Source organism: Strix uralensis, chromosome 2, assembly GCF_047716275.1.
Source record: "Strix uralensis isolate ZFMK-TIS-50842 chromosome 2, bStrUra1, whole genome shotgun sequence".
Lineage (NCBI taxonomy): Eukaryota > Metazoa > Chordata > Aves > Strigiformes > Strigidae > Strix > Strix uralensis.
In genome coordinates, this window is record NC_133973.1 from 79,065,000 (window position 1) to 79,137,088 (window position 72,089).

The 72,089-nt window shown below is 42.0% G+C and overlaps 1 protein-coding gene across 1 annotated transcript; it reads right to left on the bottom strand.

Moving 5' to 3' along the window:
- Positions 1-27,073: 27,073 nt before the first annotated feature.
- Positions 27,074-59,056, bottom strand: RAP2A (RAP2A, member of RAS oncogene family). The gene is made up of 2 exons (XM_074859397.1): positions 58,593-59,056; positions 27,074-31,120 (listed from the first exon to the last, which is right to left on the bottom strand). Exons 1-2 carry the CDS (start codon positions 58,904-58,906, stop codon positions 30,883-30,885), a joined length of 552 nt encoding a protein of 183 aa, XP_074715498.1. The 5' UTR covers positions 58,907-59,056; the 3' UTR covers positions 27,074-30,882.
- Positions 59,057-72,089: the final 13,033 nt, after the last annotated feature.

Sequence of the window (72,089 nt, forward strand, 5' to 3'; positions counted from 1 at the left end):
TTCTCTCCATGAGTTTGTGGAAGATGACCAGGCTCTTACCCAAACTGTCCATGCTTGCCGAGACCCTACATTTTCTGGTCCTCATGCTCCTCTTTTAGACAACTTATGAGGCTGATCCTCGTAGGGATCCTTGCCTGGTTTTGTAAACACAGTTGCTAAATGAAGGAGGGAGAGGAAGGACTCTTGCCCCCAAGGGTGACTGGGACTGCCTGTCTCCTGTCCATGCAGCAAAGCTCCCTGGCCTTGCGTCTTCGCTAGACTGCTGTGATCAGCACCCTGCTGATAATGTTATACATATATATATAAAATATACCTATAATGTTGCTGTCCTCTTTTGTAGCTGTTTTAATAGCAGAAAGGTTAGTGACTTTGTGAATGCTCGCTTGTAAACCTGCTTCCTCAGCTCCCGTGGTGACAGCCAGAAGGTTAACACTGATGGTCCCATGGTTAAAGCCCAGCAAGTTTGGAGCAAGGAAAGCTCTGTCCTCCAAGGCATGTGTGTGGAGGCTGGGAAGCACAGCGGGTGTTTCTTAGCCTGCAGCAGGGGCATATGTTTTCAACGTGCTTGCAGTGGGTGCCCAGTTCCCCTCTGACAAAAACAGATGGAGCATGGCAGTTTTCTGTAATTGGCAGCTCTTTTAATCTGAGAGGCGCCCTGGGGCTCACCACTGGTGTGGGATGCTAGCGCAGTGGCTAACCAACGCCGCAGGCTCACCAGCTGAACTCCTTGTTTCACCTGTTGCTAATGCCAGCATTTTAATAAAAAAACACCCCTACCTGTGAGAAGAGTGAAACATTGCCAGAATAGAGCTGGCCTGAGATTCCATCCCAAATTTGTACCTTTTGTCCACACAAGCCAGGCCCTCATTCTCCTACTGTTCTTCCAAAAACATGACCCTCAGGCTTGGAGTTTGTATTCAGGTAAGAACTAAAGCATTTAGGCAGGCATCTCATTTCTGCAGCCTTTGGGCATCTGTTGTTGCCACTCCCACCCAGCTCTTATTTGAGAGAACAAGGCTGTGCTTTGTAGATGGATGAGTGGATCAATGTCTCAGGCACTGTCACCCATCACACCACTGGGGCAGCATCACTAGTTGTGACCTGGGAACCTCTCCAGAGACACACTCACTGTTCCTTCCTTGCCTGGCCCTCAGGCTTTAACGAACAGACAAGTTTCCTACCATGTCCTCACTACTGACAGCAACCACTGCAAAGAAACCAACCTCATTACTGCTACTGTTGGGCTTTTTGAACATTGCTTTTCCATGGTTACACTGTCCAGCCTCCTCCTTCTCATCTCTTACCATCACAGGTTCAAAGGAATGTAAGTGCACAGCAGATGCTTTCTGCATGAGTTGTGCTTCTGGGCTTGTGGTGGAGGAACTCACAAGTTGATCAAGGATGACGGAGAAGTTGGAGCGAGCACAGGTGCCTGGGGAGATTTACAGTGTTTCTTGTGCCAGACCCATGCCAATGCCGCCACCCCTCAGAGGGACAAGACCTTCCACACATTGTCTTCCTCCTCTGGGGTGCGGGAAGCGTAAGAAGATTGAGGGTCTGTCTTCAGGTCCCAGGAGGTGGCAGAGGAGCTGCGGGTCCACGGTTGCCCCCTCCCCGAGGATCTGGCTCCTGCGGAGGGTAGGCACCAGCCCAACTGCAGGGAAATTTCTGGCAGAGTGGATTAATCTTGAAATTGCTTTTGGGAAAGACAATGAAAAGCACAGATCCATTTTCTGCCCATACTCAGCAAAGCTGTCTGTGCTGGGCTTACGGAAACACTCCAACACTCCTCTGCTGCTCCACTTGAGTTTCTGTTTTCCTTTAAAGCTCACATTTTTTCCCTTTTGCTTCACAGGGTCAACCTGCAGTTTAACAAGAGCTTTAAAATACCCATTTCAGTATTTAATGGTTTTTCCAGAGCATCTTCTCTATCTTTTATTCTGCTCCTCCCTTTGCTCATCATATCCATATTTTCTTCTGGAATATCTGGCTTGCACCCATTGCAGGAGCCCCTTCTCCACCAAAATTATTTATTCTTAGTTCATCATCTTGGAAACCAACTGTTTTCCAGATCTTCTTTTAATAGGTGAGATCATTTCTCTTCTCAGCACCCCAAACCTGAGTTTCTGAGACCAAAAATCCTTCTGTTGATTATCAGCGTTGTCATTGTTTGGGCTTTATTTATACTGTTTCTTTCTAACTTTCCCCACAAAGAGAGGCTAAACCCACTCTGATGCACTGCCTGTCACTACTGTCAACTATCTGGCACCGTCATTAGTTTCATTGAAGCCAGAGGGATTTCGCTGCATTCAGCTAAATGCGAGTGCATGTGCTTTCAGGCTTGAGAACAGAGAAAAAAAAGACAATATCCAGAAACTTTTGATAATTTATGGGTATAGACCTACACCCCACTAATATAATCCCTGCGGAGGGTGAAACAAATTGCCACTGGTCTGAAATGGGATTGTGCAAGCTAAAATAGCCCCATGCTGCTTCACTCCAAACTTCCTGGCAATTTTTGCTGCCATCTGACCAGCGGATCAAAACAGCAAGGGTGCCTCAAAATACATGTTTATGTCCAAAAAAGCCTCCGAGCTGTTTAGCAAATACAAAGAGAATAAGGGTTTAAAGCCCAAGAAATATTTTTATTCAAGTTTATCTAAAAAACCCCATCCTGGTTTCTTCTTCAGGAAAAGTGGCAGTGTGTAAAAAGAAGCCATACACAGATGCACACTCAGTGCTCCCAGCAATAAGTACATTACAAACATGTTACTTTAAGGTCAGATAAATAGTAAATGTGTGCGAGAGTCTCCTATCGGCCTCATAAGGGTTTAAAAATCACATGATTTTAATGACTTCTTTCTCCCGTGAGCCATTCATTTAGTCACGAAATTGTTTTCCTGGTCCTGGGATGTCATCCAGGAGCGGAAGAGAAATGCCCAAAGACTGTGTGCTGGTCCCTGTTTGAATGGGCAGCACGTGCTGCTGCCGCCTTTGCAAGGGAAGAAGCACTTCCAGATGACAGGCGAGTGTTTTAACATCACCATCAAGGCTGAGAGCCCGGCTGGCTCCTGGGCACATGAAGCACATGCACAGCTCTGCCCTTCAGCGCCTGGCCGCAGGAATCACCGAACCACGCCTGCGAGTCGGCTCACCACACGGCACTGCTGCGAGATCGCTGCCCGAGGGATGCATGGCAGCCGGGGGAGAAAGAGGTGTTTTCCATTCAGGACTGCATGTTCTCAGGATGATGTTGCCCCATTGGTCAGTGTGGGGCCGGCTGGGTGCTGAGGATGCTGCTTGGAGGGGCTGCCAGGCAGACACTGTACTTGTGTGAAATACGAAATTTCTGGCTATTTGCCAGTGGCCTGAAATACTCGCTGAGTTTTATCTGGTTGCTCATGCTGTTCTTCCTCTGGTCTCATTCAAAGGCCTGTATTTCTGTTCAATGCTGTAAAGGAGATGCTTTCTTTAGCTTAGCACTATCTTTTGTATAATCATATCCAGAATAGGTATCTAATGAGGTCAGGCAAAATACAAGTGTATTCATGTGCTTAGATGTCTATGACTCACCCTGACCATTCATGACACAGCCCTTGCTAAGGGTGTGACTGTGCTTAAAACTACAGGTATACCATGCATTGTACCTATCTATAAGTAAATATAAGTAAGCATATTCATATGTATGTGTGTGTATATATATAAAATATATGTGTATAAAAAGTGCATAAATCTGTATTTACATAAAACAAATATATATGAAGTTGGAGTTTGGTAACACCACAACCAAATGGATTATAACTCACCTGCAAAAGCTCATGTTGCTGTCTGCTGGTACTGTGAGCAGTTTGACTATCAGTTAGATGTTTTTGTGCGTGCACATAGCTGCTGAATTAAGGAAATTGCTGCTTTCTCTGTGTAGAGGTATAAGTAAAAAATACATAATGGGGGATACTCTAATGACCTTGCACAGGAGACCTGGTACCCAGGGCACCTGCCTCAGCCCCAGTCACTCTTCTGCACAAGAAAATGTTCTTTCTGAGGAATGACGAGCTCCTGAGAGACCTCAGTTCTGCCCATTTGTCTCCCTTGGTGCCTTAGAAGTGACAGAAGGGAAGGAAACAACTGTCTTCAGGAAAGCCCAGCGTTGTGGTTGCCATTGGTGTGGTGGGAAGACAACACAGGAGACCTCAACCAATTCAGAAATCTTTCCTATCCCAAGGAAATATGATGTCCCCGGGTCCCGTTATTAGGAGGAGGTGGTGGGCATAGCTCCCACAGAACCAGAGCTGGGGCTGTTTTTTAGCTTTTTCCTCCTCGTATGGTGCAAGAATCTGCTGTGGGACAGAACAGCCCTCCTTTACCCAGCCTGCTCACAGGGGATAGAAGTCTCCAAACTCCTCTGGTGGGAGTCCAAATTTCCAGCTTGTGACAGATTCCAAGATTTTTGACATTTTTTTTCATTCCAGATTAAAACAAACTTGAAGCTTCCCTATAGACGACATTCCTGGTGGAAAAAGAATCTCTACAGTGTCAGAAAAAAAATATTTTAATTTTTAGAGCTGGGATCTTTTTCATTGGAAAAAGATTTTGGAACATTTATTTAGAAAATACATACCAAGAAATGTCTGTTTCTCTGCACATCCCCATATTAAAAGAAAATATGTTAGGAGGTAACATCTTAAGCTGCTCAAAATATTTAGTGGGGTTTTTTTTCTTCCACCATAAAAAAAATCAAAATAAAAATCAGTATGTTCTAACAGGATATTATGGATTTAACCAAATGCTTTCAGGCAGAAAATACCCAACCGGAATGACCCTCCCTTGGTTTTGGTTCCTAGAGGCCTCCCTAGGGGCTTGCTCCCATAGGACTCTCCCCAGTCACCCCTGTGGCAGTCAGTGTTGCCTCCTCTTGCAGCTCCAGGCAGAGCAGGCAGACACAGGAGCATCAGTAAGGAAGAAGTGACTGCAGCCTCTCAGCGAAGTCCCAACTCAGGCCACGGCTGCTCTTGCAGAGGCAAGGGAAGTAAACACTGGGCTTGCTGCTCTCTGGGATGCTGGGGCTGGCCAGGCATGGTGCTGGGAGACAGTTTTTAAAGGTCAAAAGCTAATAGAAATGTCCTTATAACACAGGCACCTTGATAAGCAGTCCCCTGGCTTCGGCAAGCAGTTCTGGCAAGCACGTGCAATACTCCCCTGAGCTTCTTGAGCTTCAGTGTAACAGGCGCTCTGTTGTTAAATTAAATTAGCAAAAGCACAAAAAGCCTTGAAGAAGGAGGGCAGTGAGTCTGAGAAATGCTGTGTCTGGAGCAAGGAAAGGAAGTGAGGCGATACATGAAAGCAATCCCTCCGAGAGCCTCCTTCCAGCTGCCCAGATCTACACGAGGAACGGCTGTGTGTGTTTATGGAGATGGAGATGTCTGCACAGGGTTGGGGTTTTTTTTTGTTCTGAGATCATGAGTTGGTCCAGAAAAAAGGGGATTCGGGGAAACAGCCACAGAAATACTTCCTAGTTTTATTCTACTTCTTTTTCCTTGATCTACTAATAAAGACCTAACTTATCTTTATTAGTAGAATTAGTGCAGGACTAAACCCTTAATTGTCTACATACCTATTTGCTACAGTATGGCTGTCCATGGGGGAATTATGGCAGGGCTAGGATGGAGCCGTGGAGCACAGAAATAATTGACTAACATAGCAGCGGAAGATCACACAGTTCATTTTGGTCTGCACTTTGTTGAACAAGGGCCAAAGTATTTCAGCAGTAACGGGCAGTGAGATGTGGGACAGTCAGGAGGATCAGTCCCCCAGAAACACTGTGACATACCAATAGTCTCTGTACATCTACGTCAGGCTGTAAATACCATTTTCAGCCAAGACTTTCTTGTGAATATTTATAAGACTTGGAAAATCTTCTGTCCAGTCTGAGACTGTCTTGGGCAATGACAAAAAAAAACAAACCCCAAATTACTCCTGGCACTCTGTGCAGCACTGGTGGGATGTGGGAGCTGGGAGGTCCGGGCAGCAGGCACCTCGCAAGGACAGTGCAGGTTGACAGTATTTCACCTCCTCCCCTCACTCCTGACTGCCACCTCCCAGCACCGAGGTCTGTGTGGCCTTGCAGTGCCATCAGTCTCACAGAAGACCAATCAGGTGAAGCGTTTATACAGCCACAAAAGATGAGTCAAGCAAAATTTCCATGTTAAAACAATAAGTCTCCTTAAATGTTGTTTGTCAGTGGCCTTTAAAAAAGAAAAAAGAAAAATGACTCTTTACAGTGGAAAGAAGGAAACAGTTCCTAAAATTTATGCTAGGCTTGCATATAAAATCTATAGATTTTTCATGCTGGCAAACTCCAAGACTGGGTATATCAACAAAGCTGTTCAAAGTTGAGTTACTGAGCACCAAAAATAAAGAAAGGTCCCTGACCACAGAGCAGGGCTCAGCCCTTCCTCCATGAGCTTGAGACTGTACAGTTGCCTGTTTGCTACAAATGCAGGTCCAGGTTTCAAGTACCTTTGCTCTTTTTTTGCTCAATTACCTTTGTGATGTTTGTTTTTACAAAGTTTGAAGTAGTGCCTTTGTGTTCAACCACTAGCTCAAAATACCCATGGACTTTCTGGCCAAACTGCTGCATTTTTTTGGATGCTGTTTTCTCCAAGCCCAGATTTACTGGAATAAGGGCACTGCTCATTTGCACATGGTGACATACTTGGACCACAGTAAAGGTGGTCAAAGTGACCTCTTTCGTGCCCCTCACTTACTAGTCTCTGGCAATGCTGGGCTGCCTCCCTGGAGCAAAGTGTGTGCTGCCACCACCACCCTCCTGCCTTGCCACCAACGCTTAGGAGTCCAGGGACAGGCAACAAGTTTGCTCTCACGTTTACAACAAGTAACCTGTAGCTATGCCACAAGTCTGTGGACACTGAGCCAGTAATACTGCTATCTGGCTGACCTTTGCTTGGTCTATGCTACATTTTAGCCTCGCTTTCTGTCATGTCTTCAATTATTTGTTCACTCAAAATTTGTTTTACAGGGTTGTAAACTGATGAGGTTGGATTAATGAGTGTGTAAACAGCTTGGATCACTCTCTCCCATTTCTCACACTAGCTGGATTCCCATGTTATGATATCTGTCTCTGATTTGATAGATCAGAAATCCTTACTATCAGACTGGCAATTTCATGGGCCAGTTCCCTCAGCACTGGGGATGGAGATTATCTGGTCTTTCTAGCTCGAATATATTAAACTCTGAGTTTAGCTTCAATCCATAGTGGAGTAATTTCCATTTCTCTTAACATTTCCATTAGTCATCCTGGCTCTGACCCTGCAGTCTAGATAATTATTCTTATTGAATTGCAGAGGCAAGCTAGTCTCTTATTTTTTGAGACCTAAATAAACTGTTACTCCTTTTAACCTGAGCAGGAAGCTGAATGTCAGGATCTCACAGATAATTTCATTTAGGAGGGTAAATCAACAGGAGGAATTGAGTGGCTCTGAAGCAGTTTTGTTTGCTTGCTTGCAGGGATGTGCAAAGTCCGGAACGAAAGGCTCTGATGAGTTCCCAGCTGCCTGGCCCGGGCCCAGATGGATGGCGATGAAGCTGCTGAGCCCAGATAGGGCTTCCCACAGAACCAGGGGCCACTGTCACTGTGGCCACCCCACCCCACCAGCAGGCAAAGGCAATGCCTCTGGTCCCAAGCACTCAAGCTCCCACACAACATTTTGTTAGTCTTTGAGAAAATTTGCTTATTAGCATCTTCTTTCAAGCCCCTTAATTGAAAGGTTAAGGTGCTGATTTCAACTTGGGTTAAGCAATCTGATAACCTTAGTTTCTGTCTGATCCCTCCCTTGCTGCAAGAGTAGGCCACTATTTCTTGCCCTGGTTATATGTAGCTTTTTCACATTGTTAAACACTTCTAGGAGGGTGTAACTGCTACAAAAGTGTCTGCTATTTCTTTTTGTTTCTTTGCAAGGTCTAACCAGACCCAACCAGGGTTATTTCTCACATTAGCCATAGACAGTCTGATCTCAAATGTGTGAGATCCCTTTCCTTTTTTTCTTTCTTGATCTCCACTCACAAGAAACAGCTATAACGTGTCCTGTTAAGCCTGGATTCTTTCCATGCCCCTTCCCTTCCCTGGGATACCATATCCTGGTGGCCTCTGGTGGGTTAGCAAGGATGGAGCACAGAGGGACAGCAGTGGTGGCAGGGATGCCTCAGCCCCTCCTGCCTGCCACAGCCGAGCCAACCTCACCAGCTTCTCACTTTCTGCTCAGCACTCCTCTTCACCATGGTGCCTCCCTGGTCCAGGCCATGATGCAACCATACAAACACCTGCATCAATACAATGGGAGAGGTGGCACACAGCAGGAGCAAGATACACAGCAAGATACAACAGCCATGACCATAGAAAGTCAAAGCTCCCTTTTCCACATTATCTTGTTATAGTTTACTTTTCTCATCTTTCCATTAACTTAAGCCAAATCTGCTCATGTCCACTTGGTCCAAGGTTGTCTTCTACAATGAATTTCTCTATAACCAGCTGTATAGCTAACAAAATAGGTTAAGGTAACATCACCCTTGATTGGCTCAATGACAAGTGAGCTGTTCCATCCAAGAATACCTGGGGCTGCTGAGTATGAGTAGGACTATTTTCCAGTTAGTAACTGTGAAATTTAAGTCTTTGCAAAGATGTGATTCCCAAGAGCACCTGTTTCCGATAAAACTGCAAAGCTTTCTCCCACTTCTAAATCCAGTACGAGGAATGTGCAGCAAAGCACACTGAGCTCCTTTCACAGCCACTAGATCCTTAGTCATCTCTTGCAAAATTAGCAGATAATACCACACTCCTCTTCTTACTTTGGTTTCTTTGCTTCCTTTGCTTACAGATTGGTCACTTGTTCTTTCAGTCAGTCTATCTGTCTGTCTATCTATCTCTCTCTCTCTCTCTCTATCTAGCTATCTTTATCTCTATCTATCTATCTATCTATCTATCTATCTATCTATCTATCTATCTATCTATCTATCTATCTATCTTTATCTATATCTATCTATCCATCCATCTATCTATCCATCTATTATCTTCTATATACTTGTTGTGGTCATTGCTGCTGCTCCACTGTTGTCTGTACAATATCCACATGTTCTTCCCTCTGTTCGCTTGCTGACCAGCCCCCTAAGGAGTGTGCAAATACAGTGGTTGTGTCTTCCCGTTCTTGTTCTTGTCCACAGTCCTACCTGTAGCAGGCCCAGTCCTTCATCCTCTGTGTTTCTGGGTACCTGAAAGTTTTTTCAACAGCAGGATTTTCCCTCTGTCCTTCCTTTTCTCATTCCTTTGTCCATTGACATCTCTGCTTTTAAATTACTTTTCTCTGTCTCTGTAGTAAAACCAAGCACATGACTTGCCTAAGTCTCGACCTGATTTTTTTTGAAAACTCTTCTGTTTCTAGGCTTGCCAGCATGTATCCCACCAGACTGATAACTTAGGCATGCAGGTGAAGTCCCTTTGCCAAGAGGAGTCCTGATCCTGGAAACATCTACTGTTGCAGCAAGAATGTGGTGGAGTTCAGTTCATGCTCTGTTACCATGAGGGATGATACATGAGCTTTCTTTGTCCTGGATCCCTGAGAAAGTGCAACTATTCCTTTTCAACATTATTATCAATAACTTACAAGAATTTGTTGATTATTTGGTGCACCTAATTAAGCAGAAAAATAGATTAATTGCATTAATTCATTTTCATTTAGCTTTTATTGGAGTTTACTTCTTTAGCAGTTATTTGCTGAACTTGAAGATTGCTTACTTAATCCTGTGAGCAAACTGCTGTGTATTATCCACCACTGTAGGTACCTGTGGCTTTTATGGTTTAAGGCTATCAAGTCAGGTGTAGATGCACAGGACACAGCATCTTAACCCATCTGCCCTAGCTCCTGACTGTGGCTGGAAGTGTTGAGATAGCAGTGCCACTCACTCTTGTTGGGATGGCACGGACAGTTACACCTCTTGGGTTGGCCAGAAATAACCCTGGCAGGAAAGAAGTGATCCAAGGACAGTAGGCGTAAACCCAATTGGTGTCATGATGTGAAAACAAGCTTTCAGGCCAAAAGGCTTTTGCAGACATACATTGAGCTGTTTAAGTAGTCATAGCCCCTGGTAGCTGACTGTCCCACTTGCTGGGGTTGTCACCATGATAGCAGGATCCCATTACAAGGCATATGAACACTTGTTACGTCACTGTGGCATCCCTTCATTATGCTAAAATCCCTGGGGATGTTGCACTGAAACAGAGTGGGTGCACTCACACAATCCTTTATGAGGCTGCTTATGTGGTTGCCTGTCAAGGGGCAATAAATGAACATCTGGGGTATGATTCCCCCTCAAAAGTGGTCACCTAAACATGCATGTCTAAATATAGGTGACTAAAGATGAACCAGGTACCTATACCCCACTGTGATTAATGGAGCCTGAAGAATGGTTCAGATGACGAGATTTAGGTGTCCACTGGAAGGTGAGAGGAATAAATTTAGGAGTCCACCCTCTGGAGCTGAATCCCGCCTTTGATGACTGATAAAACGTTCATCATCTCCAAGGGTTTTCTGAAGGACTATACCTGTAAACCCAGGCACTTTGTAAACAGGTGGAGGCTTTTCTGCAAGGTCGATCACAGACCCAGTCAAAGCTAATAGCTACCCACCCCCACAAACACTTTCTCCATCCTTTCTTGGGCTAGAGAAGCTGTTGCCAGTGGTTGCCCAGCTCCACTCCCCACCCCATGCCTCTTGTGCTAGAGCTAGAGGGAGACCAGTGACAGCTCCTCTTGTGCCCCACATGTTGTGTCACAGCTGGGGCAGGTCAGCACAACGGTTGGGTGGCAGATACAGCAGCTGGGAAATAGTCACTATTTCCTGTCTATTACTCATTCTGTTCAGTATTTGGGGAAAGAACATGTGTTGGGTTAGGGATGGCATCTGTGTAATCATGTGGTCCTGTCCCTCCCTCTGTTAGCCAGGGCAGAATGGCTTAGTGCTGTTTCTCTTTTTGTCCAGCTAAGCCTCTGACCTCAGTTTCAAAATCAGCTTTCTGAAACTTGGGACAAAAAACATTTCCCTCCATTCTGGGCACTGGTAGGTTTTGCTTGTTGAGGCAAAGGGTTGCAGTGCCTGTCTTTCTGCACTGCAGCACCAGCAAATAAGTCTCACAGGAACATTTATCCCTGATACAGACATTCAGGCATCTATTTGCTCCAAGATATGAACACAGATTATTTCCACAACTTAACCTGTTTAACCTTGTTTATCTACTAACAAATCCTATTTAAATGCTGTTCTTTTTATTTTGGTTGCTGTTGCACAGAAAAAAAGTTCATCAGGAGAGGACTCTCTGCTTGTGCCAGAACTTCCTAAAGAAAAATAGGCTTGGGATCCAAGTTTTATTTTTTTCATTGCAAAGAGGCCCAAACCGATCACAGAGATCCTTGTTTCCATCACTGAGCCTGCAAATGTGATGCTGGCTGGGAGCATGGGGCTTCCCATGATGGGTGCAAATCATCCATTTCCTCACCACCTGGCAACAATGCAGCAGCAGCACCAGGGAAGAATGGCAGTGGGGAGCAGCTTGGTGTCCCCAGGCGTGTTCATCCATCTGACAGGTTGTCCTGAGGCCACATGGGGACAAGGATAGCCAGGAGTGGCCTGTGCACTATCCAACTCCTGCTGCTGCACTGGGTGCTGACCAGGACCATGTGTCATGCATCCCCGTGGAAGACATCTGTCCCGAGGGGAAGTACGTGACTGGCGTGTTACCATTTTCATGTGTACGTTAAACAGCACTGATTGCAAATTAACAGTCTTTTAGCCTGCATTAGAGTATTGTCATTGAATAACTGCACACAGCATGAAAATTGCCATTGATGGCAGGGCAATTTGAGGATGAAAATAAGTGCTCTTTGAAGAGGGATATGCACAGCTACATCTTCTGCAAGCTGATGGCTTTCCCAGGGTAGCCCAACCTGGGTAGATAACCACGGCAAGCAAACACAAGTCAAAATGCTTTCAGCAGATGCTGAAGAAAGCAAAGAAATGCTCGGGATTGTTTAACCGAGTGCAGACTCTTGGCAGCATGTTCCAAGCAGCAACATGGCCGATCCTGGAGCCGTGCCACACCGAGACGAGGTGCTGTGATGGCAGGAGCCAGGATTTGCCCCCAGATGATGGAGGCAGCTGTGTAAATCATGGTGCTTCAGCCAGCTCTGGGCCACGAAACCACTCAGGACACCTGAGCTTGTGCTTCAGGAGGATTGCGACGGGCTGGGACCAAGAGCCAGCCACATGGGCATGGAGTATTTCAGGAAGACCCACAACTCTGCACAGAGGGCCTTAGGCAAAGGGGTTTGGGTGCAGTACGTCCCTCAGAGCACACATCGCTCTCATGCAAGGCAAAAAAGGGGGGTGGAGGGTGGAGGCAGGGGAGAAAGGAAACAGCTGCCTCATGTATGAAAAGATTTGCCAAGCTCCCATGGTTAGATTTAATAGCTGGGTGCTGCAAGCCCAGGAGAACAATGTAATTTATGTCATTACTGCTAAAAGGCTGGTTTGATGGCAAGGGCTTCATTTGAGTTGCCTAAAACGTTTAACAAAGGGGAAAGTGAAAACAAACATGAACGTTCTAATAAAAATGATGAGGGTTTTGGGGAGACTGCCAGACCCATTTTTCCAGTGGTACAAAGTTATCTCCTGAAAAGTGGCTCATTTTGTCTATTTTAACTCTAAGACATGAAGCTGGAGTTAGAGGTAGAAGGAAATAATTAGGTTTTGCTCTAACTACACAAGTTGCTGGAACAGTAGTTAAGTCACCCTGTTGTGCCTGAATAGCACAAGCAAGGGTGTGCTTTTTTCATTCAGAATTAATTTCCTCTTCTTGAAAAATGACTTCTTAAGCATCTTTTTAAAGTATTTTGGGGATAAGAATGGAAGGAGACAGAATGGGTCCAAAGGGAGGAGGCCAGGGTGTTCGTGCTAAACCCAGTTTTTCTACCAGTACATTGAATACGACAATCCTGTCCTTGCAGGAGCAAAAGCAACGTGTGTGGCTAATCCTGCTGTTCTGCCTGTTTCTGTACACAGTGCTATTTTTAATGCATCATCTTGTCCAGCATTGAGTGGAACGTGGTGGGAATGCGAGTTAAAAAAATGCAATCACCAAAGCTACTGCTTCACAAAGGCACCACCACACTGCCTCCTCTTAATTCTGGCTGGTATGAGGCCATACTGTGCTGGGTACTGCCAGCCCAGTCCCTGCACCTTGGTAAATGTCACTGTATGCTGCAGGGGGAAGAGCAGCTCACAGGCGGTAAATTTGTGGGTTATTCTGGTGATGTGCTAAACTTGGGTCAGGCTGCCTTCCTTGACCTCCTGCTCATTCTCTGGCAGCAGAACACACTGAAGGACTCATGAAGCCTTGTAGTGAAAACTGAGGCAGCATCAGCCTCTGATTTATGGTTTGGGCTGAAGCACTTCTCTGGAGTGTTTTTGCCCTGAGCAGCCAGTCGGCATCAACTGTTATCCTAGCCAGTGTCCTCCTGCAGCATAGCTTAGGGTTGTAGTGCTTAAATTACTGATATCAGGAATTCACTGCAAAGCTCCCCATCCTACAAAGAGGGCTGTGCCTGCCTGTATTTGCCCACCATTTGGCACTGGTGGGACCACTGGGAATGGGCCAGATGCTGCCAACACCCTCCCTGCAGAGACACATGTTCCTTACACTGCTCTCCGCTCACACCATAAGGCCCTTCTCCCTTGCATAGCCACAGACAACTTCCCAGGGGGACATTTGAGATGATGGTCAGCCCACCTTCATCCAGCAAGGCTGATCTGTGCTCACTGTTAATTGCAGACAACTGTGTAGAAATGACTTTGCAACTGAACTGTTACCAGGTCATTCAGATTATCTGCTCCAGCACTTGGAGGGACAGCTGGTAAAGCAAATAGTAACAATCCAGACAAATTACCTTTATTTGCCTGTAAGCACAGCATCATAACGCGAGGCTCAAATGAGGCTCTTATTTCGGCACGCAAGGTCAGCGTTGCCTTTCGCATATGGCATACATTAGAACAAGTCCCAGCCAGGCACAGTGTCTCTTTACCAAGAAGTTGTGTTTAAAACTTAGATGTGTTTTGCTGCTCTTGTCAGAGATAAGCTTACAGAATGGGCTGGCAGTGAGCTTTTCAGTTTCATGTGTGCAAATACTTTAATTCTTTTAGATGAGTTTTAATACATTATTTTACTCTTTCTTGCTCTATGACTTGTTGCTACACAGAGGAGACGGTCACCAATTTCCCACCAGCTTTAACACTACTAGATGAGGGATGTGCACCCCAGAAAAATCTACCTGATTTTCATGATGCTGGACATCCCATTCCCTCTCCCTTCCCCCTTTATGCAGCTAATGTTACATGGTGGTTTCTTATAGTGAAAAATATGCCTCTTGTTGAGCAAGCCAGACCCATGGACTCCAAACATCTCTGTAATTTAAGGGTTTGCCATTGGTTTTCTATGTCTTTTTTTGCACTGGTGTGTGCTTTGCAGTCCCATTCTCCTCTGACTCTGACACTCAGGGAAACACGGCAGCAGGAGGGAGGCGCTGCAGGCAGGACATGCACGCAGTGATGCAGCTGCCAGGGCACAAGCATCTCGGGCTGTTCACGATGCGCCATTACTCAAGACCTCCAGAGTGGTGAGGCATTTGTGTTGGGGTGCCTGGGAAACCTCTGCCTTCTGGCTTGGCTCTTGCTGCCAGTGAGCCCCCACCTGAGCATCGCCAAGGACGCTGCCTGGCTGCAAGGGCTGTGCGAGGACAGGCACGGTGCACGCAGCCAGCACTGCGCCAGCTTGTTCACAAGAAACTTCTCTTTCAGTCAGCGGACCTGCAGTCTGTCCTCTGGCTGGCTCCTCAGTGGAGGTTTCCAACAAGGAGATGGCTTCAGCACTGGAGCCAGCTCAGAGCGGGCGCTGCACAGAGATCTGACTCAGATGTGCAGGTTGTCAGATACCCACCAGCTGGCAGAGTATTTCGATCATTAATAATGGCAGGATTAAATGCAAAGCAGCAACCGTGTTTCCAGAATGAGCTAGGGCTCTCGGCCGTACTGCCTCTGAAAACAAGTTGCTTTTCCTTAAAGGATCCAGATCCAGCATGTTTTAGTGCTTCTGGAAGGACTTTCACTGTCCTTCAGGTTCTGTTCATCACATTCATACCATACGTGCGCTGTTGCTGTCACTGGGTAAGGAGGTCACCAGGAAGGGTCAGGTGCTATTTCTGGTATCAGCATATAAAGTACAGTTGACTGACTCCACTGGACCATCCCACTCAAGGCAGAGCATTTGATACACTTTAACTTTTTCCCGGGTTCCAACAGCGGCTAATGAAACCTCAAGACATTGGTTTGGGCAGTTCTGGAGTATTATGGATGGTAATGTGCTTTTATTCCTCCCCATCACTATCCATTTAAGTGTTGTATTCATTTCAGCATTATCAATTTCTTGACTGTGGTTATCATGTGCAATAAACTCCACTCCTTTGTATTTATGCTGCCTTCAGGTGTTTTCCCTTTTGGTCTTGCTACGAGAAGGTGGACTCTGCTGGATCTACATTCGCTGTATGACTCACCGACCGCCACATCTTCACTGCTTAGTCTCATCTCTAACTCAAACAATTCTCATTTCTTCACTGCTGACTGCAGAAGTTTTGTGTATCACTAATCCTTCTCGTTCTTGTCTCTGGCTCACTTTACTGTTTCTGATGTATGCTGTGAAATGGCATACTAATAGTGCTATACAGTATTTCAATATATTTATAAAGATGCTCAGTATTTTGTCAACTTTCAGATTTGCTGTCTTTTTTGAGACAAGGTTATTGAACGCAATGAAGTGCAATGATGCCTGGATTAAAGTGACTTGAATTAGTCTAGGACATACAGTCCATATATGATGAGAACTTTCAAATTATCCCTTTCCATGTGCATCTTGGAAAGGATTTCCACCCACCATTGTGCTATGTGTCTTTTTTTCCCAGTTAGCACCAAAGTCCCCCAGTCTTCCCCAGTATTTATGAAGCTAAGTGTATATTTTGCTACCAGCCCATTCTGCCCCCGCACTGCTGTTCCAGGTCATTAACAGCTCTATTAATCACTGTTGCCAGTTTCGAAGGAGAGTATACCCAATTCCTCACCTCTCACTACATTAAATTGAATCATTTTTCCCTCCTCCTTTGTCTCCTGCCTGTTTCAGTTGATAATCAGACACATCTTTTGTCTGCTCTTACCATTTCAGTGCCTTGAGTACCTTTACTAAGCAAGTAGGAACGGCAGGTTTGACAGTGCCAGCAATCTCTTCTGTTAGGTAGTCAGCAAAAACTGACCAAGTCCCAGAGTTGTTAGCGCTGAAGAGGGCCCTGGCAGGGCACAGCACAGAGCAGAGCGGGGACTAGTGAGAAGTTAAAACACCTAAGCAGATTTCTGCAGTGTAAGTAGGATGACATTCAGTTGAGGCACTAGCAGTAGTACACCTGTGCTTACAGCTGGGCAAACAGTCTGACAGCCAGCCTTAAAGACTTGGCCATCACTTGGTCTGTGTTCATGATTGTCCAGCGTAGCTCCAGGTGGGAGATGCTCCATACTTCCCATCCCGTGGCCACAGAAGAGGCTCACAGAGAGGAGGGCAGCCTGCAAAGGCATTCGGCCCATTTGCTACCCAGTACAACAACCAGCAGGAGGGTTCACAAAACAGTGAATTTCAAATGCCTGGAGAACAGGCACTGGAAGTGAATTTCAAATTCATGTCAAGTGCTGGCAAAAGGAAGTTGCTTCCAAAAGCCATGCTCAATCAGGGAATAGATACACCCCACGACCTTGCATCCCATCAACTCTGCCTCAGTGCTGTGAATCTCAATTAGCACTGGCACTGCTCACAGCAAACATTAAAAGCATCTCCTGGGCTGGAACCACTCATTCAAAAGCCATTGGATGGAGAAAGGAGAAAGCATGTTGTCATTAAAACTTATCACCTGTCTAAACAAGACAGAGTAACAGAGTCTGTGAGGGCTTTGATGAAAGCTGCTTTTAGCTTGAAAATATGAGGAGAGAATGAGTGCAATGAAATACAAAGCCCAGCTCCTGTCACTCACTTAAGGACACTCCTGCTGACTCCGTTTGAAAGAGGTCAAACAGGGAGGCCATGTTTTGCTGCTTTCCGTTTCTAATAATTATTGCCTGTGTGATAGGTGGTGAGCGCAGGTTTTGCATGTGGCCTCGGAGGAGCTTGTACCCACTCTTGCCTGAAAAGCGAAGGTCTCTCTTCACTGAAGAAGAAAGTGAGGACATATTAGTATGCTTTGCATAATGACCGGGTCACTTGCTCAGGCTGCAGGTACAAGAGTCTCCCTGACCACGGCCTTCATTTAACAATTTACAAACAAAACTATATTTGGAAGATGAGGTTTTCATCACAAGGTGGCACATTAGTGTGCATCCCACAAAAGGGCCGAGTGCTGGTGTGGATGGAGGATCAGAGCTTGACCACCAGTCCTTTTCCAACAGCTGGGAGAAGGGGCTCCCGTGGTCATGGCCCAGCAAACAGGCAGTCCTGGGGAGGAGGTTCTGCACCATGGCTGGACCTGCTGCCAGTAGAGGTGGCTGGAGGCCTCCGTACCTGTTCTGGCTCTGCCACGGTGCTTGCCCACACTGGCCAACCAGGACCTTGCAGCTGCTCTGGTGTTTCTTCCCCTTTATCTTCTCGGCTCAGCCCGGGGCCAAATCCTTCCTCAGGAGGGTTGGCCTTGTCTCACCAGGCCTGGCTTAACAACATCCAAACTCTTTCACGGCCTCATCTAAAAAGACACTTCTGCGCGTGCCTTCCTCCTCTTTGCCCAATTCAAAGGTGCACAGGTCTGAAACAAGATTAAATTTCTTTTTAAATTTTTTTCCTTAGTGGCCATTTCAGGCAAACTGATTTTACTAGGAGATGTCAGCTGGCCTCAGCCTGAAAATGTTTTTTTGGAAAAATTGTTTTCAGCAGTGTTTCCCTATAGTTATGTGCCAGTGGAAACTCGGATCACCTCACAAGGACCCGTCAGAGCAGCTCTCAGATGTGGGCAATTTTGATGGTGAGAACTGGTATTTCAGCTATCACTTTTGCTTTCATCTTTAGGAAAGGAGGAGCATTTAGAGGGTTTTTTTGGTGGATTTTGTTTGACTGCCATTGTTTGTGTGTGGGAAGTTCACACACTGACTTCTCTCCCGTAGCCATTTTCTTATTGCTCCCTCTCCAGCTGCAGATTTCTCTATCAGTAAAAGCAGTTACTATTACTAAAAACTTTTTTCCATCTTTCTCCTGGGTTTTGCATGACAACCAAAGTCTGTTTGTGGAATCGCTCTTTCCTCAGTCCATTCAGGCTACCCTGTGCACTCATAAGCCAGAGTGCACCATGCTCATTGCTTAAATAATTGGCTGTAGGAAGATCTGCCTCCCTGGGTAAAGGCTGGAGAGTCCCCAGAGCAGCTTGCTATTCATCACTATGCTGCCAAACAGACTGGCGAGCTTGCTTTTAAATATGTAGCCTCTGAGATCAGGTTCACAAAGCATTGCTCCATTTTTTCTTTCTTCCCCACCACTTAAGGATCAGGAAAAGCATTCAGCATTGAGAAGCAAGATGTGTGCAAGAGGTGAGTTCCCTCCTTGCTTCCTTCTTTTCCATCCACCAAGCCAGAACATGAAGACTTCCCCTCCCCAAAAAGCATCTTATATTCCCTCTGACCACTAAGGTTGTGAGCAGAAATGTGCTGTTACAGACAAATGTACCCTTTGCAGTTTATAACAGCCCTTTAAAAATAATTCTAGCCAATTTACTAAGCCTGACATCCTGTTTCCCTGGCACTGCAAAGTCCAGATCTATTCAGGCTGTCCCTTTCCAGGAGATTCCCCATCTGAGTGCTTGAAATGCTTTTTGTCTCTTTTGACACATACAGCACTAAAAGGACTGGAGTAGAGCTTATGCTTACCCAGACCATTTTTATAAGTACAAGACTTGCAGAGCTGCTTCTTACTTCATTGGGATTTTTCAAACGAGGGAAGAAGAAAGATTGAAGTTCTGAGTTTTTATAGCAAACAAAAATAATACAAACTTCCCTTCCTCCCCTATTGTCTTACACTCTGTATGTGTTGATGCACTTAGAAGCAGGGTGGTTCCAAACCCAATGGGTTTTCAAGTTCATTTACTTTCATAGTTTTTTTTTTTTTTTATTGTCATATATTGTTACTACAGGAGGGAATTTCACTCAGAGACATGAGTTTGGAGACCCATTTTGCCATGGAGCGCTCCCTTGGGTGAATAACTGTCTCTACAATTTCCTTTCCGTAAGCGTGAAATGAGGATGTAACGCATCCGTTTTACTCAAAAGGTTAAAGTTCATTGCCTGAGAGCACGATATAAATGTAGACTATAAACTCAACAAAGAGAAGCCAAAAAATCATGGGTTTTTTTAACAAATTCCACCACAAGAAATTGTTAGCCCATCAAGAGACTGATGATAAAGGTTACATGCGTGTCCAGATAAATTACCAGTAAAGGGTCTGTCAGGTATCAGCAGAAGAAAGGATTTCTTATTACCAGACTTGAACATGACATGTGTGCAAAGGTGTTTCCCTGATGCAACAAGAAAAAGCTGGGGAGGACAAGTCATTGGAGATACTTTGCCCCTGGGGTCCAGAGTTTAACTCATCTTTGAGGTACTCAGCTGACAGAAAAGCAAGTGCTCACCTTTTCCAAAGTCTTTTTACTATAGCTGTGCAGAAGAAAGAAGTCAGAAAAATCAGTCTTAGCTGGAAACTGATTTTGCTTTAAATGAGTATAAACGGTTACCTTCTTAGAAATGTTCAACAGATATTACCAAGGTATTTTATTTTCTACAGACTTTTAAGATAGGCCTTCAAAAGCCTGCTTTTGCCATCAGCATCTAGCCAGTCCTGGCAGAACATTTTAAACACTGCTGTACTGTAATCACTAGATGAGGATCCTTGCCAAGTTTGACTAGATTTTAATTTGGCTCTTCTATAGGAGCGTCAGAAACCCTCCAGTCTCCATGACTGTTCAGTTAACTACAGGAAAAACTCCTGCCCCATGCCCTCAGCTAGTTGCTTTAGTCAGTATTAGAATAGGCAATATTAGGTGTTTTGCCAGTGACAGCAGTAAGCTGTGCTTATTGAGAGGTGGGCAAGCAAAAAATACCCTGTCCTTTGAAGAATCTCAGATGTGCTGGTAGAGAGACATTCAGAGAGGGAAAACGTCCTATGTGCTACCCTGATGTGAGGTGTCCTATCACCTCTCGTGTCCTTCAGTGAGTTGCAGGTGGCCAAGTCCTCTTTGCACATCCTGAACATCTCTGAGTAGAGACCTGACATCTGCATCTCACTTGATGTGCGTCTCTGGAGAGGTTCCCGTGGGTCTGCACCATACCATTTCCAGCACCAGGACACTTCAGTTGTGGCTTGGACACAGGGCAGGTATGCCAAGGGCCAGGGCCCGAGCCACCCTGTGGCATGGTCTGCAGCTCGACCACAGGTAGTGGCACAGGGGTTTTGTTAAGGCTGTTGTCAGGGTGGCGTGCAGGAAGCACATCCTGGAGAAAGCCAGCTAGCAACGCACCCGCAGTGCAGCACTGTGGGCATTTCATAGCACTAGAAACCAACACAAGCAGGACATCGCACGCCGGGGCATCAAGCTACTTTGCTCTTGGTGCAACTCTGCAAAATTAATGCAGCCAAACATCCTAACAAATCTGACAGCATGGATGCCAAATTACCCTGACGATATACCTTTGGCAGCATGTTTATCTCAGACAGTACACAGTTGCTTCATCAATCAGGCAATGACCAGAGCTTTTACGGAGTCTGTCCACAGAAAGCCAGTGCAATGGGAGGTCTGCTCTAAGGGGATTAGAGGGGATCCCTGCTTAATTAGTCTAAGAGGGCTGATCTCAAAGATTATTTCTCACACAGAGCAAAGAGTGGTCTTTGGATCAGTCAATTACTGCACAGATCAGATGACGTGACAGAAAACAGCACTGGTTAAGACTTTCAATCCAGAAGAAATCCAGTAGCAGAGACATTTGGGGCCATACCAACATGCAGCTGGGCAGGAGGAAGCACAGACCATAACCATCTCACAGGATGGCAGAGCAGTGATCTCTGAAGTCACAGCAACCCAACTCGCCCAGCTCATCTGGAAACATCCTCTATGGTGACTTCTCGAGGCAGAGCAACCATTCAGCATGCTCTGGTTGTACGGAAGTTCCTGACCATCGCCTTGAAGATGAGGATGGCACCCCACCCTTCCTCTGTGATGGGACAGCACCTGAGGGTTGTTTTTAAGAAAAACATAGATTTAGGAGCAATGACATCATCAGTTAAAGTAACTCTGTGTTACCTAAGTCCCAGCTGTGGTCTACAGGGTAAAGAAGGTGAATCTAGCAGCTGCTGCAATGCTAGACCAGCTTTCTCAGTGCTCACAGCATCATTGCTGGAGCGTGCTGCTCATCACCCAGTATGATATGATGTGACAGACACTGTTCATTTGAGTGCTTCCTTACAGGGAGACTTGTACAAGTAGAAATGAGTGAACTTTCTTTTTTCTTGAACTTTTCTTATCATTACTAGCATTGGGTCCAGAGTGATCGCCTGCTTCCATCATCATCTTTTTATACTTGATCAGAGATCTCTATAGATTATTTTAATATTACCATCCAAACTTAGTGTGCAGTCAGAACCCTTCCCCACCCTCCAAGTCTTCCCTTCTCCCTCTTTTTATTTGTATTTATAAGATTCTGGACACATAAAGTGACAAATAGTAGCTGAAACTTTTTTTTGTTGGGGTTACCAAGATGAGGAAAGCTGAATTGGGCTTGTATTATTTTCTAGGTTTGTACTGTTTGGTATTTTTTATTCATTTATTTTCTTTAATCTTTAGACAAACATGCCAAAACTTGGAACAAATGAAAAATTTTAATGAGGCAGCAGCATTACAAACTTTTAAGAAGTGTGGTCTTCAAAATTTCTTGTAAAACTCTGCCATTTATAAACAAGCAAACTAGGTTTCTAATTCTAGTGATACATAGGGTCTGTACATTTCTGAGTCAGAACATCTCCCAAGAGCAGGGGTTAAGTGGCTTCTGCCATGAACTATTGATTCAAGAACACAGAGTGGCTGCTATGTGCAAAGACAAGACAAGATTAAAAAAAAAAAAAAGGAAGAGAGGGAAGAATCTTTCTTGTCCCACATGAAACAAGTCTTTTTCCACGTAGAAAAAAGCTGAACATGAGAACAGGATGTTCACCCAATGGCAGAGGGGCAGAGGTGACTTGCCTAGGGTGAAGAGCCATGTACTTTGATGAGCAGTAAATCTTCTCTGTCACTATCCTTCCTCCACACTGACAAACAAAGTTTTTATCAATGTATGCTTCTGGACAAATTAAAGAGCTCTGAAACTGGGGCTGGCTTCTCCTGATGGGGAGAAAACAATGTTTATTATTCTTCAGATTTCTTGTAACCATGAGAAGTGACCCATAAAATGAGTATTTTGCTTTAGATCTGAAGCAGAGATGAGAGCCCCTTCCCTACTGTCATCTCATATAGCTTGTCTTCAGGTGGCTGTTGTCTTCCTGGATTAAGGATGTCCACCTGATGGGTTAACTCTCACTTTAAATGCCGAGATTAGGGATTATCTCAGTAAACTATCATGCATGCATTCCCCAGTTGAAAAGGGGAACCAGTAGGCAACACACTGTAAATGCACACCCACACTTCATAGTCTCTGACTGTTTGAATAAGCACATTCCCAGAAAAAACCACAAATACCACCTTCATCAAGAAAGGGTACTTGAGTTCACTTTATTAAAGAGGTGACTTTAAGGACAACTCTTATGAAGACTTCTGAAAAGCCTTGAATCTTCAAAGCCATGTCTTTCCCTGAAAAATTAGGCAGAACTAGAAGGTTTTTGGTTATCTCACTCCATCTTAAAGCACAAAGCTAAATATGAAATCAATACAGCATCTGACTCACTTTAAGGGTCACCTTCCCCCCAAAAATTTACAATAGAGCCACACAGGACAAATGTAAACTTTAGCTAAAGAGCAGTCAGAGAAATACAGAGGTCTGAGAATAATCCTACCCTGTTACAGCAGCACCAGATACAATTCTTGAGGCTTGACAGAGAATTTGAGAAGTATGTTAATTCATATTGCATTGAGACTCCTCATCAATTTACTTTCTATCAACAGGACACTTACATGTCATCTATTTTGCTTTGCAGAATCCTATCTTCTTTGGATTAATCAATTACTTACATTCCTGTAATTAAAATCTCACACAGCAAATACTGTAAAGGTTAATTTATTATTGCCTTACTTAAAGAGAGAAAGACTTCAAAGTAAAATTACACTAACACTTTTGGAAAGCTTTCTTGTGTCACTGCATTGGTCATAAGCTGTCAGGCAGGTTATGATGTTCATGCGTTCAGACCAGTCCTCTACCACTGGCATTAATGAAGTCCACCTCTGAACCTGCTCCTAGAGGACTTCACTGTCAGCAAGGCTGATTTCTATTTCTTGAACAAGATAGTTTAAGATCTACAGTTGGAAATCCTCCCTGCTGAATAGTCTCATCCTACTCTCTCCCACTGTTTCTCAGCTCCTACCCAGCATGTACATATATGCACAAGGACTGTGCCTTGCACCCAACAGTTACTATATATGAGCTACAAAGGGCCAAAAGCATATCCCGTGGCAGCTGACGAGACTGGATGCAGACTTCTATCCTTCTTCATACTGGGTAAACCATTTTTTTTCAGAGGCTTATAACTTGGCCAAGTTTAGACTCATTCCTGAGATGGTGGTTTTTTAGGGCAATTTCCCAGTGGTTCAAACCAGAAAGGTGCCAGGTCTTAAGAAAATGTTTTCAAGAATTCAGCATATGCAGAATGATGCATCTTCCTTTGTTTTATCCTTAGGAACAGCTGAACCATTAAAAAAAGAGAACAACCAACCACCCCCAAATCTGGGACAGACAAATCACCCTGAGAAAACTGGAGCTCTATTAGATAGTTTGGAAAGCAATAAAAAAACCTGACCACCTTGTCTCCTACTGGAAAGTGCCAGGCAACCTTTATTCAGTTCAATTATCTGTTCTATCTGCAAGAACAGGGAGCAAATAGTAAAAAGAAGCCAATGTAATAACCAAAACAGCTGTAATAGAGAATATATTCTCAGCTGTAGGATGAAAGTATGCTTTAATTTTCTAAACTGTGTTGTACAACTGGAAAGCAAAGGTTCCATCTCTCAAGTACTTGGGGATGACGTTTGGGGACAATATCTTTTGGTTATTAAACTGTACAAGGATTCTAAAAGAAGAAAAAAGCCCCAAGTAATCAGAATCTTTCCCTTAAACGTTTCAAGAAGCAGCTTTATACTTCTTTCAACTGAAAGAAATGTCTCATAGAAGGCTGCTCTTAAAGATCCAGTTCTCTGATTTATCTACTAACTTCTGCTAATAACTGTTTCTGTCTAGGAGTACTCAGTCTTGGTCTGTGATAAACACTGTATTTCTCCCATTCAACATAACACACTCTCAGTCTACCTACATATTTTTCTTGAACAACTTTCAGTTTTATATTTTCACCACATTACCTAGATGCATCCCCATTCCCCTCCGCTCATGCCAGCTAACCATCTCACTTTCCCATTCTTCAGTGAGATTCCTATGTGGCTGTCTGACCCTGCAAACACTCCTAAGAGCAGCAGGCAGGCATATCATCCAGTTGCCTACACATGTGGTCACTGCACCGTGAAAAGTTTGAAATAAATTCTCAGTGCTCCCCAAACTACTTCATATTCAAGTCAAGCCAAAATGTGCAAGCTTGAAAGTGCACAGAAAAACAGTTCCAGCTGAGGGGGATGAAGATTTGCTGTTAGCAATTCCAGTATCGTATGGTGGCTGGTTCAGAGCAACATGGCTTTTCCTTTCACCCGCTTGCAATCCAGCCTGTTAATACAACCCACTGTCTGAACATCGGTGTGGGCTCTGCTTGGTCTGTGCCTCAGAGAGCTACGGCAACACCAGCTCCTGCTTCCAAGCTGGGTTGGTTTTCCTAGGCAAATAGGCACAAAATCTAGTAAAGGTTGCACAGACAACTCTGAATACAGCTAGGTAGCTCAACCATTGAGATAGTGCTTTTATGGTCACTTCTCAAGTAAAAGTGCCATTTTTAAATGAAAGTATTAAAAGACCACATAATGAGTGTAATCATAGGAGCCGAGGCAAAAAAATAAAGACATTTAAAATGTTATACTAACTCCGTACGTTTTACCTCCAATGTGAGAATGTAAGAAAAACATGTTGTGTCAACCATCAGACAACCAAAGCCCAAAAAAGTAACAACCAGTCAAAATCCAGATATATTCACACAGGCATTAACTGACCTCCCTATGAAGAAAGATGAGAAACCTGCAGCTCAAAATGTCTGCAAATTCCATGACTGCAATTAGCACAGAAAATGTCTTTCTGTAGGTTTTATGGCAAAACAGGAACTATGCGTAAGACAACTGACTAGGGTGCTAGTGCCTCTAAACAGAGCCAGTAGAAGCTGGAAATTTATGTTCGTTAAAAGAGAATGATCAAGTTGGTGCCTGCAAAAGGAAGACATGACTACATACAGAGTACACTTGGGGGAGCCAGACAGAACAATAGAACCAGCTGTCAGTAATTTCAGAATAATTCTCCTGCTCTCAGTTGGGATAGAAGATGTAGTCCAGTGACTGCCTGGTCAAGCAACAGAAGTAGTGACCAAAGACTGGTGATCTAGTAAGACCAATACCCATGGAGGATTAATAGCAAGATATTCCCATCAAAATATTTTACAAAGCTTTCTCAGAGTTAGCGAGTTTCCTCCAGTAGCTACAAAAAAAAAAGGGCCCAGAGAAAGCATTTAAGAGTACAATAGTCAGAGTTCTCTAGTTGTTCAATTATTTGAAAAGAATGTTGCATATTGGCTTTTTTTTTCCCCTCTCCGAACTGTTCAGAACAGCCCAATGAATTCCTGTTGTCCCTGTACAGGTACCTTCTCAGTCAAAAAAAAAGATATTACTAAATCAACGGGACTGCAGGAACCCATCAGCAAAGGTTCCCCTGGAACTGGTTCACAGAATGAATGGGCAAATCAAAACCATAAAGTTAGCAGTATGTGTCAGCCTTCTCTATTATCCATAGAACTAGGAGCTTTTAAGATGTGCCAGCCTCAGGCTTCTTGTTCCTCATGGCATGCATGACATGAAAACAAGAGACCACCAAGCACCCATCATTACTGAAAACAGGGTATTTTAGTGATACTGGCATGACTAAAATGTAACTGCTGATCAGTGCTAATTAGCTAGAATAATCCTGTTAGCATTAGCTCAACCATTCATTTATAAATCTCTGCAACTCTGATTGTATTTGAAGTTCTTTCTAACACTAACTCCTTTTGTATGGTGCTAAAAGCCTGCAAAACACTCATCAGTTGAACAGCTGATATAACGAACAATCTTTTTCTTAACCCTTTGCAACCTTAATGTTATAAAAGTAGTTCTGCATATTAACCATATCTCATATTGACCAAGTTCATAAAAGATAATAAAATTATGTTCAATAAGCACTATTCTCTTGCCATAGCAAGAGCCATACCCTATAAAATACTGAGTCTTACTGATTGTTGTCAATATATATCCCTCTAAGAAAACCCTTTGCTATGGTTCTTTATCAAGCTTACAACTTAAATCACAACACACATCCATCTGTAAAAGTTAAAGCATATTTGCTTTATACTTACTGCTATTTAGTTTGTACCAGAAGAGCATTTTGGCTCTTAGCTGATACTTAGTTGAACTGCAAATAGTTGACAGTGTTGTTTGAAATTACTGGGTAGCCCTTGTCAGCTTTGGATGAACTTTTTGATTAAATCAAAATGGACAATACAGGACATGCAAGGGAGATTTCATTAAATAAATTTATTTGTTAAAATAATTTAACTCCAAATACAACTGCTGAGTTTGCATTGAGTTCTATGTACAATTCTTGTTTTATTTCAAACATCAAGGTTTAAACAACTGACATTGTTACAAAACAAACTGTTGCCCCATTTTAAGTTGCCAGTTATATTAGAGCTCAACAATTAACTGTGAAATACATTAACTCACCCCTAGGAAACTCCAAATCAACAGCGTTAAGCCTGATTCCAGAACCCACCTTCAGTCTTCCTTCAAACCCTGATCAAGAATTAACAGATGCACAACAATGCAGATAAAAGCCTCCTGCAGTTGTCAAACATTTGCTTTTGTTGCGGAGTTTCACAATTAAAGCCTAACCAGTGCTTTGACAGCACACTGGTAAAAAAAATAAAAATAAAAAACAAACATGCACAAAACCCCCCAACCAAATGGCTGACATCTTTAGGCAACATTCTATACAGGAAAGCAAATACCAGTAGTTTTCCCACAGAAAAGTAATGGCAACTGTAGCACTGGGGTTAGGGAGAGGCTAGAACCAGAACAGAAAATGTCACCAAAATTTTGCTGATGCTCTGAAGGGGCAGGCAGGGGGACAGACACAACAGAAAAACCAAACCAAATCAAAACCCCGTGTAATTATGTTTAATACTCTTGATCTGATTCTGGTTTGTTTGTTTTGACTAGTTTTTGCGTGTATTTTTAAGGGAAAGAGGAAACAGTTGCTCTCACTATCATAGCTTAAAAGAATAAAAGTTGCAACGTTTAAAAAAACCCAACAAAACTGGAGAAATGCTGTCTTTGTAGAAAAGTACAAAGCTCTACAACAACAGCCAAAGGAAAAATGGGTCTTTGGAACAAATCATAATATTTTAAGGCATGTTATAAGAAACTTTCAAATACTATAATTGGTAATCCTATCAGGGTACAAATGAAACAGCGACCCAAGACCAATGACTCCCGCAGGGTGGCCACACAGCTGCGCGTGGCTCACTCACCTCCCTTTCTGCTATCCCTATAATTTGAAAAAACCTCTGTCAAGTGCAACTGTCATTGATTCAAGCTCCACTATATTCACATTAGTGGAAATACAAATAGTGCATAACTACTTCCTCAGAACTATACAATGAAAAACAACACTTACGCTTTCCCCCCCCGCCACGTTGTGTGGTAGCTTACATACAGCCTATGTTTTTGAAAATGTAAGAGTGTAATGAAGAAACAAGACTGGGAGATATTTTCATTAATATTTTCTGTTAAAAGTTTACTGTGCAATTTTTCCTATATTAAAAGCCCATCTGTTTTATATTATGAACTTCATGTTAGGCTGTTCATATTGTACTTCATGCCACTTTCTTGGTTGATGAACAATCTGTGAGGTAAGATTTTAACATCTCTGTAAATAACATTGCATAACATGCACTTCCAACTCAGTTTCAAATTTGGGTTTGGGTGGTTTTTTGTTGTTTTTTTTTTTTTTTTTTTTTCCCCTGGGGTTTTTTTGAGCGCTTATGCAGTGGATCTCACACTGACAAGCTGTTTTACAGATAAGTTGTACTGCTCAATAAACCACTTCCCAATCTAGATGTTTTAAACATTGAAATATCATTAATTCAACATCTCGCATCTTGCTTAAGCATGGCAGCTGACACAATGGGCAGGCAGGGGGTAGAAGAACATTCATACCATCTAGTTTAGGCATATAAGTTGTGTGACTCAGAGGACCAAAGTTAAAATCCTAAGTTTGCTATATAGTCAATGGAAAGAGGTAGGTGCCTCTAGGAGGGCGATTCAGAGCACCCAAAATGGGCATTCAGATGCCAGAAATAAACGGTGTGCCTATCTCCCTAAGAGAACAAAGTACAGTAACGAAAGCTCTGCAAGGTAGATGGGAAACGGGCTACATTTGTGTTCTAGTAAGGCTTAATGTTTTGCAACATCTAATGCCCTTTGATACATTGGTTGTGGAAAGATCTTGAAAGATTAAGGGCAGAGATGGCCAGTTCTCTTCCATTAATATGATTTCCTTTAGTTATCATCCACTGAACTATAATTCAAAACGTTAAGGATGTTTATGTATGAAAATCTGCAAAGCATTTTGTTCTCAAGTTTCCTTTGTAGCAGATGAGAGCGTTTTTAGGAAGTTCTGCAGATGGAGGCAAAACTCTCGAACCTAACTCCAATTACAGCATTTCTAAGGGCCATATACACACACACATACACGCTCAACACACACACACCAGCACCCCTGTTTTCACTCATTTAAACACAAGGAACTACACTGTTACTGCACAAGATTGAAAAACTAATAAACGCATGGTGTTATTTAGACCACAGGCTCAGCGACTCTGTATTTTTATGGCCAATTTTACCTATAAAAGATCCAGCTCAAGACAATCTCTCCAGCATTTAAAATCTAAACATTGTGATTGAAAACTCTTCTATACTTTGATTGTAAGACTTCGGAATAGGTATTTCTGTGCCATTAGTCATGCAAATGATAAATACTTCACTGCTATGAAACTAGCAAGTCAGAGCTCGAGCATCCTTTCAAAATAAAATATTTGCTCCCACCATTTAACACTCCAATAATTGGGGCAACCTTTGAATGGTGTGTCAGGCAATTAAAGAGCCATTTCCACACTCACCTAAGGAATTACAACCATAACTATTTCACCTCTGAACCAAATGATTTCACATGGTTATTCAATTTAAGTTTTCAACATTAAAGCTATCAAATAGCAAACTTGATTTTCAAAGGTTTGTTAGGGATCACACCAGAGAACATAGCCCTTAAAGGCAAGAAAAATTGTTGTCTTTAACAAACTTAAAAATGCAGGATGTTCATACTGTCCCACGAGGTTTCTGCAGAAGGGAACATATGGATGCAACATGGCTTAATTTTCCTTACAAGATGGTACTAGTTAATCTATTAAAGTGTTCCTTGTTAGTAAGGCTCAGCAATTTTTTTTTCATCACAGTTGCTTCCTCCTGGTTCAGTAAAGTGATAAATAAAGATGCTTCCTGCTTTGTAAACAGAGGGTTTGTTTGGCTTTTTGCAGACCAAAACCTGAAGTGATCCTCCATTTTTGAGCAGCAAAATGAAAGATTTAAAACATTCCAATGCCAGACTGTTTCTTCACCCATCATTTGTTTTCAGATCTTGCCTCTCATTTCATACACTGATTCAATGTTTTCTATTTCAAGATGTGGGATAAAGTGTAGAAATAATAGCATCAATTTTAAAAAAAAATCCAAACTATATAGGTCTCTGGTAGCCTCTTCATCTAACACTGTCAGAAGTTCTGGTGAAATCAACATACTTGACTGAACAAACTTGGCCACAAGTGATAGCGCACGTCCTGAACCACAGTAATTAGACACTGAAAGACTTGGCTCTCCTTTCGCGCTTACGCTAGTTGTGAATGGTCTTCAGAGATATTCTCTCCACTGCTTTTGCTTCCCATTTCCAAAAGTTTTCCAACTTCTTCGGAAATAGTTGCTGTTGTTGCTGTCTGACATGACAACACACGTACGCTCGACTGGAACGACCCTGTAGATCAACTGGCTATGCCATAAAATTGCAGGTGCTCAAAGGGAAAAACGGGTGAGATGTGGTCATTTAACCCAATTATATTCAGAGTCAGTGATTGACTTCCAATGCTCAGCTCTGAGTTAATGTTGCTACTTCACTACAGATGTATTTCAAGTGACCCACAAACCAGGAAGTGAAGTAGACAGTTTTACCACCTTACAAAATTTCTGCAAATTAAGTCCAGGTTAGGTCATTTTTAATGCTATTGTATATTACATGCAGAACAGCATGGATCATCTTTGTCTGGCTGTGCTGCATAGTTCATTTGTCTAACAATTTCCGCAAAGAGCTCATCCACCATTGTTTTACTTTTAGCAGAGGTCTCCATAAAGGGGCAGCCCCATTCTTCAGCTAAGGCTCTGCCTTCACTCGATGATACTTCTCTCTCACTTTCCAGGTCCACTTTATTACCAACCAGAATTACAGGCACCTTCTCATACCTACAGTTAAAAAAACAAAACCAAAACACAAAAACAACAGCAATAATTATATTTAAAAAATAGCAACATTCTAAATGTAAACATCAATTTACAAACAGTACAGACCCAACAGGAAAGAGACATTTGGACGATCTTAAAATTTTACATATTTCACCTTCTAGCGATTTGTTGCACATCTCTTTCCCCCCAGCGCTTTTAGAGTTCTAGGAAATGCTTCCTCCTCTGAATTTTCTTTCCCACCAGGAAATCTGCCAGGAACACTTCCACAGTACAAAAACTAGGAATATAGTATTTTTTATGTTGGCAATCTCGAGGTGAAAGAACAGGATGGATGTCCAACCCTCTCTTCAACATCCCCCTTCTCCCTGAACAGGGATAAGGATGCATCACTCTCCCTTTCAAGGGTACATTCATCTTTGGTTAATATATACGTAAGTCTCAGATTAGCAGTAAAAGAGAGAAAACCAAAGGGACAGTAAATTTGTTTGAAATTTCAGGAAATGTAGCCCACTTCAAGTACTGTATAAACACAAAAGTATTGTTGCATGAAAACATGTATTAGCTAATACAAGATATACAACTCTCCCTTGCAGCATTCACATCATTATGCCAGTTAAACAAGCTGAAAAGAAAAAAAGTTCCAGGATATACTATCACAGTTCTGCTTCATAATCAACTTGGACAGCACAACAGGTCATATAAGCTATGAAGGAATTTATTGCTTTGAACCTCTTTGTGAGGGGATCCTTGCCAAATTTTTTTTAAACTTAAAATGCTTGCCTTCCCCCCTGCCCCATCCTCACATGCATAAACCCTTCTTCAGACATGGAACTAAGTGTTCAGTCAGATTTTAAATTTACATATTTGCCATAGCAGAGAAGAAAACACTGGGACTATTTCCAAAATACTCTTACACTGTTTTTCTCACAAAAGCAACAAGGACTAAGAGGAAAACTGATTATGGCTTTTAGCACTTAAACTAAACAAAGATCTATGAAATAAGATGGTTCCCTCTTAATTTAAACCTGATTTTTCTACTTTGTATTAGCTTAGTGTCAAATCACTTGAGTAAGACTGAGCTGTGGACAGACAACAGTCATAGCTGACACCTGCAGCAGTTGAAGATGTCACTGTCCTTAAACCACCTATTACTCCTCATTCATCCCTCCCACCTGCCCTCCCCGCCTCCCAGGCAGGGCAGCACAGCAGAGCTGGTACATGTGCCTCAGCTGGTTGAGGGAAACGTCCAGCAGCTTGGTCTAACCTACCAGCCATGATGAAACTCAGCTGTCAAGACTCTGCACTGGAACAGGGAACCTATGTGTTCCTGTTGGCTCTACTGCAGGGACGATGGGCTCCCACAGAGCCAGAAAGGATAAAAAGGCAGTAACTTCTCAAACCACCTCAGCAACACTTACACCACCACAGCAGTATCAAAAATTGGTTCAACTGTCATAAGATGCAGCTGAAATTCTAAACTTTGTTATGTCTCTTTGCTAACTATGGGAATGACATTTAATCCACAGTCTAGGGCTGTAGTCAATAATTGTAGACAATTCCCCTTACTTCCACCATTTATCCTACCCTTGTTTACCATCTGAAGAGATACAATCAATTTCTCACTCTGTGGGTATACAATATTTAGCACACCGATACCTTTGGAACTCTTGCAAGAGCTAAGCTGCCTTTAATTAAGTACGAAAATACACACAAGCATCTTGAAATCTGTCCTCCCGCGTTTAAACACATGATAGTATAGACTTTAATTACATAAGATGGATGGCATTCAACAGATAAGACAGCAATTCAATATTTCTTTTTATCTTTATTGTTCAGATGCATGTGTCCTATTATATTTGCTGTACAGCATTAAAACCCCTTCAATTAAAGTGGAATCAGGTACACCTTCACTGCATTTCTCGATATCTGAGGGCCCCAAACCTTCCCCCGCCTTCTGCCAGCTCCTCCAGGTATTCTGTATCTTCTCAATTTTTCCCACTGGTAAAACTGAGAAATTCAAAGCAACAACTTGATAAGCATTCAGTGAAGAAGTAGATGAGCCAGAATTAAAACAGAAGATCTCCTCTCTTCTCATTCTGCAAGATCACTCCAATTTGTGGAGAAACATATGAGGAAAAAAAACCCCACATGTTGCAGATTTATAGCCAGTTCCACTGAAATATTCACGTGCTTAAAAAGGTCTAGGAACCTTAGAAAAGCTGGGCAACTAAATATCTGAGGAATTGTTTACTATGAGTACTCGGTACCTAGGAGATGGAGCAGTGGAAATAGTGAAGTTTCATACTGCAGAACAAAAAGAAGAACTGATGAGCTGACAGGATAGATGTGAAAATTCTGATTTAATTTATTTGCAGAGAAACCATTAGGTGGAACAGAGAGAAGCACTTTTCTGTATCGTTTTTCTAGCTTTTGCCTCTTGCATTTACCCTATTCACTACCCACCGTCACCTAAAATGAGATGGGAATCCTACAGTCAATAGTCTTATTCACCTTATAATCCAGATTCACCCAATAACCACTTTACAACATTCAATTGTGTAAGAAAATGTTTCTGCAAAACACTCATCATGTCATCTTATCAAATACCTCCTCCCTCCTCACAGGGCAAAAATAAAGTTGCTCTTGCAAAAGACATCCTTGTATTACCTAAATTTTGAGTAGTCAACTTTACAGAGAAAATATTTTTTTATATATGTATATTCTGTGTGACGTATATATAAAAAATATATATAAAATATAAAATATATATACTTATGCCTGCCTATAATATATAGAGAGAAACTATCTATAATATATACACACACGTAAAGAGAGCGTCACACAATTTGTCCTTCTACATAGAAAAGTCAGCATCCATTATCTAGAATAATGGAGATCGGAATACAGCAAATCATTGGAAAACAGTCCATGCACACTGAGCAAATGACTGGCTGCAGTATGGGTTAATGAGCCCATTAGTTCAGTATCAGTCCTGTCAGACCCAAGCTGAGCATGGGAGAGACAGAGCAGGCGTCTGTATATTGTATTCTCCAAATACCAAGATGATGATTGATTGACTGTGTGTTGGACAGTGCCATACGTCAACTAAAAGGTCTTTACAGAAACTATGTGGTTCCATGCAGTGCTTCCAGCCCCTGCCTGTCTTCATTCAGAGCCCCTAAGGGTCTCCACATTGTACTTCCCAGCTTTCAAGTTCTGGTAACACACCATGGAAGCCCTAGCTCTCAACTAAAGCTCCACAAGCTCTGAAGTTCAAGCTGGGTCTCCACCCTTTACCTCCCAACACTGCCAGAATCTCCTGCCTCAGTTAGTATCCTGGGCAAATTTATTTTCTATGAGTATGGAGGAGATCCCTGGCTCAACGCTCTCCTTACCACAGCTGTGATCTCGCTGGAAGTGACTTCTGCTGGCTCCTGGAGGCTCCACTCACTATTTGCAGGGCTTCTGACTGGCCAGATGTTGGCACACACACCGCTGAAGTGGTGCGTGGCAGCACAGGGAAAGGCAAATCTCTCAGATGAGGTGAAATTACATGATTCTAAGGAAAATTGAAGGGAAAAAAAGAACATCTCTTCCTCACAGGCTTTTCACCCTGTTGAATTTTGGTGACTCAAGAGGAAAATAGCTTCTTAACAGAGGAAAAAAAAGAGCTGCCTTGCAATGCCTAAGCAGCAACGCAGAATCCTTCCAGACAACCACAAAAATCAACCCAGGAATTCACAAATCCTTTCAAAAGCTTCAAGTAGGTTTTAACCTACTCACAAATACTTTTAGAAGAGCAAAAGAGGCTAAAACTCCACCACCTCTAGTAGAGTCCTGAAAAGTAAGACTGCTGCTGCCATCGCAGGATGTCTGAGAGGGCAGCTCAGCCCACTATGGGAGCTGGGCAGAGGTCTCGCCTTTCAGTGCAGCCCATCTCCCCCTGCCTATCCCCTTAGCACTGGAGAAGCGGCACAGTTCTGCTCCTTGTTCCTGGAGCAGGAAAATCCAATTTTCTCAGTACTGCTGAAAAGCTTTGAGCAGCACTGATCATTCCTAATGAAAAGCATGAGGGCCACCTGAAAATGAGAACTGCTGCCAGTTTCATCTGTATCAATGCAGCACAGTATGTATTCTAGGGCAAACATCATAGCAGAGCCTGTAAGAAATATACTCAAATGCAGCATGGGAAGGCTTGACTTTTCAAGACCTCTTCAGGAACACATTTTTGCAAGACCAATTACACATGTTTGCAGAACACGTTTAAAGAATAAGGTACTTCACCCTGTTCAAATGATCTCACTATCTTAAGCTCCAATATGACAGATACTGAGCAGTGGCAACTCCTGAAGAGATAACACGACTGCAGTCATTTATAGCCCCATCAAAGACACTGATGCAGAGTCAAATACCATCATATCTAGGATATCACTACTGGCAAGATACAGTCATTGCTCCAAAAGACAACCAGCATGTATTTCCCAGTCCCAGATAACTATTCAATGCTAAAACCATCCTGTTATCCATCTTTAATGAGCTTCTGAGACCAACAGGCCACAGTAAATCCCTCAGTTTTCCTGAGGATGGACACCATAGCCACGTGGAATCAATAAATACACAGACTTTAAATGCTTTATGTGGCCCAGCTATGCACCACTGACCACACTGCCTTACACACCACACAGCAATAAATAGTGTCTATATTTCATCTTACCTCACACATATATCATCCAGGTTTCTGTTTAGATTAATACGTATACTTTGAATAACAGCTTAAAACATTTAGAAAGCCTCAGGATGAATGGTATATAAGTGATCTTCAGAGATATTTTACCTCCCATTTTTTCTATCTCCAATCTTATTCAGAGAGAGAAAAATATGTGCAGCACATCTGAATCTCTTTTAGAAGGTACTTTTCAGATTTCTGGTTAGAGTTGTCATTGGATAAAGATAAAAATAAAGATGATGTGCACTGAAAATATAATAAATGAAGAATAAAAAGAATTTAAAAAAATATGTATACCCAGGCTAATAAACTGATCTGATTCCCTTAAACTGTGCTAGAGATTACCCAGTACCCCTAAGTGGGGGTGGGGGGAGAAGCAGGCTGGACCAGTATAGGAGAAGACATAAAAAGTTCAAATGGTTTCCTGCTTTCTAATTTCACATTCTGGAAGTGTTGCATCTTTTCTAGGATTTTTGCCTGAGCTTCATATCACAGCCAAATATGTTCAACCAAAATGTGGAAACTTTCTGAATAATAAAAACAAATTAAGAGAAAAAACATGTAAAGACTATTCCTTATAACTAGCTTAAGTCCTGTTGAAGTTTATGGAAAGACATATGATTTCTAGCTTTACATGTTAAATACTGGGACACTGAAATGTAAAGGTATCTATCCATGACAACTTCCCAATCATCAAAAGGAGTCTCCAGTAATAAACCAACTTTATCACCACCTTCTACATGCAGGGTGTCTTCCCCCCCCCTTTTTTTAAAGAATATATTTCTGGCACTTTTGATAGTATTTCAAACAGGAAAGTAATATAAGGGATAAAGATATTAGGGACACTGATAAGGCAAATAATATCAGAAAGTCAGTAAAAGTAATTATTCTTCCTTTTAGACTTACAAAAAATTTGTGGTAAGAATCCTGACAAAATACACAGTAAAAGAATTCTAGGCAATACAAAATAAACTAGACGTTTCCTCATCTAGAGAAAGAACATATTCCAAGTGTAACTATCAAGACTTTTTCTTATTCCTTTCACACAATTTCTTGGATATTTAATGCAGAATCCTCAATAGTTAAAACTCACATCAGTTTCAGAGGATAAGAAAAGACGCACAGTGTTCCCTAAACTGATTCTGAGCTTCTTAAACACCAGGATGAGAGGAAGCAAGACTATAGAATCGTCAAGGGGAAAACAAACAATTTTAACCCTTTGCTGAAAGCTTTCAATTCTTGAATCAAAGCAGCAGGAAAAATATATACACATTTCTAAAGCAATTACTACCTTGTCTTAAGAAATTCAGCCACAGAAGACATTTCACTTTTTCCAAACCCTAATTCTTTGTATTTTGGTAGCTTTAAAAATTTTAGCATTATGAGTTAAATCAACAGCAGGGGCTCAGTCTGCAGAGCTATATCTTTTTTCTATATACTTGGACTCCTGCAAATACACACCAGTGAAGATGTGCCTATACCTATATACAGGTATAGAATGTGTCAGGATATAGATATCTAAAAATAAGCAGGTTACTGCAAAGTTTAAGCACTTTGCTCTCCAATGAAAATTATTACAGCTTTTCAGGTAAATCCATACAGAACAGCTGTAAAACCTCCATCATCCTGATGCAAAGGAGTCATTCCAGTTTACTAATTAATTGCATTTAGTATTCAGTTTTGTAAGCTATATTGTGTAAGGATTTAATTACTTAAGCAACAACTAACTAAAAAAAAAAAGGACTCTTAAAATAATTTTTATAAATGAGTAGATGTTAAAGAGCTTATTGGAAGTCCCACTGCAATTAGGTGGCTGAGTCATGAATTCGTTTGCTATAAAGAACAGTGTATGGCTTAATTGCAGGACTGGGAATCTAACATTTTATTCTGGGCTTTGACATGAACTCCTTATATAGCCTTTGGGAAACAAACTCTTCAGATGGATAGACGGAGGTATATAAAGTCAGGATAATTGTACTTACTCATAGGACAGCAAATTAAATAATAATTGTAAAACAACTTGAAGACTAATATTAGAATAATAAATAACCACCACACCATATCACTTTTGAGGAGGCTTCAGAAACTATCTTTGTTCTTGTACATGAAACTTTCTGGAAATAATCACCTCAACTTAAATAAAAAACTTTAAAGCCAATTCAGTTCTGTGGTTGTCATAGTCAGCTTATGTTTTCCAGTTTGGTTTCAAGGTCTAGGAAAAGTCTCAACTAATGCCAGTTTTGCTGAAATTGTTTGGCAGGCGCACCCTTAGTGCTGTGTTTGTAAGTAATTAGAGGAAATAGTTCTCTTCCAAGCAAGAGCCCAAGAAACAACAACAAAAGCCAACATAATGAAGCACTATATATATTTGCTTCCCAACTGTTACTATAAGAACTTTTCAACCAAAACACTTAAACACATTATTTCTAGGCAATTTACAGCTGAGACATTCCAAGGGACAAGAACGGTGGATGGTACTATCCAAGGCACATACTCAAAGGCCATCTAGTAAACCTACATTCCTTTACTGCAACAGAGGCAACAGGATGATGCATACCATTTCTGTATGAAGGACACTAAAGAACTTCTCAGGTCATTTACAATCACTTCAAAGCGAAATTCTTATCTATAGAGGACTTCCTGCATCTAAAATCTCATACGGGAACTAGAATAACAATGAACTCCTTCCATGTGTTCAGCCTGCTTCTGCAAGTCACTGCAGATATAGCCTATCTTCAGCTCTGTCACCCACTTACAGTAAAACGCCAAGAACACCTGAAAATTCAGTGGCCTGTCAACATTCCCTATGGGAGAAGAGTTCACTGTTCACTAAAAGGAAGCCTTAAAGAAAAATCCCTGATCATCAAGACATTAGGAAGACCTTTTCTCAGCAAGTTTGCAGAACTCCATGAATGTTTAAACTATGTCCAATAGCATTATCAGTTCCCCTTGAAGTAAGGCTCTGGCATAGGAAGTGACAGGCAAACAGCACTTTGGGTGCCAGCGAAGGAGCCTATGACAGGAGTAACAGCAGTTCTCATCTACTGGCACTTCAGATGCTTGAAAGTTTTCTCAAACAAGAGGTTAGCTTTCACCTTAAGCAGGACACCTCTCCCTAGTACCTATCATGAAAATTTGTATCTAACACTGAAGTCTATTACCAAGGCTGAAAAGGCTCTAAGTGATATATAACATCTACCTGCTTAGCAGCAGGTTTGCTGTAAGCATATCCAAACAATATTTTACTCCTTGAGTTCCCTCTCTATGCTAATCAAAATTCTTATCTTATACAATCAAGCATCAACATCATCTTGTTGAAATTCTGAAGTACTTGACACATTTAGCAACTTAGAAACACTGGAATTTTCAAATAAGAATTTTCTATTCCTTGGTATAGTTTAAGAAGCAATAACCACAAGTTTCAAATCCATATAAAACGCAAGGCAAGTGTTTTACCTGACTTTTTCCATCATAAATAATTCTCTTGTTTCTAAAAGGCAGAGGAAAACCAGAATGTCCTGTAAATCGGAGATTCTCACAGGTGCATCTATTTAATTTAGTTCCTGTCTCTATACTCAGTTTGCACTGAAAGAAGTCTAGTTGTGGAGAAAACTATGAACAGATTACGAGGCACAGTATGGTTGCTTAAATACAAAGTTCTTGCTCAAAATTTCCATTGCTAAAGTTGAGCATCTAATTTTTTGAAAATTGCTAATAGCTGTAAGAATGGCTCAACATATTGAAATTTAGGCTTCATATTTAAGAATTTAAAATTAGCATTCATAACTGAAAATTATTCTCAATGACCATATTAGTTTTCTGACCTTAAATATTTTTAAGCCATATGCTAATATATTAACATCTATTCCAGTATAATGAGCATGACTGGATATGTCAAGGTTTTCAGTACCTACCGAATGTACAACATATGGAAAGCACTAAAACTAAAGAGACTACTGTATCTATCCTTTATTTGTAATTTAAAGTCTTCAAAAAAGACAATTCTTTAAAATGACCATTTTTTCAGACATAACCACTTAAAACTAAACTTTATCCTCTGATACCTTGCAGAAAACACACGTGCTGGTTCAGTTTCATACCCTGTTACAGATTTCCTGTGCGATTTCTAGGAATTCCTAGAACTCTGTACGTCCGTTCTCCATCTGAAGAAAACACCACTTATCAGCTTTAACCTCTGAACCCCTATGGCACATAACACTTCTGAGGTCTTCCACCCTTAGCAATGGAGGCAACCCAAACGTCTTGAAGGAAACATCCCACATCCCAGCTATTCTCAGCAGAAGGCTAAGTAACACCACAAATCTTCAGGTTTTCTTTACAAGTATTGAGAACAGACACATTAGGGCAGATTATGCACCAACATCCAGCTTGCCAGCAGAAAGAATAAACCTATTTATTCTTAGGTGTGACTCTAGAAACAGGTGTGCCTCAGCATAGGAGCAAATACACCAGCATGGGAGACAAAACCAAGGTTGTTATCTCACTTCAACTGCACCAGCTTGAGCAGAAACTGCAAGGGCTCACAATATTTTAAAAACATATGCTGACATTGAGGGATTTCTCCTCTTCCTTCCTTCTCTGTACAAAACTTTGACAAGGTCAAAAAGCCTGCCTATTCTGATGATGTGAGATTTAATAGGTCCCTTTGCAAAGGCAATGAAAAATGCAGATACCTATTAAAAGCAATATAAGTCCCTTGCACATCATACATCTATGTATTCTGTTTCGTATTTTTAATTTATCACTTTGCTGTGTTCAAAGAACTTAACAGTGACCCTAACATGCTTTACCATTTATCTATCAATACATGCTTTGTCAGAAGAAATTTCTCTCAGAAGCATATCTCTTGACACACAAACCTTTAGACGAATTACTGTAATGTTTTAAAATATACTGTAAACTTACTGCACAAGGAAGCATTGACAGAAGGTGGGTGAAGAGAAGGAAAGCAACTGAACACATTTGTACTGATTCAGATCTATCAAAGCTTATGCCTGTAGCTGGGTTAAAGAAAAGTCTTTGAGACAAAGATATTGTTAATATTCCATTTGGAAAAGCTAAAGCAGCACTTAATCCTTCTATAATGCACAGAATCTGAGAGGTAATTTATGAGGACAATGGTAGGTGTAGTTTCTTATAGATTCAGTCAACGCTGGTCTCGAAGGCAGAGGTTAAAACTAGAGCTTTAAAGTCTTCCCCTCGCCATTCTCCAGTCCATAACTAGGGTTGAGCACATGCCACAGTTTCTTCCACAACTAGAGCACTGACAGGGTGTCTTTCCCACCAACAATTCAGATCGAATGTAATCATTAGTTAGATTTCTAATTCGTTCCAGACATCAAACCCCAGAACCACTGGGGCAGGAAGGGACCTTGGGAGGTCCAAGGACAGACCTTCCATGACACCTTTCGGAAGTTGTCCTACCATTTAATTTAGTTTAATTTTGCCACAGAATTCAAAACTTACTGACAGGTAACAGAGAAAGATGAGACAAGAAGACAACTGAGTTGCATAAGGCTTGTTTCCATAGAAAATGGGCTGAGAAACAAATGCCAAAGCTATATAAATATTTATAGCTATTCATTTATGTAGAGGAACTGATAATCGTACTTACAGGACTCAAGACAGACATATATGCTAGAATTATGAAAGCAAAGTGAATTAACCAGATTTTAGAGAATTAACTAAAGCTCAAGCATAAGTTAATGACAACTTCAATCTCTTTATCCTTGTTTATTTAAGCTATAGAAAGTGAAACTTTTTAGTGGATACACAAAGTAAAAACTTTGGCTAGCAAAAACAGTAAAATGCATATGCATTTTAAAAGGGCCAGAAGACCATAGTCCTGTAAGGTATTATTTCACTATTTAAAGTGAACACACTCTTACATGCCTTTAACCAATTTATAATCACTGATAAAAATCCCACTGCAGAACTTATTTAAACTATTCTAATAGGATTTTCTCTAGCTCATTAAAATTACACTTTTACAGTCTTCAAGAATAGGCCTAACAATTAATTCAAAACCTTCTTAGTAGCATCACCTGCTTCCAAAGGATTAGAGTTCAGGAATGATCATGTTGTGCCATCCAGTCAGAACCGCACAGAAAGTTTCTCCTCCATGTCGAGGAAAGAACCTTCTTACTCTGAGAAGCCAGAGCTGCTGACTTTCAGCACGACCCAGATCTAGCCTCTGAAAACATACGCAAGCCTGGATCACAAAATTCACTGCTGACAATTTGATTGTCTGTAGAACTGAGCATTACATTTGGATATAAACTGCAATTCCATAGTGGCTTTTATTTATATTTTAAAGAATTTGACCTCTTGCAATGAACCTAGCATAAATTTCTGCTCTCTCATCAATCGCCTTGTAGAAGCTAAGGCAGATAGATACCAGAGTTTGTATGATATTGCATAGCCTGAAGAGAATGCGTGTGTCTAGTACAAAGCAGAGACTTCTTGTTGCCCTAGTAACCAAAGAAAAACACAGCTTTATGTCCTTCAAGCTAATAAAAATATCCTACAATGCATAGAAGAAAACTTTGCAAAAAATGCTCTGTTCAGACAGATTTTCCTCACAATGGTACGATTAGGTTACAACTCTTGGTATTTTTCAGAAGATAAGACTATTTTACAGAAACTCTAAGCAAGTGGCCACTGTGGTATAGTGAACCAATTTAGGAAACAATAGCACAAGTTCCATTATTTTCTGTTTTACTTCAGAAGTAGTATTATGACTTCATATCCAATCGACTACAGTGAAGTCCTCTTTTACGAAAATAAAATTTGTCACCGACAAAGAAAAAACAGATGTGAATCTGAAGACCTTGACTAGTTTCATTAGCAGATGCTCTGAAAGCCTCTTTAGTTCTGCTGAGTTTCTACCAGAACATTTGACTTTCAACTTGGGAAAGAAAAACATTCTGCCATGACTTCAGAAAATTGGCCGTTATTTTACAAAATAATTTATCGAACTACCATAAGCCTAGTTCAAGGATTTGGAATGTTTAAACGAATAGAGCACCAAGGTTTTCTTCTCCACAGTTTTCAGAAGTGACCTCCATCTTTAACAACTCAACTTTGTAATTCTAGAAATTTGATTCCAAAAGAACACATCAGCTAGTTAAGTGAAACCACTTCCGTATCTAAAGATGACTACAAAAACAAGGGCTTCCAAAGCCATGTGGCATTTGTTTGGTTTTTGTCTGCTTTTTTAGAGTAAGCGTTGGTTTATATTCAAGTATACAACACTGCCTCCCAGCATACTGCCTCTATGAAGTGAATATAAAATATGATTTACTGATAACCTCTCTTATGCTGAGCATAAGCTTCAGAAATAATTTTCTTCAGAGCTTTCTTCATTCTTCCTACAATAAGACAGGTACCAACTAAAGAAAAACAACAACAGACTACTTCATCCTAAATCAGCATCCTGAATATATTGAAAGACTTGAAACTAAATTTTACCCATTCTAGTATCCAGAACTTTCTCTGCAAGAACTTATTTACAAAGTGACATCAAATATAGGGTATTATCCAGTACATAAACCAGTAAAATCTAAACATTTTATTCTTCTTTACATGTGTGTGTATGTATATCTCAAATCTAATATTTCAGTAACTGTTAAAATGAAGCCAGCTAGAATGAGGAGCTCAGATGTACTCATTTCAGCTGTTGAGTTATTTCTATTTTAACTACTGTATAAATGTTAATTTCTTTGGGTCTAGTCTAGGTTAAAAAAAGCTTTCTTCTCCCAGAAGAGTTTTACTAACCTGTCTGACAGTCATTTTATTGTCTATGAAGACACTTTCTGGCACTCAGTCACCTTGAAGACTGTTTTATCTTGCACATGTTAACCCTATCCACCATTAGGCCATGCTGGCACAAGCACGGTTAGCCTCTGGGATTCCCTCACCACGCAGCTGCCCACGCCGCTGTGTCTCTGGGGCTTTAGGCACCTGCCTGCTTTGGCCGGTGCCAAAGCTGTGTCAGCAGCGGAGCGGGTACACCAGGGTCAGAGCCCAAGGCTCCCAGCTGCCAGCACCCCTGGGGCACTGGAGCACCTCCGCGCTGGCATTCTGCCGGTGGCTGTAGGCTGGCTGATGGCCTGTGTCACCCAAAGAGATGGTTACTCTGCTGAACAGATGGAAAGGATGGGCTTTGCTAGCTAAGCAACAGAAAAATCAACACGTGCATGCATGTGCAAGAGGGAGGGAGTGAGAAAAAAAGAATGAAAACCTTCACAACAAGAGGCTATGTCTCTTACTGACATATTTTATTCAGAGGGATAAAAACCAAACAAGCCAGGCCAACCTAAATAATTGTTTTAAAACATTGCAAATTCCCACATGGCCACCAATTTTAATATTGCTTAAATTAGGTAGGCAACAATGTGGCTTTACAGTGGTTTAATTAAACCTGTTCAGAAAGTAACTTAGTGTCAAAGTTTTCATATCTGGACAAAGCCTATTTTAAATAGAAGGTGACTGCAGAACCTGGTGAAATCCACATTTTGGGTTTTCTCCTGGCTCCTGACCCCACAGGTTGGAAGACTGAAAAATCCCTCTGCATATATATGCATATATTTGTGTATATAGGTACATTTTGTTTCTCTGAGTAAGATTATTTTTAAAGTGGCAACATTTAGATAGGTAATTTTGTGAAAGATGCTAAACTATAATGTACTTTGTTTTATTCTGAGAAACAAAATATTACGCCAATATTTAAATGGCTGTTTGACACATTGGAGGTACAGCAAGGATGATAATTTGTACAGTTAACCTTCAGAAGTGACAGTAATAACAGTAAGAAAGTATTTGAGAAGGCTGGATTTCTTTTAATAAAAGTGCCTATATTTAAAGGTACCACACACCCTAGTGTCCATTACACCTTCTTCATTGAATCACTAATTGGTAACTAGAATTTCCTGAAAATAGTCCACTAATTATTTTTTCCACATTAAGTTGTTGTATGCAGAAAGGCCATTCCAATTAATATGAAGGTGTGTGCGGGGGTGTGAAGCCCAGACTGTTCCCAGTCCTTTTAATCTAACCACATTTCTTTCTGAGAGACAGAAAGTCTTTCAAAGGAAGGCGTTTTGATCATCTCTGGGAGAAGAACGTAGACTTCAATTACCAGTCCAATTATCCCAGCCAGGAAGGCAATACAATTGCTTAATTTTAGAGTAATAAGGGACTTTCAAGGTGTGCATTCTCAGCTTTCATCCAAGATAGAGCTTTCCATTGTCCTTCTCTGGCAGATGAAGCTACCATGATGGCAATCACTATTTCTTAATAAAAACCATCTGGAGGAGAACTCAACATACCCTAAGTTCAGTGATTTCACACCTTTAGGTGATTTGTTTCCTTCATTGAATATGCTCATCTCAATTTAAAAGGGATGCTTTTTTGTATATTTTAGACAAACACAGTTTACAAGGGTTAGAACAAGACTTAAAAAAAGAATATCCTGCAATAAACAGCCAATCATATTGAATGACCAAGTTCTTGAAAATCCATGGAAAGAATACAGGATAAACTATTTTTTTGGTTTTGTGGGGTTTTTTTCAAAATCCTATTTTCTTTCCTATGTTGAGTCTACAAGGTAGCAATCTTCCCATAGGTGAAAACATTGTAACTATTTTTTCTCTCAGTGTGTCCATATGGAGCCTAGTGATACACCAGTAAACCCTGCAATACATGGTACGCACATCACCCTCCTTCCTTCTGTTCCAGAACAATGTGGACATTTTAAATTCAAGCATCCTGACCCTAGCTTTCTGTATATTTTATTTTCCTTTTCAGAACATAGTTATATTGTAAACTTTGGTAGGTAAAAACCGACTTATGTGGATTTGTTTAATCAAAGAGTTACGAAAGAAGAGGAAGCAGTCAGTAGAAACCACCTTTCCATCATCAGATCGGACTACCATGATGCTTATCTTAAGCTTCTTGTGGTATAATTTTTAGACAGATAATGGTATTTTGAACATGCCTGCTATAATTTAGTAGTATGACTGAGGATTCATATTGTCTGCAAGTGCCAGTCACTTCCTTCCCTTGAGAGAGGGCCCTGCTTTTAGTTAAACTTTCACATTATGCGTCCTGTCTATAAACTCTTACAGCTGGCCAGTAGTTGAACTCTTGGCAGTTACAAACATAACCGACAGTGTAAATCAAAAAAATTGAAAAGAACAATAGCCCTGGTCCATTGGGAGATTGTTGAAGAACTGCATTTGCTCACTATGGTTCCTGAAAACCACCCTTGCACACATGCAGAGCAAGTCTAGCAATCCTCACATTACCTGGTCAGTGCAGAATCTGAGGCACAGGGCCTGGTGACAGCAGGACTATTTCCACAATAACACCAGACTTTTAAGTAAAACCTGGTACTTGGAGCGGTAGTAGGAACAGCATTCCTTGCCAACAGTTGCTGACAGACTCATCTGATGGGTAGCAAGCATCTGACTTTGGTTGCTATGAAATCTGGTTACAAAGAGCACTAGAAATAAAAGGGTTACAAGAGATTTGACTAAAAACTGCTAGATGGTAAACAGACTCATCAGAAATTTGCAGCAGCTACAATTATAAGACAGTGATATTTCAGTAAGTAACAGAGGTTACACAATCCCAGATGGAACAACTATAATGTATATAGTGCCAGACTAGAGGCAAGACCATTAGATATCCATTCACACAGTCCAGGCAAAATTATCATCTGATCCATAACGTTATCTTTAAAGGCAGCAGAGGATTCTTCAAACCTAATCCCATCAAAACAGCCACTCATTCACCACATCAACAGGCAGCCTAGCTTCTCCTCAGTTTAAATAAAATTTGGGAATATTTGGATTGAGTGAAATTCCAGAACGTGCCATCATGCCTAAATTTTCCAGAACATCATTGAGGATCAAGGAGAAGGCGGCTACCAATTCTCTCACATGGTCAACCTATAACAACTACTAGAGAAGCAGATGATATGAAGATAGCCTGCTGAGCATCTGCAGCTTCTAATGTTATGTGAGGCTGCAGGCATCCAAATTAGGGGAAACACAGAAAAGACTATGAAGACTAATTTATAAGGGTCTTCACATTAAATATTTAACATTAAAACTCTATCTTGATATAATCTATATCTCCAGTTTCTTCCTAAGAGTCTATCATCCCTTTGTATGAGCACAGCCACCTAAGCAGATTCTAATCCATACATAATGCTATAATCAGCAATATAATATAACCTGTGCATAGAATTCTTTTTTTAGAGAAGGAAGACATCTGAAGTACAAGAATTGCCAAGCCCACGCTGTGGATGACATGATCAAGTCTGTGGTCTTCTCAACATTCTGTACCAACAAGATCCATACAGAGGCATTCAGAAATTCACTGCTCAAAACATAAGGAATGAAATTGATGTGAAAGAGCAGGAGATAAAGAGAGGAAAACATTCTGATGGCAAATATTTCTGGGCTTGAATGAAAAACTGAGGTAGGTAAATATACTGGTACTCCAGAAGAACTTAGGGAGGAGCCATGTCTAAGAGACTGCTCTACAAAATTTCTGCCTACCCACTTAATTTCTTGACAGGCTGCATCCATGTGAAGTTTTTGTCAAAACAAGGTAGCTGTCTGAAGGCCTACAGCTGTGCAAGCCCAGCTGAGCCATACATTGGAACCACAATAGGGTCACACACCTAAACTCTCTTGGGATTTATAGATGAAGCATGCAAGGAGCCACATCCCTCGAGAGGTCCAATTCACTACACATTCCTCTGTGAATCTAGTAACACACCAATAGTAAGATACTCAACAAAAACCACAACAGATACCACTTTCACAGAAAGCCATCGGAATAAAAGCAAGTAGTGACAATGCCGTTTCTCACACTTAATGTAGCAGTACAGCGATTACAACACTGATCAAAGAGGTGAAAGACCTGCACCATATACCTTCTTTAGACATACAAGTCTCACATCTGCTTCTCCCAGAAGACTGTTCCAACCACTAAGCTACAAGTGAGGTTGAGAAAATAGTCTTCAATCTTCCTGTTGAAGATGCACCACTATAAAGGCAAATACAAATGCATGAAGGCAAATTCAAAAATTCCAAGGGAACAACAAGAATAGAAAAAGATCAGGTGTACAAGCTGAAGATACTAGGGACTGAAACCCAGGGATTTCTCAGGACTGCTTATTCACTTTAGATAGAGAAGTCACTGCAAAAATGCAAAATCAGTATCCTATGCAGTGGTGACCAGAAGACTCCCCTAGTCCAGGTGATCACAATATTTCAGAAAAGGCCAGCTGTTGCTTCATGATGACACAGTGGCTTCCATTTTTCTCCCATTCTTTTAGAATGTGTTTTGATCAGTGAGAGGACCTGCCTCTCAAGAGGAGAGATTCTACATACATAAGGAGATAGTTTGAGTGGTTTGCTGCAACAAGACTACACACCTCAGAGAGAAGGAGACTCCTAAAGAACTGACACAGAAAAGAAACACTAAGCTATTTTGCAAGACCCATTTCTCATGTATTTCTCAACGAAATGCAAGAAAAAAGAAGGCTGACACTGCGGGGGGGGAAGCATCTCCAGTGCATTGCATGTTCAGATCAATGTCAGGATTCCCTCCTTTGGAGAGCATCCTGCACACTTGGTACAAAACTGAAATCAACCTCTCCTACCCCCAAAATAACCTCCTCAGTATACAGTGGGTATCTGTTAAAGAACGCAAGCAAATCAAACAGATTTAGGTGGTACTACACTGACCCCCTCAACTCCTCTCCCCAAACCTAACATCACACCCAAGCGGACAAAGGCAGTGGGAGAATTTATTCCAAATTACTTCTTGGATTTCGATTGTGGACTGCAGTGTTAACCCAGCAGAAGGTGACTCATGCGTCTCTCTTCCAGGCATTGTAGGGAGTAACCTGCATGTCAGCTACCAAGAATCTAACTGCTTCTGAGACTAGCAGAGCAGATGCCTTCTTTAAGCACAGAGATGGAAAGCCTGGATTTGATCAGAGACTGAGAAACACTCAGACCAGTTGGATTTTTTTGGGAGGGTGTATGAAAGGCATCCAATAAAATGGTCCATAAGAAATAGTTCAAGGTGATCATCTTCTGCCCTCCAAGTTATTTTCATAAAGAAATTTAATTCCTTAAGTTAAAAAAAACCCTAAACCACAAAACACCACCATTTGACTGCTTTTCAGCAGAATTACTACAGCAGCAGAAGGGCAAGTTTTGAACTTGGAGATAGAAGATTACTACTAGGAAAAACCCTTTACAATGTCAAGTCATTTTAGCAGTAGAAAGTAATCCACAGACTGAAAACATATCTTCTTAAAAACAGTGTACAAATAGCAGTATACAAATATGGACTGCTGTCATGTAGTTCAAAAAATTACACGTCCAGGATTCTGCATCATGGCCAAGTGCAATTAAATAGAGGTGGGTAAAAAAACCAGAACTGCCAATTTTTTTCCCCGCTCATTTATAACTTTTGGGGAAACCAGTATAAAACCCAAACATTTCATATTCATTGTTTTGTTTTGACAAAAACAAGGATCTTCTAAAATCTAAAAATGAAATTGAAAACGTGGTAAGGAAATTTCAAAAGAAAAGCAATTCTTGAGGAAAGAATTTATGTATTTCTAGACAGGTCTTATAAAGTTCATGGCTTTTTCAAAAGAAGAAAGCATTCCAATTATTTGCATATTTATAAAACATTTCAAGTAAGATTTTGTACAGCAGTTAAAAAGATTTTATAGCAATGTGGGAAACCACAACCAGATCTAATCAGATAAAGTAGGTTGATCAGTCCTTGCTTATCCTCTATACTCTAAGACATTAGGAGTAAGAGGGCAAACAGTACAAACATTCTCCTATCAAAACTTGCTTGTCACAGCAAGTGCACATACAGCCCAGAGGAGATCTATGTGGCTATTTCTTCAAAGCATCTTTTCTTGCAATTAATCAGAAATCCAGGACCAAAGCTCTTCTTCACAACTTTCAGAGCACTTAAGTTCAGAGCCCCCTTATCCAATTCATTTCCAGTTCAAATTAAATTGTAGTTGAGTTCATAGTCACATGGGAATCTCAAACACTAAATCTTTTACTTAAGGTGGCTACCTGTTAACCTGAACGATAACAGAAAGTCACCAAACCATTCTATAAAGTAAGAGTTATATTTTATTTTACCCCAGGCCACTACCCTAAGCTATTACATTCTAATATTTTAAAATGCTTTAAAATGTCTGCCTCCTTACCCTGACTTTTTGCAGAACATAATAAAAATATTTTAAAAGTCACTAAAGCTCTACCTACATGACACAAACGATGTTTCAAAATAAGCTAATCAACTCTAAAAAGACTTACTCCTTTTTTGTCCTTCACCTGGTCTTTCACCTAGTCTAGGCCTAATCAAGACAAGAATTATTAAAATATTGTCACCATTGCATTTTTAAAGAGTACAGGACCAACTGAGCTAGCACCATGCCATTAATGTTAAGAAAGGATAACGTGCTCATATCACACCTTTAATTCTCTTGTCTAGACCAGGATTTAAGACAACACAGCTGCTAAAATGCAACCCATTGACAAAGAAAGTGTTCCAGTTGCAGTCATCATTGTAAACTGTACCTAGACTATACTGTTTGCTTTAGTGCAGCAAAAATTGAATACTAGTCCTGTACTGGAAACCTCTGGGAAAAAAACCCTAAAAAAAAAAAAAAACAGACCAGCAGGAAGCTAATGAATAAGAGAACATGAAGAAGCAGATAGCTATAGTTCTTGCTACCTTAACAATCACGTAAATCTTTGTACAAGTCACTACGTGCCAGGATAATTTAGCACTGCAGTCCCAATTGCTTCCCTATTCTCTATCAAAACGTTATCATCACATACCACCTACGCAATTTACAAGGAGGAAAAAAATGGAAAAAAAAAAAGATGTTTGAGCAACACTTTAAAGATTTCTGAAATGAAATAACCACTAACCCCAGGTTTGTTCTTGGGTGCAAAAAATAAAAATCTGACACTGAATTATTATGGGGAAAACTAGAAGAGGAATTGATTTAACGATTTTTGGGAGAGCCACCCACTCAGACATTTCAAATTTTCATCTAAAAGCTTTCAATCGCCAAAGAATGTCTATTTTTGAAATTTCAGTCCAAGAAGTATGCCTGTTAACATAAGAGTTTTAACTAAACATACTGTTAACCAGAATGTTTTATGTATGACCAAACAACAAATTTGTTTCTATCCACATACTATCCAAATGAAGATTAGAGAATCATGGTTATTTTGAAAGAAAAGATGAAAGTTACTGCCAACTGTGTTGGCTATAAAAAACAGTATTTAAAGAATTATTGTCCTCTAGGCAAAACAGAAATTCAAAGGCAAAACAGAAATTCTTAATGAGCAATGATTTTTTTTTTGATAAAAATTTCCAAATATTCATTGCAAAAATCTGTGTCAAAAAAGCTTAATGAAATGCAAGACAGAAAACATTCAACCCCAAGCATTAATGCTATATTATTGTACTAAACTATGAAAGCCATTAAAGTCGCTGTTATATTTGGTCTTTAACACATTAAATAGCATTTTTACAACACACACTCGACCAAGCAACACTGCACAACTGAAAACAAATTTAAGAAGTCTTGCCACATACTGTTCTACTATTTGACAATTGTAGCTATTCATATTTATTCACACACCTCTACAACAACATGAGCTACAGCAGCCATTAAGACCTGAAAAGAAAAGATAATGCTAAGTGATAGAGGCATCTCAAAAAAAAGATATGCTATACTCTAAACTAGCACAATCTAAACTAAACATGCAAACAAAAGGAGCTTGCCTACCTGGCTTTTTCAATACAAGTCCAAAGAACACCTAAAAAAAGCAGGAGGGGATAAAAAGATTTATTTTCAGTGCCCACATATGGAAACTATCATGTCATTTTACCTTACAAAGAAAAAAAAAAAAATCAATCTTGGAAAGGAATAGCTATACAATTAGCTGGGGAGCGGTAGGGGGAAGCAGCCAAAACCCCCCCAAAACATTAGGAGACTCCGGTTATAAGCATTGTCTCAAGTTTTCATGGTATCCACAGAAAGTAACTCAAAGTAGCATGAATATTTCAGATTACCAAGAAAGTGAGAGTGAGGGGGGGGGGAGGGAAAAAAAAAAAGGTCAAGAGAACTCTGCCAGTATGGAATTTAATTCAAAAGCTTCTACAGGAAAACATTAAAGGTAATATGTTCTGAAGATGCATGAGCACCTTGAAATATCCAAGTTTAAGACTAAAGCCAAGCAACTTTAAAATAATCTTCTATTGCTTAAAACTGCACGCTGTCAGAGACTTTTTTTAAAGGATTGTCTATGTATGAATTCCCCAGTTAAATCAAGAAACCTGTAATTTTGTCTGACAGAATTAGTTTGTTAATTTCAAATTAAAACAAAAGTACAGTCACAAAAAAAAAATCTAAACTCTACAGAGCCAGAAAGTGCTGTAAAGTTATTTTAAAAGCGTAAGAGCACAAAGAGAAACTAAACGAATCTGAGTTCAAAACTAAATAAAATTTACAGAAATATCTTGTAACCTGTAAACGTAATATTCTATTACAGACACTTTCTAAGGGACAGTCTACACATCAGATCCCCAGTAAGACACAAGAGATGGCCATACAGCTGAAGGTTTTGATGTTATACATAGGGTAAATTTGATATGACTACTTGTGTTTACCACTTCTTTATATTTCTACAGATGCTTAAAATACTTGCATTTTCTTCTTGTAAATTGATAAGGTTCTCACCTGAGAAACAGTTATCCATAGGTGTCCCTTAAAAAAAAAAAAAAAGAAAAAAACCAGAAGAGGGGCCAGTATAGCTCCTCTATTGTACTTAAATATTTTAACACAATGGTCGACGTCTGCATCATGTCAGAATTCCTTCCAGGTTTCTACACATTCTCAGAAATATGTACAAGTGTTTGATGGGATTTAAAATCTATTAATCTGTTCTTGCAATAAAGTGCTAAATTTCATCTGGTGGGTGCACGAGTGGCTGGCAGCTTGGCCAGGCATCCTACAGAGAGCGGAGGCCATGTTTATTACCTGCCCTGCCTTTTTCACTTAAAGATGAGTACTCTAATCAATCCCCTACACTGATATTATTGCAAGAAAAGAACTCTTGCTTAAAAAGACTTCAGGATTTCAGTCTGTTCTTATTTCTACCATCTCTACACAGCTACTATCTATGAAAGTCCCTAGGCATTTGTCAAGCTTTTGCATACAGTACTTCAGAAGGAATAGAATTTTCCAAGTTTCACTTCTACTGAACGCTTAGGTATTTCTTCCTAGAAGGCTGGAGACATGTTTGTGGTTGAATGTGTTAGAATTCTCAAAATAGTTCTCAAAATTAGAAAGTTATTTTCTTAAAATAAAGATGAGAAATACATAGAATTTCAGAAAAGTGATAAATTCAACCTTGCTTAAAGAGGACTATGGTCTTTGAATAAAAAACATACTTAGTTTTCATAGTACTTGGAAAGCAACATTTTCAAACTAGACATTTGAGCAATTTGTAATTATTGAAATGTATTAATTGTGAAATCAGCATCTTGAATCAATGATAATTGATGTATTTAGTGACTTAATAGTGATTAAGTCTGAAAAACTATACTTGAAATTATATCTCTTGTATGTTTTAAATTACCACACAGAATCCCTAGACTAGGAGGAAGACTTTCATCCTGATGATAAACACCACCACAAAGAACATTCTCAACTCAGAGACACTGTGGTATTTCATGTGATTATTTCATATCACTGTATCATTTAGTCTGCATTTTCAGCCAATCTAAATTAATAAATTTTCTGGTCTTTGCTTTCTAGAGAAAAAGCAACAGGATTAACAGGATTGATAAAAAGTTTTTTTTTTTCCCTACTTGAAATAAGCATTTCACAAAAATACTATTTTAAGTAGAATCTGTTAGTGTGTCCAAAACATGAACACAACTGTCCTGTCTTTAAAGCACTGGTCAGACATCTAGAGAAAATATTGCAAGTGAAGAACTCCGAGTTAACTTTGAGTTGTTATTTCTGTGCTCTAGTTTTCTGCTTGAATAAAAATAATAATACTTCTCTATTTCATAGCATTCTACTAAATACATATATATATTAAAGCCTGTAGGACAGATTGAGAAATTACATTATTGGAGGCTACATAAGCACCTAGAATACATACCCAACGAGGTTTAAACACACCTTCATGGGAGAAAAACATTGGCAAAGTCAAATCCAAAATTAAGATTCAGTATATGGTAAATATCAGCAGATTCTCTTCAGAGAACTTTCTAATCACACAAAAGGGTTAAAAGTTACCTAACTCCTTTTTCCACAAAAAAAAAAAAAAATTACACTACTTAATCTGCATACTCACTACTCATTTCTAAACCTTGATATCTAACCGGGGTGTACCACTTCCAACCCATTTCATCTAACAGCTTCTGTTCTTCCTTCACTGCAGACCTTCGCTGGTAAGGGCCCACTCACCCAGTTTATCCTTGCTCTTACAAATAAAAGGTTTCTCCAGAAAACAGCTCACTCTGAAACTACAGCGAGTTCCGTCCACAGCATAAATAACAGACAGTTCATTGCCACGCTTGCAAATCCATTTTGGAGGTAAAGAAGGTCCCAGAGTTGCAGCACCTACAAATGCACAGGTGACATTTTGTGTCATGTCTCACCAGGAGGCAGTAAAGAGTAAAGCAGCAGCTGATTCCATTTATCCTTCTTGTATACAGAAAGAAAGTACTTTTCAAAGTTGCCACGAAACAAATATTATGCTTATGTACGCTCCATCTTCCCAACAGTACAAACCCTTAGCATTTGCAAGAATCAGAACAAAAACGGCTTAATGGACATATCTGGCAGAAGTGGGATCCAGAAGTCAGTACTAGGTGCCTGAAACAGTAAGATCATGGAGCTGGAACAATGCATTTCAGATAAGCAGACAATGGCACAGTGAAGAGGAGCTCCCAAAACTGTTTACTTGGCTATCATCATCAGCGACGACAGCTTCAAACAAGCACGGAGGCACTCTCAAGTTCATAATCCCAGAGACCAACTCCATACCTTCAGCCTCATTCTGCACAACCCACCACCCTACATTAGGGCACAAAGCCTTTGTCCTCCTACCTTCTGATTATACTCCTTCAACCAGCAAAACGAGACGTCCACTGCTTCACTTCCCTAGGGCACATCCCCTTTCATCAGTTTCCTGCCCCCCACCTACTGATACCAATGCACATGTTCCAGATAAGCAGGGCTAGTTGCAGGCACTGCATGAAGAGCTGACTGCAGAAGCGATTGCTTTGTACAACACAAGATATAGCCAAGCCACTCCTCGGGTAGAAACTATTGTAAGACACAGCATCTGGAGGAGGAGGAGGAACAGTTGTGATTTTGTACCACCAAGCTCCATCATCCAGAGCTGGCAGCATTCTGCACAGTGGGAAACTGGCCCAGAGTACCAAGACCACTTCTGAAACCTCTTCCTTCTCCTCATCCTGTGTCTAGGCAGAGCTGCTGGGGGTGCACTCATCCACTCAGGACTGACAGAGCTCCTTTACTGAAGGTAAAGCGCCTTGACTCATTCTTAGATCTAGACAAAAATGTTTTATTTACTTCAAAAAGAAAAATATGGTTTACATGTAAACCATTTCCCAGGAGAGAACTTTAATTGCCTGTTTAAAAGCTATGGAGGCATCCTCCACTCTTGATAAAGCTGTTCATGATGAGTGAAAGGGATGCAAGGCTCCCTCACTATGCAGTACACAAGGAAGCTCGACTTTATAGTTTTGCCATTAGGCGACTCTTCTACAAACTGGGAGACCTGGATTTCAGTCCTGTTTCTAAGTCTATTTGTGCATTTTTTAATACTAAATGGCCATTTAATGAGAACAGAAACTGTATTGGCAAGAGTGATCTCAACCTCTTCTAACCACTAAGCTTCAGAGTTAAGTAAAGGTCCACCTGTTTCCTCTCTTTCATTCATAAAGATGTCATTCATTCCTATAAAGTAACTCAACTTCATCAGGTGGAGCGAAGGACTCCCTTGGCTTCGTTTGGCCTGGTATGTGGTGGTTAGACCAGGGAAGTAGAAGACTCGAGCATGCATCTCTTAACCTGAAGAGGGAATTTCACCTGGCTTTTCTACTTCTTGGGAGAGTAATTAAAATTACTCTCTAATTATGTAATAACACAGCAGGGATTCTTTCATCCAAGAAAAAAAAAATAGCAAGGACAACATATAAAATGTAGAGATACCTATCAGTTAGAGACCTGGCCAATTGTTTTTCAGGTGCAATGAAAGTTCAGAGATTTTTCACATTAAGGTTTTGTATCAATATAAGCATATAGTTGTTGTTTTCGGGTACATCTCATCCAAAATCCCTAAGTAAACAGGACTATGATTATTAGTCTCTCAACATGGATTAAATGCATTTGTGCAACTGTAAATTATAATTTAGAAGTCCTTGTACAGATACATATTATATCTGTAAATATGCATTCTTCCAGTTTAACTGGTGCAAACGATGCAAACTTAAGCCAACAGCACATTAGGTCTTAAACTGCCTGGGAACTTAAGTCCAAAACAGAACAACAACACCACCCACAAATATAAGATGAAGTAAGTTGACAAGGAAAGATCTTGCTGAAACTACATGTGTTTAATATTGCAAATCAATAGCACATCCCTTTCAACTACAACTCAGTTAAAAATTTCAGGACTTGCTAAAGTATTCAGGATTTCAGCAGCTTTTAGATTACTTTGCATAAGTGAAATTTAGGATTAAAACATTGCTCATGTGTCTTTCACAAAGTACCTAACCAAAAGCCAAAAGTTGAAGACTTGCAGTAAAAGAGATGGCAGAAGAAAAACAAGAGCAGCATTGAAACCCACTCTCAGCAGTGCTGAGTCAATGTAACTATGGAAGTACAAGTTGCTTTCTATTCTGCTTCACCTATCTACAGCCTGTCGGCTGGGGTCTGAATGCAGATGCTCCATTGCAAGGTACAATGCAAGCTGCAAAAGCCACAGCTAGGCAATCAGAGACTAAATAAATTTGTATCGCTGATTAAATATACAGGAAAACCAAAAGCATTTATTAATGAATAAAGTCTACCCTAAGTACTTCAAGAAAAAATGTTCTTCTATAAGGTACGTGTGAATGATAAGGATTGCAAGGATATGGAAATGGTATTTTCCATAATAAATTCAAAATAACTTCATTACATTGGTCTTTAGAAATCCCCAGTGAAAAAGTTAGGACACACATTAAGAAACACCTACTATGAGAAAGTTGCAAGTCTAAAAATATCAGTGCTTTGTCTCCTCCCTCCCCTTTCCCCTACTCACCCTCCTCCCCAATTTCAAAATACATCCTCCCCAGGCCTTGGGGAGGTAGTTTCTGTGAACAGACCATACCTGACCATATGATTAGCCATTATCACCTTTTATGCTCCACTCTACATTAAGATGCAAATCCAACAGCTGCGGTCCAACTAAGTTATTTACAAGGGTTTCCCTTTCAGGTGTCCAAGCCAAAGCTTACAACCAGTTCTGCGACATAATTACAACCTCTCTCCACCGGCAATAGCAGATCTCTGCCTGCGATGATGATCTGGCCAGCGGCATTTTCTCATCCACGCTATGGTTCAAACGGTTGCTATGATTTCAAATGGTGCATCTACCCTTATTTTAGCGTGACTGGCTGCATTTCAGCTGCTGACATCTAACTGATTGACGCATATCTAAACAACGTAGTGGTTATAAAAACAAACTGGCAGTATGCACCGGTGTTTCACCACTGTGGATTCACTCGTAACAGAGCGGCTGGCAACGCGACCGTGGGAAAATTAAGAGCAACACCGGCATACAGAAGGCCTAACGCTCACAGCCGTCATCTCTCCACCAAGAGAGAGGCTTGCGTTCTGCACTTTTAAGAGGAGTGGGAAGTTCACGGAAATACCTATGCAGGTATCCGAGAAGGCAGATCTCTAGCTGCCTCTGAAGACTTGTGTGCCGCACGGAAACACCCCAGGCACGCCCACGAAGAAAGTACACGCGAGGACTGACCCGATCCAACACTGGGGGAACTGCTTTTACGCCCCCCCGGTTTCGGCCGTGGCACAGCCTGCCGCCCGCCCGCCGGTGGCCAGCCTGTCTGCCATATTTCACGCAGGAGCACCCCAAACTTACCGCGTCGTAAAGGCAAAGCGGGGGAGGGGGGAGGGGGGGGGGGGGGGGAGGCGCAGCGGAAACCGCTGGAGCCCCCTGCCCCCGCTCCGCCCCCCCCGCCCACGGGGAGCCCCGGGCTGCGGGCGAGGCACCGGCGGGGGCGGGGAGGGAGCGGGGGAGGGAGGGGTCGGGTCCTGCCGCCCAGGGGAGCCACCGGGGAAGGAGGGAGGGGGGCGGGTGAGGGAGGGAAGCGGCAGGGCAGGCACCTGAGCGGGCAGCGGGCGTGGGCAGCCCCCGGGCCGGAGATCCGGGCACTGCGGGGCGGCCCGGCGCGGCGGAGGAGGGGGACGGAGCGGGGCGGGGGGGAGGACACGGGACGGGGGACGGCCGCCGGGCGGCCCGTAGGCCCCGGCGAGCCGGGCCGCAGGTGGGCGTCGGGCGCGGCCGTCGGAGGAGCGGCCGCCGGGCAAGTCACCTCTTGACGCGGATGATCTGGTCGCGCATGGGTCGGATGTCCTGGAAGCTCTGCTGGTTGACCAGGCTGTAGACGAGGATGAAGCCCTGCCCGTTCTTGATGTAGAGGTCCCGCATGGAGGCGAACTGCTCGGTGCCCGCCGTGTCCAGGATCTCCAGGACGGAGGGGGAGGCGTCCACCTCGATCTCCTTGCGGTAGAAGTCCTCGATGGTGGGGTCGTACTTCTCGATGAAGGTGCCGGTCACGAACTGCACCGTGAGCGCCGACTTCCCCACCCCGCCCGAGCCCAGCACCACCACCTTGTACTCGCGCATCCTCCCGCCGCCGCCAGCGCGGACGGACCGCCCGCCCGCCCGACCCGCACCTGCCGACGGCCCCTCCTCACCCCCCCGCCATGGGCCGCCCCGCCCTGACCGCCGCCGCCGCCCCCGCTCCGCGCCCGCCCGCCCGGCGGATGCTCCCGGCCGCGGCGGCTCCTGGGCGGCGCTGCCGGCGGCGGGGCCGCGCTCACGGGCTGCGGCGCGGCTGAGGTGGGGCGCCGGCCCCGCCCCCTCCTTCCCCTGTCACCACGGCAACAACCAACCGGCCGGGGTGGGGGGGCCGCGCTGAGGAGGAAGAAAGAGCGGGGAGGAGGGCGGGCGGCGCCTCGTCACGTGGCGCCGCCCCGCGTCGCGTCCCGTCCCGTTGCCCCCCTCCGCCGGAGGGCGCCGGCCAACCGGCGGGCGCGGCTGCCGCACGTGACGCCGACGGCAGCAGCGACTCGGCGGCTCGCGGCGGCGGCTGCCCGTCCCCTCCCGCCCCCCGCCCGGCGCTGTCGCCGTGGAGACAGCGGCCCGCCCCCGCCCCTCCACTCGGGCCTGCTCCGCCACGCGCTGCCCCGAGGGCCAACCAGCGGCGGCGCAGCGATCACGCGGCAGGCGGATGAGCCAATGGGAGCGCGGGCTGGGAGCGAGCGGGGGTTGGGCGGGCTCTCGGCGGCCCCGCGGCCGGAAGTGGCTGTCAGGGCCCGCGGCGGCGGTGTCGGGGCTGTCGCTGGAGGTGGGGAGGGCGCGCTCGCCCCGGGAGCGGCCTGTAGCCCGAGGGGGAGCTGGCGTCGCACCGGGGGGGTGCAGGGCGGTTGGGTGAGACGGCGGCGGCGGCCCCTGCGCTGCCCCCTGTCCCGGTAGGTGGACGGCAGTCGGGGAGGGGGAGAGGCCTTTCTGAGCCGCCCGAGGGCAAATCCCGTGCAGGCTCCCGGTTCCGCTTCCCGGTTTGCTGGGGGAGGGGGCTCTGGCGGGGTGAGTTCTTGCTGTTTTAAACCTGGCGGTTCTCCGGAGGCTGAAGGTGTCTGTGGAGGACCCGAGGCCACCGTGTTAATCTCACTCGTGTGTGCAGAAATAAATGGGATTCACGAAATCTAACGCACCGTTCCTGTGAGCGTTCCCTTTGAATGCGCTGTGATCGTCATGCTGGCGTATGCTTGCAAGGGGGATGCCGTTAAGTGTTTGTTACTAATGAGTGCCTACCTCCTCAACCCCTTCTGATAGAGACAGAGGGCCAGGAAAGATGGTGGTGCAGTTTGAGAAAAACACTCCATCTAAACAGTACCAAAAATGAGAATGATTGACATTAACGGTTTCTCATGGGAACCAGTATCACTCTGGAAAGATGCTCACATTTGTATGCTTGTCTTTCTACTGTACAACAGACTCCTTAACCGTCCCATTTTTTTCCCTCAAACACCCCTGGCTGGAATGATTTGATATAGGGAAAAAAGACTTTATTTCCATTAGAGAGGCTTAGGGTTCAGCCAGAGCTGCTGTTCAGATACTTTCTGAAAGCTGTCAGAAAAGGAGCTCATTCCTGGGGTTGCATTTCTTGCTGTGTTGTTCTTCCCTTTGCATTGTCATGTCTTCATCTTAAATAACGCCTAAGGTGTCAGCCTGCTCTCCAGACAAGTCCAGTTCTGCTTCCTTGTTGACTTGTTTTCATGTTTCCAAACCTAACTGGGAATTTTGAGTGGCAGATGTATTTCTGGCTTTTTGGAGCACTTTTGTCCTCCATCTGAGTCTTCTGGTTAAATGCTTGCCATGTGCAGTGTTCTAAGCTTTTTAGTGTTTTGCTTGGGCCTTCTGTTTGGCTTTTCCTCTGTATGTTGTTGTTTTGTGGTTTTTTTTCAACTGCAAAGCTTCAAAACAAATTTATCTTAGTAGGATGCCCATAGCTTTGGTCTGTCTAGAAGAAAGAAAATTATTCGCTGGCTTCTCACAGTGCCCATGTAGTCAAAAACCACCAAAGCAAAACCAAAACCCTACACATCTGTGTGATGTAAATATATTCAATACCAAAGAGATACATGGAATTTTTTACAGGACTGTTAGAATCCATTTGTAAATGTTACAGAGCCTTGTCAGTCTAGTCACAACTGAGTAATAATTTCAATGAATAATCTCATTTCTGTTGGTGACTTGAGACCTTCAAATAATAGAAATGATCCTACAAGAACATGTAATAGCACAAAATGCAAGATACTGCATGTATGGATTAATAAGTATTTGTAGCATAAATCTGGGAGCCCTCCAGCAGAGTAATGGGAAAATACCTGGGTTTATTAGTCAGCAATGAAAGGAAGCTGCCAATTTAATGTAGTTGTGAAGAAACAAGTGACTGTGGCATGCACACAGTCAAGCTTCTGGGTGACTAGTGAGACGTTACTGTGTCCAGTTCTGATAAACCATGTCCAGGAAAAGATGTTCAGAAATACACAGGGGAGGGTTACCAGAAAAGAACAAAGCTTATCTACAAGAGTACACTGGGAATATTAACCTAGGAAAAGCAAATGCGGAGAAGGGTTGTGGGTAACCAATAAGGCAAGGTAGAGTCAAGCTCAAGCGAATAGGCATTTAAGCTAATGAACAATACTGATAGAAGAGCATGGATCTAAACTGATTATAATCTAGATAACTCACAGTTTTCTGTCTCAGAGGACTGAAGGTTTTGCCTTCTGTTAAGGACAGTGAAAGATGAACATGTCTAACAGGCTTTAAAATGTGTTGTGGTTCAGGACAGGAAGATGATGTGCAATCATACAAAATAGGTTTAAGTGATCTGTGTTGAAGGGAGGAGATTTGGGCCTCCCTTCTTACTCATCCTGAGACTGGAACAATCTCCTGATGTTCAGTACTTCTCAGAAAGAAGCTGTCAGCTGCTGGTTCATGATGAGGATGATGATTAGAGTGAGAGGACAGCGGTTCAGAAAGAGGTTACAGGAATGCTCCCACTGGAAAGATTTACACCAGGTGTTTGGTCTCATAGATTACTGAGTTTGATGAGCAGCAAAGTGCTTTTTCACTTAATAATGATAGTGGGGTGACATGTGCAGGGACTAAAGAAACACGTACAAAACTGAAATATAGAAGGACAGTATGTGTAGCGTGGAGGATGGAAAAGAAAAGGCAGGATGGTCAACTGGAGGAGATGCTGGATGCCTTGAACAGATGACTGTTCCTAAGGCTCTCAGCCACTTCACTTGTGAGGCTGAACACCTTCTCATTGCCCTGTTATTCTAGCCTTCAACCTTGGCTGATTTTGGTTTATCTGGAGAGAACGACAACATTGAAAATTCAGCTAATAAGCGCCAGAGGCTCAGCCCTGAAAACAAATGCAGTATCAGTTATGTGAAGTTATTTATAGTGAGGTGGAGAACATGGGGCCGTGTAGGTGCTGCCAATCTTTTATGCACATTGCTTATGCTTTTGCTATTCTTTACCAAAGAGTAGGGGGGAAAAAAAGAAGTAAATTTCGGGGGAAGAGAAACTTCCTTCCACAAAAGACTGAACTGGGCAAGGCTTGCCAGGCAAATATCTCAGGCCACAGCATGTTTTCTCAGCGTGACTTCCTTTGCAGCTTCTCACAGGAGACTCAGGAGTCGTCTCGTCCCTCTGTGCTGTACAGCTGGGTTTTTGCCGACTTCCTAAGATTTAGAAACTTCAGTTTTATTGCTCACTTCTCAAGTCTTTTTATGTCTTATATTGAACTATCATATTTCAAACTTCAGCAGCCTGCGGCTAACCACACTGTTTTATGATAGGCTGGAGTTTCTCAATAAATATTGAATTTTTATCTTATGCAGAAACCACCATACTGTTTCATAATTTTTTTGCTAGCTATTGTAGCCTCTGACTACACGTTAAGTTATGTGTATGAAAGGGGAAGAAGGCCTCTAACATCTATTTTCATTCCAAAGGCGGTAATTCTTCAGTAGTAACAGCATCAGTGGCAAGATGCAAACTGGAGCAATATGAAAAATGGGGAAATCTATAGCTCCCTCCCTCTGAGAGCTGATGATGGTCTCCTGACACCAAAGCACAAGAGAATGTGTGAAATAGAGCCTGTCTACTCTACAAACTGGTCTAGTGTATATTTGTTTTCCGTGGTCTTTTAAGTGCATGTTAGTAGAACAACAGTGATTTCCTGTCCTTGCTTACTGTCATATTTTTACATTCAGGCTGTCAGTGCAGTTCTGTCATCACGTGGATTGCTCCTGACCATGTGTCATTACAGTATTTTAGGAAGTGTAGCCAGTGTTAAAGATTATGTTTAGTCTTTAATATTTCTTGCTAAATTAATTATCTTATTAGAACTGTCCATAAAGTTGTTACCAAATTCAGGATGCAGTTAACTGGAGTGAAAGGTTTTCTTTCACTCCAAAGACTTTTCTTACCCTATCCTTGTCATTTTTAGGTGATCACACTGTTAATTTCTCTTTCATCCCAGCAGTAATATTGTCCCTTTTTTTTACTGACTGCAAAATTGTAGGTGTTTGGCATCTTTGTTCATGAAAGCAGCAGCTTTCTAGAGGAGAGCAGGAACCACCTGAGCATACCTGTAAAGGTAAAAGAGGTTGGACCTCCTCCTCTGTCCTGTTTGGCAGCGGTCGGGTGGCAGCTCTGATCGCCCAAGAGCCCTACCAGTGACAGCAAGTGCTGTCTGCAGCCTGGTGGAGGGCGTGGAGTGGGATTTAATTTACTGCACTGGAAGAGCATGTTTTGGAAGCTAGATTTCATTAACTTCACTGCTTGCAGGCCAGTTTGGGTTTGCTGGGGTTTTTTGTTTTGTTCTTAAGGAAATCTAAGCACTTGTTTTTGAAGGTATAGTGGGTGTGCTTTTCTTTTGTAGTGGTGAAACCGAGTGTGAGCTTTGAGTGAGATGACTTTTGTGTCTGTGTTAAGCCTTACTGCAGTCAGGGGTGCTCTGTGCAAAGGTGAGATAGCAGCTCTCCAGAGACCTCATTATAAGGTCGGAGTTGAAATTTGCAGTGATGAAATGCAGTCATCAGTGTTTGCATTGGCTGGGGTTAGCAGTTCTCTGAGCGCAGGGAATTGCCCATGTACCATCCTGGGCTTAGCGCCCTAAGGTGGTAAACTAGAGTGCGTGGGGACTGAAGCTTAGCTGATCCCACTGAGTGTAGTAAGTGCGATGGTGATCAGCATTGCCCATTGCTGTGCTTTAGTTCTGGTACGTGGTTTTGGGAAAATAGTTTACAAATCTGAGGTAAGTGCTAGGAAATTTGTGGCAAAATTGAGACTTTAGCACTTGGATTTTCAGCAGTCAAGCATGCTGAGTGGGGAGATCTTAAACCAGCTGATTGAAATGTTGCACGGGCAGGTCTTTTCTCCTCAGTTTAAATTGCTTATAGCCTTCATTTAAGCATATTTAGAGTCAGGGAGCCAAAATCTGAAATAGCCTCTTGCACTTTCTGCGACTCCATAGGGGTGTAAGCAGGCCCTGCCTGCTTGCTGTGTTAGTTCCCCAACCATGCCCAGACCCACACCACCTTTCTCCTTCTTACACCTGTGCTGAGCCATTCCAGCTCACTGAATTTGTAGAAAGCGAATCCAGACTAGAAATGCAAATTGTTTTATAATTGCTAGCTGCCAGGGACTTAACCATGAAAGAGGAACAGAGTTAACGCCTAAACCCCCACCTATTGCTTCCCAAGAGACTGTTTTGTGTTGTGACAGAAAACAAACTACATTACATTCCAGCCGAACGAGATTCAATTAGTATGTTTTACCTTGTAACTAGAGAGGACAAGACATGTGAACACAATTACTGTGGCTCCACCAATAGATAGTCATTAAATTTCTGTACCTGCCACTTTCAATTGTGTGCTCCAGTCCCCAGGGTTTGGGGATTTTTTTGTTTTTTACAGTTTGAAAGAGATGGAGACGATAGGAATAAGCATACCAAAGTCTTTGCTCAGTCATAATTTAATGTGATAAAACCAGAAAGAAGCATTAAGACTTCGGTCCCATGGGTTCATTTCAGAGGATGGCCAGTTTGGTAGTTTTGCACATCGGGGCAGCTTTCTGTTGTTATCATCTCATTAATGTTTTTTACTGACATTTCAGATTAACCATTCAAAGGAAGGGGATCACTTGTCGAGGGGTAGGGCTGACTTTTTTTAACTACTTACGCAGTCAGATAGCTATCCCTGTCACGTAATAAGGTCATCGTGTTTAATTGAAGATGGTGGTTAAATTTAAAACGAATAATTGCTCCTGGCCCCTCTTTTATTAAGAGTGAAAAATTTGATCAAGCCATTCCCCAAAGCACCAAGAAATGGTTTAGCTCGTCACCTGATTTTTACTGGTTTTGGTGGAGTTTTGGTGGACTTCTGCTGATGTATTACGACATTTCACAAGAAGGTTTTCTTTGCTTCTCATAAAAGCAAACAGGAAACCTTGGTGGTGTTATTAATTTTAATGAAAAGCTTCCATGGCATATCTAAGTTTTGTAAGAAATACTTATCTGCCAATACAGTTAAATAGCTATCATTCAGATGTAGGTTCAAAACAGGGGAAGTCAGTTTCAGGATGTAAAAAACCCACAGTAAAATAAACTAAAACCAGCTAATTTATTATTCCATTTGACTGTTTCTTTCTCCTTATGATGTTCAAAAATAAATCAATTCAATCACAAGACTTAAGAGAAAGTGAAGATAATGATAGTCTCTTCTTATTAAGGTACAAAAGTCTTGCAGTATCTGTCACAAGTCACATAGCCATTTTTTTTCAGAGTCAGACTTGAAAGGAAATAAGTTTAACTCCTCCTTTTTAATAACCAGAGTATAAGCATCGGGGACTTGTATCTCACAAGTGTTAGATTTCGTAGGCGTCGATAAAAATTTAATATTACTGTTACAGTAATACTTTCTTTTTACATGGTTATTTTGAGCAAAATATTCAGAACTGAATCAAATCGTAAGATGCCTTAATTGCTGTGTGTTACACTGTAAATGAAAATAAGATTTCCAATGCACTCTTCACATATTTATTTCTTATAGATACATTTTCTTAAAAGAGGCAGCATTTAATCTTCATCTCATGTAACGAAATCATAACTTAGATCAGTTCAATTCAGTACAAGCCCTAAACTGAGTAGGTCATTTTGGTACATGTCCGCATAGACGCATTTGTTCTGGATGTTTGGATTTACATCATCTGTTCTGGGCAGTGAAGCTGGTTGCTCCACAGAGTATCCAGATCAAACAGCAAAAGAGTCCTGAAAGGCCCCTGAAGAGAGGCAGGTTTTAAGCACAGACCACAGAGACGTAGGTTTTAAGGGGGCTGGCCACTGCCTGGGGGATGTGAGATCCCCCGATAAAGACTCAGCAGCCAACTTGTCAGCGAACGCTGACCCTGTCTTCATACACAGATAGCTGGACAAGTGTGCCCAGCAAAATCATGGGCCCACACTCCCTCCTCAGTGAATGCACAGCAGTAGATAGGAGGTAATTTGGGAACATGGGTGTGGGGAGGCAGGTCTCACCTGTAGAGTAACTTGTCTCTTTCTACCTGAAGGCCGCCTTCTGGAGTTGCCAATTCTGGGAGCTTGTTGAGCCCAACCTCTAATTAGTGCAACAGGAAGTTTTAACTAAATGCTTCAGAATCGTGAGTTTTATATATGATCTTTATCAACACAGGAGTTGCTAACCACTGGCCTTCAAAGATAGGCATTAAAGGCCTGAAAAAATCTGTGTTCCTATACTACTATTAGATTTGCCTTTTAGTCTTTAGATATTGTTGCTTCTTTTTTCTGCTTCATTACATTAAGTTACATTACATACATTAAACATTTTGGGTTTTTTAACAGAAGCCAGGAGTCTCATGTTCTTGATTCCAGTAGCTGGTGCTTTAAGAATATCCGATATCATAAATTCATAATAAAATCAGAAGTTTTGGCAACAGTGACCATGGATGGAGTAAAAATAGCTCAGCAATCATTCTGAGCCTGGAGAAAAGATTCATGCAAGGGAAAACCGAAAAGGAACTGAGTTTGTGAGGTGTACGAAACTCCCATACTGTTCTTTAGGTCTTCAGTGCTGTACGTGAATGCAACCCTGTGACTACTGCTTTTGAGCAAACTTTCAGGGCTGTGTTACAGTGAGAGGCCTATCCTACAAGAGCGAGATATGCATGCATATGCTACTTTAAAAAAGAACCACAGCTCATTTGTTTGAGGAAAATAATACAGAGTTAGCTCCATCTTCTCTTTGCATTTCCTCTTTAAACTTCAGTGAGGGCCAATATGATTGCAGGTGGATTCTTGCAAAATGATTTGGGAGCAACTCAGAACACACCAAACAAATCCGTAAGATTAGATTTTCCAGATTTATTCAGGAGCTTTCATATAGATCTGGTCCCACTGCACAGAGCTGAACTTTATCAGGATAGCTTTTCTGGGACAGATTCCAAGATTTCCTCATGGGTTTGGGATGAACATAGTGGACATATTAGATGACTGATGAATGCCAGAACTGCTCCATGACAGTCTTCTCAAGGTGCTCAGTGTCTGCTAGTTTCTCTCTTCTTTCTGGTTCTCCTGTCATCTTCCAAGTCAATGTTTTTCTCACACTTGGATCTCTTTTCCAGTTACTCAGCAATGGAAGGAAAAATGCATAACGTTTTGTATTCAGGAAAGAGTTTGATGCAGCACTGCAGCAAGGGGCTTATCTCTTGGTCGTTTTTTTTCATGGTGTCATAATTCTTGGTTCTACATTTGCTGCAAACCTCTCTTCCTCATGTGGCTTCTTCTTGGCTTCCTTCTCTTTTTAATGTGGTGTCCTCACTACATTAAAACGCCTCTTCCCCAAGGCTGTGCTTTTGTGGTATGATAGCTCTGACGGGGAAACCAGATGACCGAATTCCTACTCTCCCCCCTAGCTACTCACCATATCATCCCCCGGTAGTCTCTCATTCAGTTAGCACAGAGCCTTTGGGCTCCAACACACCATTGCTGTTCCTTTTTCAGTCACTGCCAGCAAGGCTATTGCTGCAGTTTGAGGCGCTGTAGGAAGGAAATCAGCACTATTCTGGTTTAAAATCATGATTGCATTTATGTGATTGGTATTTTCTACCTCTTGGTACAAAAACCCCACCAACACTTTGATTAGAAGTTCAGCATTTGCAAATTCTTCAGCTGTATCACATCCTGATATCCCAGCCCTGTGAACATTCACTGGTTGGTATAGCTCTCAGTTTCTGAAATCACCCATGAAGGGGGTTGCTTCCACCCCTACAGAGGGACAGCACTGAAGCATCTTACTCAGAAATGTCAAAATCACTGCCATGAGCAGCTACAACTGAAACATACTGGAATTTCTTTAAAGCCACAGGAAAAATAGGCTGATGGGTGGGTTTCAAGAGATCACAGAGGTCACACTGTCCTGTGAGGCAGTTTGAGTGCATCAGGGTCAGTCCTGATGGATGTCTGCACAGATGCTTCCTGAAAACCTCATGCGATGGAGGTGCCATGACAGCCCTAAGCAACCTATTCCCACATGTTGCTGTCTGCACTGTGTTAGTTTGAGGTTCAACATGAATCTCCTTTCCTGTAATTTAACCCTGTTATACCTTGTCCAGTTCACTCAGGTCGTAAAGCTGCATGTTCCCTTTTCAGCAGAGTTTTAGGAACCTTAATAAAATCAGATTTTTCCCCTTGGTCTTCTCCAGGATAAAAGTGCTATGGGCAATGCTGTCTAGATATCTGATTGAATTTGCATCTTTACTGGAGTTTTTCTAACTAGAGCATCCTTTTCCTGAAGCAGAGCATTCCAGACTGGACACAGTACCTCAGCTCAGGCCTTCCCAGAGCTAACTAGGGAGGACTCACTTAGCTACTTGGCAGGGTAGGATTCTGTGTGTATCTACTGGTGTAACCTGGAACTTCTCTTTACAACAAAACCATGGTAGAGTTAATTCATGTTAAGCTTGTGATCTGTAATTAACCTCTCCCACCCAGTTCCTTCATGAAGAACTTTTGCTCAGCTAGTTGCATCTCATCCTGATTTTGTGAAGCTGGTTATTCTTACCTAAGTGCAGTACCTTGCACTTGTCTTCAGTGAATTACATCATGTTTTTCATACTAATTTTTCCCAATTTGTCAAGACAATTTTTAATTCTAATTTTGTCCTTCAATGTACTTGCAGGTCCTTCTCAGCTTTGTATCATCCTCAGATCTAATAAGCATCATCTGTTCCAACAGATGTAATACACCAATAAGTGACTGGTTGCTGGATTGTTCCCTAATCCAATAAGTGTTTATTATCTTTACTGTTATTACATAAGAAACTAGATTTTAGCAAGTTCAGCAGCAGTGTCTGTCAGATACAACTTAGAGGTATCTGCTCTGTGATCACAAAAGTGATGGCAATGCAGAGTACAGAGACCTGAGCCAGCTAGCATAGATGGCACATAAATACTCACTAAACTTGAAATAGTAATTAGTAGCATAATTTGCACTGCTCCATCTAATTCTGTAGGTAGTGGTTTCTTTTTTTCCTCTGAGAAGCTTATATCTGCAAAAACTTGCTGCCTGTTTAGGTTTGGCTGCACCATTGATCATGTCCCCAACTGAAAAAAAAAAATCATCATTTAGGTAAAAATTGTGGTTGCTCAGCTTTTCCATGGGGTGGGACATAATTCACCTCATAAGCCACATTCCATTCAGGCAGCTGTTAGTAAAATCTAATTGTTTAATAGAAAAGCCTAATTAATAATACATGTCGCCATATAACTTCCTTATATTTACTTTTGCTTCCTAAAATTTGCATCGCTCTGTCATCAAATGTACTCTTGCATCAAAGGTACCAATTGCTTACAAATCAAATTCTTGATTTGCATCCATGCAAAGGAAAGAAGAAAATCCTGAAAAAGTCCAGGATTGTGTTCACCACTGTCTTTGGATAAAGATGCAAGACTCCAGTGTAAATACACAGAGGCCACAGAGACCTATGGGAGACCCACCCAGAGTCTGAAGAGCTGGGGCTATGGTATTTAGACTCTGCGCTCACTCCAGATCTGCTGTTTTGGGGCCTGGAGCCATGCAGTGGTGCTTGTGGCATGCTGAGGGAGTCAGTGGGTTTGTGGAGGTCCAGTGCCACATGGGCACGGTGCTCTTCAGTTGGGCTTCCTGCTGGTCCAGGTGCCTGTCAGTGCTCCTCGCCCCCATGGGACACAAGGATGCCTGAAAGCAGGGGCAAGTCTGCAGGCAGTATCAGCTGGAGGCTGCTCAGCTGATCTGTTGCTTTATATCAGTCATTCATTTAAGTTAAAAAAATATTAGTGGGCCATTCTCAGTAGTGTCAGCTGGGAAGGCATCAGATAATATGAAGGAGACAGATAACCTGGAGACTACGTAAGTATCCAGGGAGGAATCGTGGAAAGCCTTGGTCCGGAGAGACATCATCACACGTGTAGCATGCAGCAAGTGAGATCTGCTTATTGGATGAGAGCTGGTAGTAAATCAATGAAAATTTGAGCTGGGAGAGCACAGGGTAAGGGACATTCCTTTCTACGCAGCCCTGGTGTGGAGGGGTCTCCTGCAGTACCACCCCATGGCTTGGCCTTTGTGCCTAGATCACCTGCAAAGGTGGTTTAAGAGCCCCTAAGTCATTCAGGTGTTTGAAAAACGTTACTCTATATAGCTTTTCGGCTGCAGTCCCTAATAGGATACAGCAGGGAATTTGTGTCCCTGAAGTAATTTAAAAGTTGTTTGGAACAAAAAACAGAAAATAACCATTTAGATCTCCAACATAATTCTTTACAAGAAGAAATAGCTTCAGTTTAACATGGGAGGAAGAGAAACCAAGCCAGTAGTAGCTCCAGATCAATCACAAACAAATGTGCTGTGTGTCAGATGGTGATAATATCCAGAGCAGCACTATACCTGTATGTCTGCACTGTGGTGTAGGTATGGCTGCAGTTCATACTAGGGCTAACTGCACATGTGGGGACTGTGGCGATGCAGCCTGGCGTGTATGTGTGTGTCTGGGGGGAATAAATGTGTCCCCCATGCTCCCTACAGGGTGGTACTCAGTGGGTACTGGAGCTCCATCTCATCTGAAGGTGAGGTGGGTGCATATCTGTGTTAGCTGTGGTTATACGTGTAACCATTGTGCTGGCATGCCCAATGCCTGTTTTAGAGAAAATACATTTCTATGAGTTAACCTTATGTTTTTCTTGGCGCAGAGGGAGATATGAACAGCAAAAGTCACTGGTCACTGTGGCCCTGAAATGTTGTCTTAACCGTACAAATCAGCCACCACATGTCTAATTAAGGACTAGCTTTTCGTAAAACACTCTTGCAAACAAAGTTTTGAAATTATTAAAACAGTGCTGGAAAAAAAAATGGTGGTGTATTTTAAAAAGTGGTAATTCAATTTGCATATATTATCTAAGTACTTGTGTGTTTACATGTAAGTGTATTCTCTCCCTATATGCGTGTGTACGTAAACAGGCTCAAACCCAGCCATGATCAAGAATTTTTTAGAGTGGTTAATTCTTGCCTGTTTGAGCAGGAAATGATATTTTTTCATGTTCCAAATTATATAGATAGCTGTCCAGATAAAAATGGTGATAATATAGTTAGCACACACACACACACACAGAAAAAAACCTTATTTATAAAGAAAAGACAATGCAGCGTGTTTTGGTTAAGCAGACTGTTTACAACTCTCTCTGTACTTTATTTCCTTTATTTTGGTATTTTAGCTAATGCCTAAGAAATGGATTGTCTCTAATGCTGATATATTATTACACAGAGCCATTTGATTAGAGGAAGAAACATCTATGTAACAACACATAAAGGAAGTTAAAGGGCAAGAACAATCTTAGCTGCAGTATTTTCCATGGCCATGAAAACCTTCATCCAGAGTCTCAGCTGCTATACATTGGCATAAACGCCAATATCTTAAAGCTGCGTTGGTTTATGTGACCCAAGATGACCTCTGGGATTTGTGGAACCACTGTATAAATACCAGAGCTTTAACCTGCCAGGGTCAAAATAAATAATGCTTTTGGTGCAGTCTTGGCTCCATGCTTATGTGTCACTCCTTGATTTAAGCAGCATCACGTGAAGCAGCAGAGGGGAGAAGGGCCTTCAGCAGCTCTGCAGTTCTCCCCAGCAAAACCCCCACCAGGCTGTTGCCATTTTCATCTTGCAGATGAGGAAACT

What these genes read in the sequence shown, in the direction of transcription:
- RAP2A (XM_074859397.1), bottom strand. Translation starts at nt 58,906, where the DNA reads ATGCGCGAGTACAAGGTGGTGGTGCTGGGCTCGGGCGGGGTGGGGAAG. An exon ending in CAGATCATCCGCGTCAAGAG is followed by an intron (nt 31,121 to 58,592) that starts GTGACTTGCCCG and finishes TTTTAACTGTAG; the next exon opens with GTATGAGAAGGTGCCTGTAA.